The following is a 60,948-nucleotide window of genomic DNA, read 5'->3' on the forward strand; positions in this document are numbered from 1 at the left end:
TGCGGTACAAGGAAAGTAAGCTATGAGCACTCATGGCTCAGTAAGTTCCTTTCCTACTCACTAAAACCGAATTCATATCATTGCATATCAATATCATGCGAGGTATCATAAGCATACGACATACAAGGGTATCATATTCATATTCATATCATAATATTACATGACATTATATCTAATCATCAGATAATTCAAGCACATATGTAGGCAATGCATCATGAATTTGAAAACTTATACTTATAAGTACTTGAAATTAATATCATCATTAGAGGGGATCCCGGTTTGTACCACATACATAATGCGCGCGCTTCATAGGTAGGTCCAAGGTAGCAAGTCTTGAACCCTACCATGCATACATACTAGGCCCGAGTCTTACTCCATCGACCTAGGGCATTCAGAGGCCCATTATTGACGAGGCCCGAGTCTTACTCCATCGACCCCGGGGCGTTTACGGAGCCCACCCTTGGTACAAACCATACAAAAATAACTTATCATGCATAACTATCATATCATGTCCCTAACAATCTTTCATGCATTCCCTTTTTCATTTCTTTTCATTATGTATAGCATTTCCTATGCTATAACATATCATGGCATATTACATAATATAATTTCATTTCTTCTCATTATGTATAGCATTTCCTATGCTATAACATATCATGGCATGTTACGTAACATAATTTCATTTCTTCTCATTATGTATAGCATTTCCTATGCTATAACATATCATGGCATATTATATAACATAATTTCATTTCTTCTCATTATGTATAGCATTTCCTATGCTATAACATATCATGGCATGTTACGTAACATAATTTCATTTCTTCTCATTATGTATAGCATTTCCTATGCTATAACATATCATGACATGTTACGTAACATAATTTCATTTTTTTTTCTCATTATGTATAGCATTTCCTAGGTTTCTTTCCCTTTTTCTTTTATTTTCCTTCATGGCCGAAACCTACCAGTCCTTAAGCTAGGTTTCTTAAGTGGCCTAAAGCATGGAAAGCCTAAGTAAATATCATGGCAAAAGTTACTAAGAACATCATACACAAAATTGGATCATAAACAAGCTAGGACTCTTGTGATCTTACATGTCTTATATCATGTAACTAATTTTCTACATTCCAATTAAACCTGAGAGCATTAAAACCCTTTTGAATCCGAATTTTCTTAAATTTGTTTCTAGCTTTAAAAATCCTCATAAAAAAAATCTGAAAATACATAAGAAGCCTTGTACCACAGGTGAGGGGAAGCTTACCTTCTTTGCTTAAGTTTCCTAGAGTTGAGAACTTGCTTGTGGACCTTTCTTCCTTGCTTGCTTTGCTCGGCACCAATGGAGGAAGAAGTGGCTAGGTCTTTTGGTGGAGAGGAGGAGGAAGAAGAGGAGGCTTCTTCCTCTTGTGTTGCTCGGCAACAAAAAGAAAGAAAGAAAAGAGGGAGTGTCTCGGCACCTCTAGGAGAAGAGGAGGAGAGTGAGTTGAGGATGAAGTCACCCCTCCATGCCTATTTATACTAAAATGAGGGGAGGAAAACTTGACTTGATTCATCCTCCTTATTTATTTCTCCTCTTTAATGATAAGAATATTCTAGAGAAATGCTTCTTGAGTTCTCTCTTTTCTTTCCTTTAATTTCTCTCTTTTCTTTCCTTTAATTAAAATTCCTATCTCTCCTCTTACAATATCCTCTCCTATCACACTTGGTTAACATATGCATGCATCCACAAGAGAACCAAGGATCAAAACTTGGTTATGTATATTTTTACTTCTTTTTACTTCCTTTTCCTTTTAAGTAAAAAGAATCCTTTCTTATTCTTAACTACTTAGTCCTTTCTCTCCTTATCAATAATTCTCCTATCCCCTTTGATATTCTATACATGTTCCTTACAAGAGGTCCAAGGTTCAATCCTATTTCTCTTCTAACATATTATTGATATTCTTTTGTACATAATAATTCATATATCACCATATTATGCATTATGCATAAATATTTCATACACATATATATTATCTCATATTCCTTCCTTTTGTTTACATTAATTCCATGTATTATAAATATAGATGATTTATATTCTCAACTTTATTTTCTTTCATAAAGTTTTAATCATCTAAATCCTTCCCATCTTAATATTCAACTTAGAATATTTACACCTTCTTTTCACTACCTTCAAACTCTCATCATCCTTACTTTCTTATCTAGGCTTTCTAGGGGTGTTACAAGAAGCCTATGGTCCTTTGTTTGGGGGGGGGGGGGGGGATTATTGGGGTTGCAAGGTTGTAAACATAGTCCCACATTGAAAACACATGGGAAAGATCATGAGTTTATAAAAGAAAGATATCTCCATTGACATGAGACATTTTGAGTAAAGCCCAAGAGCAAAATCATAAGCGCTTAAGCCCAAAGTGGACAATATCATGTAATTATGGAGATATCTAAATTCCTTACGATCCTACACTTATCAATCATTTGCCCACTCCACTACTTTAAAACAAAAGTCCTTTGGAAAGACTTTATAATAGCTCTTTGGATTACTCTTTCTTCTGTATCTTTGGTTGCGACCTTACTCTAAACATAAGTTAAACCCTCGGTCTCAACAATGTGTTTTTCTTGATTATAGTAATTTGTGTCATGGGTATCGTTGCATATATATATCAACTGGCCGAATATATATATTTCTCTATATGTAACTTTTGATGAGTCTCTCTTTCAATTTACAGTTGTTCCCTCGGACACTCCCTCAGATAATCAAGGTACTTTTTTGATTTCCTCTATTAGTATATCAGAACTATCACAGGTTGCTCCTACAAAACATAGTCAAAGTACAAGGGTAGATGAAATTTTGGACTCTGCTCCATCTCCACCAAATCTTGCAGACTCAACATATAGCAATGTTCCGCTCTCTAGTCCTAATTCCTATCAATATGACCACTCATCTTTGAGTAGTTCCGATGATGATACTCCTCGTCAAATGTTTTCTCTAAGCGAGATTTATGCTCGATGTCCACGAGTTTCCACCTGTTATCCTCTTCCACGGGCTCTAATTGCTTCTTTAAGTTTTGTTGAACCAACTAGCTTTACACAGGAAGTCAAAGATCCAAATTGGTGGATGACTACATAGTTTGATGCTCTTCTCCGTAATGAAACATGGACCTTAGTTTCTCATACTTTGTCTATGAATATTGCAGGTTCTAAATTGGTTTACCGAATAAAGTATCACGTAAATGAATCCATTGAACGTTGCAAAGCTCGCCTTGTTGCAAAAGGCTTTAGTCAACAACCAAGTATTGACTTCAATGATACTTTCAATCCAGTTGTTAAAATTACAACTATCAGATTGTTACTGTCTATAGCTATTAGCTCCAATTGGCTAATATAACAATTAGATGTTTTCAATGCTTCCTTCACAGTCAACTTAAAGAAACTATTTTTATAGAGCAACCACTAGGTTTCATCCACCAACAACTTTCAACCCATGTTTGTAAACTTCAAAAATCTTTATATGGTCTTTGACAAGTACCTCATGCATGGTTTCATCATCTATCTAATTGACTTCACATTCAGGATTTTTCTGAGTCAAAAATTGACTCTTCGCTATTCTATAAATGCAATGGCAAATTTATCATATTTTTTCTAATTTACGTGGATGATATTTTAATAATTGGTAGTAATCAATAAGGCATCTCTTCTTTCCTCCATCTTCTTAATCAAGAGTTTCCGATTCGAGACCTCGGCAAGGCTGATTTTTTCCTTGGCATTGAGTTTCTTCCATATGCTGAGGGTTGTCTTCTCTCTTAGAGCAAATATATCACTGGACTTCTTCAACGAACTAAAATAGATGGCGCACATCCTATCTCCATACCACAATCATTGAAGGAGGTTTTAATGCTCATTTTTCGTCTTCTTTAATGGTTGACCCCCAGATCTACCAAAGTATTATTGGTGTCCTACAATATGTCACTAGTACTCGATCTGACATTACTTTCGTAGTTAATCATGCATGTCAATTTATGTATTCTCCCACCGAGTACCATTGGGAAGGTGTTAAGAGAATTATTCGTTATCTTAAAGACACTATTTTACATTGTCTTCTTTTATATCGTCAATCTTCACTAGAGTTGAATGCCTATAGCGATGCACATTGGGCCGGATCTTCTGAAGACAGACGTTCGATTAGTGGATATACAATATTTTTTGGACGAAATCTTATTTCTTGGCTCTCAAAGAAGCAACCTATAGTCTTTTGCTCTAGTACTGAAGTTGAATACAGAGTTATCGCCAATGCGACATCCGAAATTATTTGGCTACCATCTTTTCTTTCCGAATTACATTTTTCTCCACCCGCTACACCCAAAATCTGGTGTGATAATATATGAGCAATTTATCTTGCAGTAAATCCAGTCTTTCCTGCTCGTACCAAGCACGTAGAAATTGATTTTCATTTTGTTTGTGAACGTGTGATGACTCGACAATTTTTGATTTCTTACGTCTCTACAGAAGATTAAATTGCTGATATATTCAACAAGTAATATCTAGATAACATTTTACCAAGTTGCAATCAAACTCAACGTTCGGGCATTCCTGTTGAGTTTGTCGAGGGTAATGGCAACAAAGAAAATAGTTATGGAAAATAATCTCGTATTGATTTTAATCAATCGAGTTTTATTATATTTGTTATCGTAATCACTTATTGACAGCTGAAGATAATATTAGATTGACAGTAAAATATATTTCTAAATTTATTAGGTTCATTATTACAATAATAATAATAATTATTATTATTATAATGATATAATATATATAATATTTCTATTAATAGTGAGACAATTTGTACTGACTTCATCAATGATATTACTAAGAAATAATTATTTTTTTTATTTCTTTTCTCTATCAATTATTTATCAGTCTAGGAGGCGTCGACGGATCTTGATAACGATCGAGTTCCCCGAAGGCCATGATCTCCGCCGTCAGCCGCTCCCTGTCCATCACCGCCGATTCTGTGGCCGCCATTACCGACTATCTATCTATGTGTATATCTACAAGGAAATCACTCCTTGATCTGCTTGGGTTATGCTCGGAAGATATATAGAGCGATGGCTGCGTCAACGTGCAAGATTAAGAAAAGAAGAAGAAGAATTAATAATTAAAGAAATATTGGGATGAATTGAGAGAGAGAAAGGAGAAGAAACAGATTAAGATCGATTGAGTAATAAATGGATATGGTTGGCAAGTGAGGAATGGATGTTTTTGCTACTGGCTGGAATTGAGTGGACGAATGGACAGAGACTGGCCGGGATGACCAAGAGTCAGGGAGCTCAGAGTCGAAGGTCGGAAGGCTAAGCAATCGAGAGGCTAAGAAGTCGGGAGGTCAGAGGGCCTGAGAGTCGGGGCAAGAGGCCCGTGAGATAGGGAGATCCGAGAGTCAAAGACCGGAAGGCTAAACAATTGGGAGGCTAAGAAGCCGGGTGGCCCGAGAGTCGAGGGTTGAAAGGGTAAGGAGTCAAGAGACCCTAAACTTTCCTCTATTAGAACCACCTCTCAACAATTTTTATCAATCTTCTCTTATCCATATGACACTTACTGGTCATTTCCTAGATCACACCGGATCAATATTATTCCGAGTTCTCTAGGTCAATTAGTCAATTTTGACAAAAATTGATTGACAGACTTAGAGAACTAAGAATGACATGGAGCCAAGTATTATATATATGCATTTAGTTCTCTTGATTATATTCATGCTTTGAAATATTAATTTAGCACACTGTATGAGTATGAAACATTAATTTAACACAATGTATTCATGATACTATTAAATACAAATCATATTTTAATTATTAAAAAAATATTTTAATCGTTTAAAAAAATATTTTAATCGTTATATTGAAGCAATCGATTCAACATGTTTTATGATCATGAATGGTAATTTAAATGGATTGTTTAAAATTTTGACTTTTATTTAAAATATTACTGTTCTCATTATAATATGCTAAATTGATATTTGATGGCATGAATGATATAGTAATAGAGGGGGATCTACCTAGTCCCGAGCGACGGAGGCAGCATCACTTCCATCTGTCAGCCGATCAGGAAGTCTGGCCGAACTTAGAAAGCGAATGAAAAAATAGTGCTCTCTCTAGTGCTTATTAAAAAAGACGGAGCTGATTCGGGATTGAAACAAAAAGGTCCCGTGCTCGGACAACTTGGGATAATAAAAATAATGAAAGACCCAAGGCATTAAGGGGATGCCGTGTAGACGGAACAACACGACCACCTTGCACAGCAACCTAAAGGAGTTCGAGATCAGTTGGTGTAGGAAAATATGAAAGTATTTACACACAGCTGAGAAAAAAGGATGAACGGGAAATTAGAGGTTGGAACATGCAAAATTGGTCTTTAAAGAAGGGAAGGAAGTCGGTGCGAGGTTCATGAGGCCTGTCGCAATCTGATAGTTGGGGGAAAGCGATAGGTGAGTCTCATCTGGTCAATCTCATCCCCGTTAAACTTGGACCTGGTGGAAGTGTACCAGAGCTCGGGACGGACGGAGGAGGTTGAGGGGAGACAACCATAAGAAATCAAGAAGGAAACAAAGCGCGAATTCGACGGAGAAAAGAATGAAGAAGCTTACTGAGAGACATCGTCGACGAAGATGTGGAGGAGAAGAAGCTTCACAGAATGTGCTCGAAATGGAAAACATGAGAAAAGATGAAGGCGATGACGAGTAAATCACGACTTATAAATCCTAGCGAGCGATCATCCCGAGCCGTCCAATCAAGAGTTACAAAAAATGAGGATGAGATCTAGCCATGAAATTTGAAAAGGCTCATGTCACATCGATAGTAGATACCCACCTGTCATGTCAAACATGCAGCGGCAGAAAGTGGGACACATGACGGTCGGCTACCAGAAAGCATTAATGGGGCTTAATTAAAAGGCACGGGTCACGTGCTCAGTTATAATCAAAGATTTACACAGTCTTCCAAAAATTTAGATGACGTCGACCTCTAACAAAGGGCACTCAGCCAAGAAAGTGTAGAAGAAATGGAAAAAATCACTAAATGTTGTCATCAACCATCCCGATTGCATAGATATCTGACTATGATATAGCCAAGCGACAGATCCACCCCTAAGCTTATGAAGTAGGATTCAAGCGGCAGCTAGACACTCAGGTCAGCAAAATGATGCAAAACGACGAAGATTATTTGATCACGGGCTTGAGAATAAAGAAGGTCCGAACGGACATGAGGGTCACCAAAGACGCTACTCGTCAAGTCAGTCGGACTTGCAACCTTCTTCGGCTAGACTTGAGAGGAAGACTTGTGATGCAGTAATAAAGGGGGGTTCGCCTAGTTCGGATCAAAAACAGGGTTAGTTGCCAACGTGGAAATCAAAGTCAAGCTGGTCAATGGCAAAGAGTCAACAGGCTTACCCCTAGTGGTCGAGCGGAGGGCGACTACAATTGCCGACCGGGGGGTTGGCAATGCTCGATTGGTAAACGGGTTGTCCGAGTAGAACGCCCGGCTGGCTAGGAGCACTACAACAAGATCATCAGACACTCGGTGCGGATCGACGGAATGCTAAGTAGACCAAGTCGCTTATCCAGTTGGGAGGAGACAAACCATTGTACCCAGTTACCGCAAGGAAGAGTAGCCGATGCCGACCGAGTGGAGGAGTCACCAGCCGAGCGGCTATCCCACTCGGCCAGGCAGTGGGATCATTGACGTATCTCTCAAATATTCTTTTGGGAGATAGTGCATGATTAACAGGCGGATTGTATGGCAGAAGCTTCCATTGTCTCATCAGAGATTTGCATGTCTTGTTAAGGTATGATGTTAGAGACACTTTTCTAATATGTCCTTTCAAAGGATAGTTGGGAAGTGCGCCCGTACCTTGGGGAGCATGCACGTTGCCCACTAGGGCGCTATATAAAGGGGGGTTCATACATCGACAGAGGTATGCGTTATTTACTCTTCAATCCTGTGTTTGCTGTTGTTTCGTTTCCTTCCAACTTTTCGATGACTGACTTTAGCGTCGGAGGGCCAATGCCGGAAACCTCTTCCCTGACCCGGTACTGACGTTTCTTGTATTGCAAATCAGAGAGAAGTCTATATCCAGTCAACCCAGAAGCCACATTCCCAGCTAGTCGTCTCCACGATTTTCAGACAGGATCAATGAATATAATTAAGAGAACTAGACGAACAGATAGAATTTAATTTCATGTCATTTCGAACTCCCTAAATCCATTAGCCAATTTTGGTTGGAATAGATTGATGGATCTAGATAGCTCGGAACGATATAGAACAAAGTTATATGTATTTATCTAATTTTCTCTCTATATATGTATATATTCGATTTTGATTGAAATTGATTTAGGGTGAACCCTTAGTATCATGGGGTTTCAGGCAATGATAATGCCTCCATTAAGCATTACTATACTCAGCTCCAAAGGACAGTGTATGCCATTGCTCGCGGTTGCACAGTAGAGTTCAGTTCTTCCTCCACCGGTACTAGTTCTGCTGTGCCTTCATCTTCCCCTCTTCCGTTAGTGAGTCATTGTTTTAATTATTATTTTTTTTATTATTTTATTTGTAAAAAAACTCTAAAAAAAATAACATATTGTAGAAATCAATACCCTATATTTTTCATTTGACCGAGTACGGAAAAGTAGCTTCTATAGTTACCATCGGGAAAGTCATCATCGATGCTTACATTATCACAATAGGTCAATGATTTATCGCCGGAGTGAATAATCTTGGTGGTGTGCACTTGGATGGCAGTTTGTATTTGATTTACGAGCTTATAGTTTAACCCGGCGGTAGTAAAATTATCAAGATATCTATATCTTTACTAATCGTGAGAATTTAATTTAACCGAACGAAATAGATCCATGGCAGCAGACAGTATGTAAAGTTATTTAAAAAATATTTTTTAATTACATATAATTAATTAATCTTTAAAAATAAATTAACCAGACTCAGCTCGTTTCCTTATCATCCCTCCCTCTTGAATTTTTGGATCCACCGCTGGAATACGTTTTGGGTTAATTTAGTTCTCCATATTATATCCTTAAATATTAATTTAATATCATACATAATTTGACGAAAAAAAATGGAAGAAAACAAGCTATTGGACCATTACGTTTTGTAGGGATGGGTGCTTTAACAATCATAGAAAGCTGAGGATGCACTTAATGTTTTAAAAAACGGATGCACCTAACCGGGCTTATTGGAGAAATTAAATATGGACCCCACAGCGAACTGTACAATTAGTCAACGGCGCCGTAGACACGTGTCAGAACATACGATCTGCTCATTTAGGCACGCCAAATTATTCAGACACGTATTAATTGCACGGCGTCGGCCATCGGATGCGAACCACAACGGAACAACAAATTATTCAGGCACGCGGATAATCACGTTAAAAAATTCCAAAGAAAACAAGGAGGTTGGGGTGGAACATCTATTACAGAGCTTAGCTTAAACTTACCTTTTATTTATCCAACCTAAACAATTATATCTACAATTGAGTTATTCAAATTCTTCGATGGATGATTAATTATGAAAAGGATGAATAATGATTACGACAGAACATTATTATTTTTTAAATAAATTAAAAAAAAACTTGTGGATTGTGGTGGCGTTTACTGTCCCTTGACTGGGTAGCTGTCGATGCAGTCGAGCCAGGGGTTGCAGCGGTCGCGGCGGCCACCAACTTGGACGTCGCGCAGCGCCCGCCACACAGCGCTGTTGCATTTGAACCCGGATCCGAACCCGATCTGCCACACCCTGTGGCCGCGCCGCACTCGCCCCTTCGCCTCCGCGTACGCCAGCTCGTACCACAGCGAGCTGCTGCTAGTGTTGCCGAACCGGTGGAGGACCGAGCGCGACGGCTCCATGTCGGCCGGAGTCAGGCCGAGGTTCTTCTGGATCTCATCCAGCACAGCCCTGCCGCCGGCGTGGACGCAGAAGTGCTCGAACGCCCGCCGGAAGTCGGGGATGTACGGCCCCACCCCGCGGAGGCGCAGCCAGCGGCGGCCCACCAGTGCTGCTATGAACTTGAGCTGCTCCGACAACGGCAGTACCAGCGGCCCCAGCGTGGTGATGTTGGTCTTCAGTGCGTCGCCGGCCACCGCCATCAGCTCCCTTGCTAGCGACACCCCCACCGCCCCCCGCTCGTCCTCCCGCTGGTACACACACCCGTAGCACCCGTCGTCGGCGCCCTTGTGCGTGCGCACTGCGTGCACGAGCCGGTACTTGGCGTGGCGCGCGTCGCGGCGGCGGTTGGAGAGAAGCAGAGCAGCGCCGCCCATGCGAAAGATGCAGTTGGAGAGGAGCATGGAGCGGTCATTGCCGAAGTACCAGTTGAGGGTGATGTTCTCGGTGCTGAGCACCACGGCATAGGAGTTGGGGTTGGCCTGGAGAAGATCCTTGGCGAGGTCGACGGCGATGAGCCCGGCGCTGCAGCCCATCCCGCCGAGGTTGAAGCTCTTCACGTCCTCCCGCATCTTGTACCGGTTGACGATCATGGCAGAGAGGGACGGCGTGGGGTTGAAGAGGCTACAGTTGACGACGAGGATGCGGACGTCGCGGCGCGGGTCGATGCCTGTGGAGGAAAACAGAGCATCGAGGCAGCCGAACATGACGGTCTCTGCTTCGAGGCGCGCTTCCTCCATGCAGAGCCGCGGCGGCCGGGACTGGATTCCCGGCGGCAGATAGGTCTCGTCGCCGAGGCCAGACCGGAGAGTGATCTTGGTCTGGAAGTCCAACGATTCCCGGTTGAACACTCCGGTGCAGTCGGTCATGTCGAGGAAGCCTTCCTTGGAGATTTTGTTCTCGTCGTCGGGCTTGTAGCACGCGAAGTCGACCAAGTAAACAGGGCGCGGTCGATTGAGGTAATAAGCGGCGAGGAGAACTAACGCCAAAGCGGCGGAGGCGAGGCCGGCTCCTGGGTCGACTGACACCGGCCGCGGCGGCGCCAGCGCCATCCGGTCGATACGTAGCGCCGCAGCAATGGCGACAGCAAGAACAGGGACGAGGACGGCGGCGGTGGGGATGGAGGCGTAGCGGAGGCCGAGCTTGACATACTTAAGATTGACCGACTGGAGGAAGTCCGGGAGGCGTCGCCGGATCTTGATAACGATCGAGTCGTCGTCCCCGAAGGGCATGATCTCCGCCGTCAGCCGCTCCCTGTCCATCACCGCCGGTTCCGTCGCCGCCATCACCGACTATCTATCGATATATATACACAGAGAAATCACTCTTTGGCTCTGAATTCTTCTAGCTAGCCTTGAGAACTTAGTGGGTTATGCTCGGGAGATATATAGGGCGATGGTTGCGTCAACGTGCAAGATTAAGAAAAGAAGAAGAATTAATAATTATAGAAATATAGGGATGAATTGAGAGAGGGACGACCTTGTAGAGGAAAGAAATCAATAAGTAATATAAATTTTGTTGATAATAAAATTAAATAAGGCATATAATCATAATAATAATCATTATTATAAATATAATAATATAATAAATTTAGAAATATTATTTTTATTATTTGATTCATGTCAATTGTGTGTTAAATATAATAAATTTCAATTGATTGAAATCAATTAGAGAGTATTTTCATTATTATCATTAGATCTTTCGAATAGAAGAAAAGGAAAATTGAGAAAAAACTAAATAGAATTTTTTTAAAAAAAATGAATGTTTCTTCAATAAATATTATATAGAATTTAAATAAAAAATGTTAAATTTTACACTTCAATTTCAATCTAAAAAACATTAGAAAAGAAAATTTTTCAAGAGATAGAAATTAATAATAACTCTTAAATATTAAAATTTATTTTAATGATGAAATTTAAACACGTAGTAGAGATTAAAAATTAAATTTAAAAAAAAAAATCTTCCTATATTATCCACGAAGGAGAGAAGAAATCGAATAATAAATGGATATGGTGGGAAAGTGAGGAATGGATGTTTTTTGCTATTGGCTGGAATTGGGTGGACGAATGGACAGAACATTGAGGTCTACAATGGGAAGCCGAGTCAAAAGGCTGGTGAAGGGGAGGAAGGGATGTGGTTGGAGTAGTTCGCCAGAATTAAATGGGCGGCGGAAGGAAAAACTCTCAACTACCGGCGAATTAAAAATCCACCAGCCAGCCTCACTTCCGTAATGAAATTGACGCCTACTTGTACACCGTCATGAATCTAAAAGAACAATCACTGTTATTAACTTTATGAAGGAAAGAAAACTGACGATGACAAATTGAGTTTCTTCAAAGGCCCAGCCCATTGGGAGTAAATGTTGTTCCAACTCAATAATGGACCTGTTTAATCATGGGAGTCTAGTGGACTTGATTCTCGATTAAAATGCAAGTCAACCTCAGATGCGTTTGATTTAGAGATTTGGGAACGAAGAAATGAATTTATTTTTAAATCTTATTTTTGGTTGATGGAAATGGAATTAAGATTTTGGAATGAAATTTAAAAATTTGGGTATGGATGAAATTCACCTCTTCCTTGGGTTTTGATGGGATGAAAATAAGAATTAAGTTTTGGACGAAAATATCCTTAATATATTTGTTCAATTTTTCTTTCATTTCACTCTCTCTCCTCTTGTTCTCTCTTATCATACTTTCTCTCTCCTTATTCTATCATCACATTTTCTATTAGTATACTTTCTTTATCCTCTTTCTCTCTCAACACATATTCTCTATCATTTTCTCTCTATATTCTCTCTCATCGCACACTCTCTCTCATTATTTTCTCTCTCTTCATTCTCTCCTCATTTTTTTATCATATTTTCTCTCTTCTCAATCTCTCTTACCATACTCTCTCTCTATATTTTATCTCATCATATTTTTTCGCTCTTCATTCTCTTTCATTACACATTTTCTACCATTTTCTCTTTGTATTCTCTCTCATCACACACTCTCTCATTATTTTCTCTCTCTTCATTTGATCTTCATTTTTTTTATCATATTTTCTCTCTCCTCAATCTCTCTTACCATATTCTCTCTCCATATTTTCTCTCATCATAGTTTCCCTCTCTTCATTTTTCCCATCATATTTTTCTTTCATTATATTTTCTCTTCTCAATCTCTCATTTTCTCTCATTATACTTTCTTTCTCTTCATTTTTTCCCATCACTTTTTTTATCTCATCATACTTTTTCTCTTCTCAATATCTCCTATCACGCTCTCTCTCCTCATTTTCTCTTATCACACTTTCCATCTCTTCATTTTTACCTATCATACTTTTTCTCTCATCATATGTTTATCTCACATTCAAATTTCTCTTCCATCTAATTTTTTCTCTTATTTTTCTCTAAAGGTGAAAAAGAAAATTTAGGTTCATTCAATTGAAAATATTCAATTAACCAAACATTATTTTTAAGAATGATACTTAAGCTCATACCTATTCCCATTCCACAATACTATGATACATATTCTTATTCCGATTCGTAAGAGAGAACCAAACGTCACTTAAATTTTATGGGTCAAGAAAAATTTAATCTGAAATCATTTTTAGAATCAAGTGAAATTATTTTTTTTTAAAGTTCACTAAGCTGGTTAAATTTGTCCTGACCCGGATCATCTACAAACATTAGTGATTTGTATTTTTTTCATTTAACTAATTGCAGCCTAGATATTTCTTTACATAAACAGATTTTCAAATGATTTGTTAAAATTAAAAAAATAGAGAGAGGAATAATACGAGGCCGTCCGTTGACAAAATTCAACTAGACAGTTGAATGAAAAGGCGATCTAGAGAGTTGACACTTGTAACTCAGATGTGATATCTATATATTAACAACTTCTCGAGGCACCTCTTACCGTTGACCAACCATCCATCGAACATGACACGCAGTTGACTTTTAACAAATAAATAAATTTTAAATTTGACTTTTATGGAGCTGCGCCATTTTGAACACAAAAGTCAGAGGACTGCTTGCTTCTGGCTGATTTTTCCAGTCGAAGATTGGAATACGTTCACACTAGCTATGTTCAACCATTAATTGTAGCATTGAAGAACTCTAAGTCCCGCATTGAAGAGCTTAAAAAATGATTCAGAATTGTTTATTTGTCACTTTCACAGGATGAAATTCACCATTATCGCAGGACAGCAATTAGATTCTGGCACATCCAGAATCAGCATAATTTTCTTCGTATCTTTCTTTCTTTTTCTTGTAAGGTAAGATGGGATTAATTCATTCCTCTAGAAGCAGAATTAATTAAAGCCCCAGGCCCGTAGGCATCGCCTGCCCAACTAACCTAATCAATCAAGATATTGTTCAAAACCAAAGCCATATTTTAATTTCCTTTCTTTTCCAGTGCGATCCACACTTGAGAATGAATAATGGAAGCATCGGTTTTCTACCTTTTTTCATATCTCGCGACGCACGCAGAGGATTTAGGATTGTGGTCGTTTACTTGGCAACGAGAAAGACGCAATCAAAACTTGACTGTGTTAGAAAAAAACATAGCTTGGGGGCCAAGACTGAAATAGGCAGATCATGCAACCTCTTCCTTTTACTACTTCTAATGATTTCATTCTTTCCTGCCATGCACTAGACAATAGTAAAGTAGTATTAGTAAGTATTAGGTACTTGGGTGCCATATTTACATATCTCCAAATGGAATACACAACAACAACAACAACACTTGCGTAACTAAGGCACCATTTGTTTCTGTTCCTAGCTGCTTTGCTTTGTCTAGCTAACTCTCTAACAGTTTTAATCGCTGTCCACTATTATCTGTACAAATCATATGCAACAACTGTTACAGTGCAAGAAAGGAAAAGGTGCGTGCCTCAAGGTAGAGGCATGTGCCGCGCAGGCGATGGAGACAGTGCTTCTTCCTAAGAACATGATCTCACCAGACCGAGGTAGTAGAGATTCCGCTTCACCAGGTTCCCAAGGTTAAAAGAGCCGACCGCTTCCGCCGCCGGCGGCCGCTCGCCGTACGACCAGGGCGCTCTATGCTCGCTCAATGTGAGGTGCTCCTCGCCGATCTTCTCGATGACGGAATGGATGGAGCGGCGGTCCGGGAGGTGGTCGCCGGTGTCGGTGACGCAGAACTCGCTCTTCGCCTCGCCGTCCTTGGTCGTGATCTCCGCGCTCTTTATTGAGAGTCCGTTCTCGCGGAAGATGCGGGTTGCTTCCGCGAGCAAGCCCCGCCTCTCCGGCGTCTTCAGCGATAGCCGGGCTCCCTGTTTGGTTTTCGGTGTAGAACAGAGGTCGGTGAAGAGGAAAAAGAGATGGGAATGTTAGGAGAAAGGACTGCGGCGGAGGTTACCACGGAGGCTCTGCGCTCGATGGCGGCTTGCACGCATTGGATGACTCGCTGCCGCTCGGCTTCCGAACTGATCGGACCGCCATCCACGTGACGGATGTAGAATTCCTGACATTGCCGACGAGAAAATCAAGTGAGCACGGGGATTTATGGGGAGCAGGTAGAGGATTCTCGACGTTCCTTTACCTGATAGGCTCGATCGGCGTCGACGCCGAGAGTGCCGTGGAAGACGACGTAATCCATGTCGGTGAGCGTGCAGGCGACGTCGAACAGGAGCTTGGGGCGGTCACGGCATTGAACACTGACCACTGAGTAGCTTCGTTCTGCCCAATTTTGAACCGAGACCGACGGCTTTGACTGCGAGGAAGAGGACGGTGCCTGGTCTTCGGTAGTGGAGAGGCGCTCGTAGTCGCGGTCCGCAAACATGAGCTGGTGGAGGCGTCGTTCGGAGTGGATTAGGGTGGGGGAGGAGACGGCGGTCTTGGCGCTGCGGACGTCGTGGTCGCCGCGCAGTACGTGGCCGAGTCGAGACTCGATACGGTGGATGCGGTGGCCGTCCGCTATCGGCGATCCCGTGTGGATGTCCTTTACGAAGATGAGGGAAGCAATCCGTGCGTTGTGCGTCCACACCTTAGCCTCCACGATGTTGCACTCCAAGTCCCGCAGCACGGCGAAGACCTCCGACAAGAGGCCTGGGCGATCGGTGCCGGTGAGTTCCAACGCCGTCAGGCCCGCCAAACCGGAGCCATCCGCTCCTCCGTCTGCTTCTGACAAGGAGGTCTCGCCTACGAGGGATCGCTCGATGAGGGAGACAAGCGCGGGGTCGAGGAGCTTCTGTCCGCGCTCGTCCACTACGTGGAAGACGTCCATGAACCAGCGGCCGTCGGAGGAGATGTAACCCTTTTGGATCCTCAAGTTGAGGTCGGCGAGCACCTGCACAACCTCCAGAAGCATCCCTCGCTTCCGCGCGCTGTTCACCCTCACTACCGTCGCCGTAGGCGACATCGCATTGTCGATCGCCACCCTACCATGGCAAAACCCATCATATTTCGACAACGAAGCATAAGAGAGCAAATTGAAGGAAAAGGCCAGGACATCTCGATCTAGAGCATCGAATCAAAAGCACGTCGGCCGGTGACAAACCTCGGAGTATTCATCATCACGTGAACGAGCTTCTGGTACTCATCGCGCAGTTCCATCTCCGCCTAAACTCGATCTATTTTTGCCTCTCCTGTGTCTGCTTCTCAGAACTCGATTCTGGAGGCTCGCCCCCTTCTCTGTCTTCTTAATCTACAGCAACCTCGTAACGGAACAAAAGAAAATTTGAAACCTCTGTTTCTTTTCTCTCTCTTCTCTGCGCCTATCTGTTTCTTGGTAGCTGGTTTACTTGGAGAGAATAAATCAGAAAAGAAAGGAGAGTAAAGGAAAACTAAACAAGACGAAGAGACGACCGCACTTCGACAGGGCCCCGCCTAACCGTCCTACTCTGGTCAACAACCATGACTCCGCTCTTTCTTTGCTTCTTCCCCAAGCCGACTGCTACTAACCATTCCATTCTTAATGGTGAAGTCCATTCGTAGCATCGCTTTACCCTCCGACTCATGTTGCATTAACCATCAGTCGGCCGTGCCACGCGGGCAGGCAGAGGGAAGAATCCTGCGGCGAGGGGACATTGATGGTCGCTGCTGTACTGGAGGAGGCCGTGTGGGAGACGAGCGCGCAGGGCACGGACTGGAAAACGTGTCTACTGTCCATAGGCTGTCCAACTGTGTCCCGCGGCGTTTAGTGCGCTGCGCTTGCTCGCGGAGCCGCGCAGCAGGTCTTGCGGGACTATGAAGCCGGAGAGGGGCACGTGCTTGAACGCGTCTCTGTGGTCTGCGTTGGCCATGTGCGTTCGGTCACCGAGGCTAACGCCGTCGATTGGGCAACGTTGCGCAGGTGGCTAGCCTGGCCGTGGCCGTGGCCAAGCGGTGGATTGAGGGGACGGATGATGAGGATGCGAAATGATGCCATCATGGCCGGCGCCGTCAACGTTGACAGGGAAATATTGAGGGCATATTTTAGATTACATAACTATTTGGGGTTGATTGAAATTTTCCTAATTTTGTTCCCGTTTTGGGGTTACAATGGCCGAATTTCTTCCTTTTTCCCCGTGATCTAACTCTAAGCCCTAAGAATGGCGGATGAAGAGCCTCGGCGCAAGATCTCCTTCTCTCTCTCCTCACTGCCCTCTTCTCGTCACAATCCTTTGGTTCCTCGTCGCGGTGCCAACGGCTCCGTCGACGACCCTAGCTGCGAGGCCGAGAATGGGTCCGCCATACCTGAATTCGTCACCTCATTTGAGGCATCGTTAGCCCTCGCCGCCTCCGAGGACGCCAAGCCCATTATTCCTCCCATGCTCGACGCCCAGATGAAGAAAGTCATCCCTTTTCCGGAGTCCGAAGTCGATTACGACACCTGGAAATTTAGGGAGGATATGAAGGGACTCCCCGAGCACCATGGCCTGGAGGAGTTCAAGCAGATGCCTGTCGAGGACTTCCCGAGCGCCTATCTTGCCGGATATGGGTGGGTGAAGGGGCAGGTTATAGGGAGAAACAAGAGGCTGCAGGATCCCAAGGTAATCGAGTACAGTCGTAGAGATGGCACTCAAGGGCTGGGTTATAACAAACACAAACTATGAGAGTCCGTGATTTTGATTTTCCAACGACCGCCTTTTTGACACAGCTTTTGATCGAGTTGAGCATATAGGTAAGGAATTCACTTGTCTTATGATCTTCCGCTCAACTTATTATTTATGTTTTACTTCTTAGTATGCGCCTTTAGATTATGCTTCTTTGATGTCCTGTATACTTAGCGTTCATCACTGTTTCTACCTCATAAATTAATCACAGGACTTAAATTGCAGCTTATTTGTGCAAATTAGAGACGCAAAACAAGTTTATATTGTCATTTCTTTCTCATTAGGAAACAAGAAAACAACTCGTTGTGTGATTTTGCTATCCTATTACTTGTCTCTACAAGGAAGCTACGCCCATTTCCCTAGATTAATTCTGTAATGTTGGGTATTGAACATCAATCCCTGTGCTTGCCCCTAACGTGTGCAATAAAGTATTCAGCATATGAAAACTACAATTGTTTCTTGGAATAATTTTATGATGCATAGGAAGGTTATCTAGTGCTATTTTAAGTTGGGGAAATACCAGATGTGTTAGTAGCTGACATGTAGTTATCTTACAAGGACTTTGAGTCTCTTTAATATAAATGCATTCATCATAAGATGAGCTACATCCTCTTTTTTGCAAACAACTGCAAGTATCTTAATTTCATCTGAAGGCACAAAACATATAGAGATGGCATATGTAGCTGTTTTGTGGATGACTTTGTTATTTTTTCCAAGTGATCTGTCAGTAAGTAACGCTGCCTATAGGTATGATGAAATTGGAACCTACTCAAGTTGGCCCTATACGATGTTTGTGTGTAAAAAATTAAATTCAACTATAGTAACATATAGACTAACATGAATAAGAGTTATTTATGAATTATTGGATTTCATCCATAGTATTTTTGAACATCTTGGACATGCCCAACTTGACCAAGTGGACAAAATTCAATTTCTGCAACTAGATTTCACATTCGGACAATTTTTCTTTTTGTAAATCCCCATTTCGACTTTGAGATATCTTTATCACAAACCCTTGATTGTCTTAACCCATTTGATGGATTTAAACTAAACCTAACTAACAATTATTTGTTTTGCTTGTTCTGATGATGAAAATAGAACGATTGACTTATAAATCAGGCTAACTACTTTTGTTTGGCGCCAAAGAAGATCAATACTAAAAACAACACACACATCACATTGAATTTGGCTTTTTTTTGGGAAACTGAAGGAAAAGGAGTTATGTTGCCTGGTTTGAATCAAATAATACCCCCGAACTGTTCTTTATGGAGTTCAGGTCAGCATTCTGTTCTCGTCTCCAACAACAAATACTCTATTACACATCCAATATCTATCCCAATCTCACCGACTCTTTTACTGATGTAGTTGGAAATCACCGTTCTTCCTTACCGCCTGACCTTGTTATCCAATGCCAAACTATTTGATGGATGAATTTCAGATATAATTTCTCTTAGTATTGCGGTTACATGAGAGAAACTCAGTTGCGTGAGTTACCAAATCTCACCAGCTCCACTTATTCAACTATGACTATACCACTACATGAAAAGTTTTTCAATCAGTTTTCTACTAATCATCTTCATTTCAATAATTCTGTAAATTACCTTGAAGTAATTCCAAGATTCCAGGCTGAAATCGATCCATGGTTATGAATGAGGCCTGAGTGATGTGAGGCCAGATCCTCTGATCCCGAATCCCTGGATCAGTTCTGGTCCCTATTCATTAATTGGGTGGGTGAACTGGACTCCATCTATTAAATAGGTGGGATCCAGCCCATCCAACTAATGAATGAACAAGGGACCAGGATTGATCCAGAGATTTGGGATCAGAGGATCCCTGTCCTCCGCCCGTGGGATGCTTCTTGCTTGAATCTCGACGACGACATTTTTTTTTTCGTGCAAAATGTGTGGTGCATATAATATATATAATTCAAATATACTTATAAAGGTTGTAGTAGATCTGACATCAGTTCTTGATTTACCTTCAACTCGCCCCAAGACATAGCCGATTTGGTCGCTAAATTTGCAGAAATCGATTAACCTTCAACTTGTAAAGCATTCCACAATTGGTGGCAAAAGGTGAATACGCTTGCCCCCAGCGATCCCGTCAATCCGTCCCAGGGCCAACACGGAGGAGGTAAATCACAGGCGGCTACTAGTCTTTGGAATAGTGACTAGTACATAAGAGAGGTATTTACCTCGGCTTTGTCGAGATTCGAACCCTCCATACCTCATTGGTGGCAACACATCATATGCCAGCCACTAGACCCATCCGAGGGGACTTGTAAAGCATTCCACAAGCTCCATTTAATTGTTGTTTGATTAACCTGCAACTTGTAGGTGTAGCGTGTGGTGCCATACACAATTACACATGATTTATGTGCTTGCTTATCTATTTTTATTTCTATGTATGCCTATTGTTCCGGTCAAATATAATGGATGGTCAAGCTACCAGTCAAAGAATTCACTGACGGATGTGCATCTCCTACTGTCGTCGATGAGGAGAATGAGGAGCCTAAAAAGCACTTTAATAGAGAATTAGACTAGCGTCGGAGAATTCCCAGTAAGCCGTTTCGACGTTTAAATTAGGGTTTGCTTGAGGTGATAAGCAAGAAGAAAAGATGGAGAAGAAGAAGAGGACCTTGTCCAGTTGTAGAGAGTTTGGATCTTTCACGCTTATCCTCTCTAGGATTTATATACTGGTCAAAAGTGCAACTCCACTTCGGATGCTCCATCCCACGCGTTTCTCCATCATCATTGCATGCGCTTGTGAGGGGATCAGATATGGCAGTCCTCAGTTGCCTCTCTATTCATCAAGTGTCACATATTAGTAGAAGAGGATCTAGAAGATCAGATATGACAACCTTGTAACCACTTCTCTATTTATATAGCATCGTGTGTCACATAATATTCGCAGTCGTTGTCCACTTTTCTTGGGGAAAATGACCTTGTTCAGGGCTCATAGAGAAGAAGTTAGATGCAAGGGCAGATGATGAGATAACGTCGATGTTGAGTGACCTTGTGAATAAATAATATCGGTGATTGCAGCTGAAACATAGATGATGTCGGGATCTAGAATGTTGAAATAAGAGAAGTGTCAGCAATCTCGGTCGAGACTTGGATGATGCTGGGATCTACGAGTAAGATAGGGGATGTTGACAATTTGAGTCAAAGACATGGATGATGCTGAGATCTGAGACTGAATAGGGGAGGATGACGACAAGCTGGACTAGGACAGGAGTCATTGTTGGTGACTTATACTTAACCAATTCTTAGATCTTTGAGACGAGAGTGCTGAGCCGATTCAATCTGATCCAAGTCTCATTGTGCAAAATTCAATTCCTTTTGGGTCATGTTTGACCCATCTTTATTTTGATTGACACATCAGCAGGTATTTTGGCCTTACAACACAGTTGGGGCTGAACCATCATATCACAAGCTTTCGTTTCAAATCTAGTCAAAGGAGACTTAGTCTGACTAACTCGACTGTGCTGAGACGCCAACCTGCCCATCATTGCTGATCGGTCAAGAACATTGAGCCGAGTCGGCACTTCCTTGGGGCAGTTGGTTGTTGGGGAGATAAGGTGTTGCATTTAATGCATGCAATACATAAGATCACGCATCACGCTTATAATTAGCGCACTGGATTGTTGCATTAATGAGTGGCGTGCGGTATCCACCTCAAGCTGCGGGACCATCTTCTTTGTAATATCCTGGTTCTGAGATTCTGATTAAGTATGACTTAAAATGTTAGATGGTACTATCTATATCACTAAGGTGCACATTCCTTTTCGAAAGTCCAAACTTAAGAAATTCAAAGTTAAGCGTGCTTGGCTTGGAGAAATCTGAGGATGGGTGACCTCTTGGGAAGTTTTCTAGGGTACGTGCGAGTGAGGACAAAACACGTTGAAAGGACCTCCGATGGTATGTGGAACTAGTCGTCAACCCGATGGGCAATTATGGTGGCGTTCTCGGTTTGGTGCGGGTGGGGCCCGCCCGGGCCGGGGCGTTACATTACTGCCTTAACTGTAGAGGCATGCGGCAGCGTTGTTGTTGACGCAACCTGCGATCTGACGACGGTGACACATTGGCACCTATTTACTCTCTGCATCTAACGGCTGCGTTTGAACTACCTCAAAGGTCAATGTGTCGCTTCTTAACTCCTTGCTGTGTTTTAATCATGGAGATTACGTCGTGATTGCAAATATTCAGCCGAGTAATCTAATGGTTGGGATGTGTTGCACAAAGAGAGGGCAACACTTCTCAACCTCTAAAGCGCGGAAGAAGAGGAAGAGAAAAGAGATCGCGCGGAGCAACAAGACAAAGCGCACAAAAGGAGAGCAAACGTGTCGTTGATGAGGAGAATGAGGAGCTTGAAAAGCAATTCAATAGAGCGTTAGACTAGCTTCAGGGAGTTCCCGAGAGTCCACTCCGATATTCAAGTTAAGGTTTGCTTGAGGTGACAAGTGAGAGGAAAAAGATGGAGAAGAAGAAGAGGACCTTGTCCAACTATAGAGAGTTTGGATCTTTCGCACTTACCCTTTTTAGGGTTTATATGACTATCAAAAGAGCATCTCCACGTCAAATGTTCCAGTTGTTGCGCTTTTCTCTGTCATCATTGCATGCACTTGTGAGAGGATTAGATTCGGTAGTCGTCAGTTGCCTCTCCATTTATCGGGTATCACATGTTAATAAGAGAGCATCTAAAAGATCATATCTGACAACCTTATAACCGTCTCTTTATTCATTTAGCACCGCGTGTCACAGAATATCCATCTGAAGTTGTTGTCCACCTCCCTTGCGGGAAATGACCTTGTTCAGGGCTCGCAGAGAAGAAGTTAGATGCAAGCATAGATGATGATATAATGTCGATGTTGGGTGACCTTGTGAGTAAATGATGTTGGCGACTAAAGCCAAGACAAAAATAATATCGGGATCTAAAATGTTGAGATGGGAAAATGTCAGCAATCTGAGCCAAGGTTGGATGATATTGGGATTTGAGACTGAGACAGAGGGTGTCAGCAATCTGGGTCAATGTTGATATAACGTCGATGTTGAGTAACCTTGTGAGTAGACGATATTAGCGACTGAAGCCGAGACAAAAATAATATCGGGATCTAGAATGTTGAGATGGGAAAGTATCAACAATCTAAGTCAAGACTGGATGATATTGGGATCTGAGACTAAGACAGGGGGTGTTGTCAATTAGGGTCGGAGACTGAGATAGGAGAGGATATCAACAATATGGGCTGAGACAGGAGCTACTGTTAGTGACTTATACTCAACCGATTCTTAGATCTCTGAGATGAGAGTGCTGAGTCGGTTCAATCAAAGCCCAATTTCTATTGGATCATGTTTGATACATCTTGATTTTGATTAACACATCAATAAATTTTTTGATCCTACGGGGATACGTGAAAGCCACAGAAAACCTCCACATCCCTATGCTTCTTTTTGTTGAAATTTCATGTCAAAATCGGGTTTCGTGCCATCTTATTTGCTGAAGGTTTTGGGACTGAAATGAAATAAGATGGGTCAAGAAGGGAGTCCTGTTCAATGTTGTAGCGCTTTTTGTTTATCTAGAAGACTATGTGAAGGAATCAGCGTCATTAGTTCTGTAGCTTAAGCTTCTAATTGGATCTGAAAATTCTGGAATACATTCCAAACTGAAATGAATGCAGCTACATTTTCTAGCAAATCAAATAAGCCCCCCCAAAAAAACTGTTGGATTGGGCTGATTTGTTAGCGTTTCTCGATTTTTTTGATGGATGATTAAATCAAGATTAATGTAAGTCACCTAATGTCAACTAAAAAAAAATTTAAAAATAAGCAAACAAAACTTATTTGAATAACAAGAGGAAAACAAAAGGATCATGGAAGAGCAATATCTGTGTGCCTCTGCTACAGATGGATTGGATAGAACTAAGGGGGTGTTTGGTTTAGGGTAATAGGAGTGGGGAATGGGAATGGGAATCATTGATTCCCATTGTTAGTATTTGGATTATAGGAATAGGAATACAAATAAAGGAATGAATACTTGAAATTGGGTAATGACTCATTCCCATGTACCTCCCCTTCAATGAGCCATTACCCTATTTTCATCAATCAAAATATTCCCTTATTCCAAAAATACCCTTGACTTAAAACTAAAATTTTCTCCATTAATATCAAATATCAAAATATATTTATTTATTTTTTCTTTCATATCACTTATCTCTCCTTATTCTCTCTCATTATATTTTCTCTCTCATAATAGTTTCTCTCTCATCATTTTATCACACACTTTCTCTCTCCTTAATCTATACTATCACACTCTCTTTCCTCTTTTTTTCTCATTACACTTTCTCTCTCATCATACTTTCTCTCTCCTCAATTTATTTCATCGCACTGTCTTCCTTCTTTTGTTCCTCATCACACTTTCTCTCTCATCACACTTTTTCTCTCCTCAATCTCTCCCATCACACTCTCTTTTCTCTTTTTTCTCATCACACTTTCTCTCTCATCATATTTTCTCTCTCCTCAATCTCTCTTATCACACTTCCTCCTTTTTTCCTCAACACACTTTCTCTCTCATCACACTTTCTCTCTCCTCAATCTCTCTTATAACACTTACTCCTTTTTTCCTCAACACACTTTCTCTATCATCATACTTTCTCTCTCCTCAATCTCTCCCATCATATTCACTGTTCTTTTTTCTCTCACCATACTTTCTCGCTCATCACACTCTCTCTCCTCATTTTTTCTCACTATATTTTCTCTCTCTTCATCCTCTCCTATCATACTTTCTCTCACATCATATTTTCTCTCATCATGCTCTCTCCAATTACACTCTTTTTTTTTTCATTTTCTCTCATCACACTTTCTCTCTCTTCATTCTTTTTATCACACTTTCTCTCTCATAATACTTTCTCTCTCATCATTCTCTTTCATCATATTTTTCTCTCACATTCATCTTTCTCTCACATCTAATTTTTTCTTTTATTTTCCTTTAAGGGTAAAAAAGGAAACTTTGATTTATTCCGATAGAAGATATACAACTAACCAAACATTGCTTTTAAGAGTGATATCCATGCTCATACCCATTCCCATTCCACAATACAATGATTCCCATTCCGATTCCTATTCCTAGGAAAGAACCAAACACCCCTTAAAGTTTGCACATCTACCGATAGGTACTGACAGGGTACGCAGGATTGAAGCAGCGAAGTTTCGCAGGAGAATAGTTAATGCAAAAGTGTCCTAGTATATTTTCTTGTTCTGATCAACTAGCCGGAACGCTAGTTTCCAACGCCCCCATTGTAGCCGATTCAAGGTCATCGCAAGAGAAGTAAATCGTAGCATTCGAACGGACATATGACGGACAGGATGTAATACGAGGATAGGAGATTTATTTCCCAGCTACCCCTAGGATCGACCCTGCCCCACGGAAACTTGCCACAATGTTCTGATCAACTAGGGGTTAAACGAGACAATTTACTTGTGGACTGTTCAAGTTTTGGTTCAAAAAAATGTTCGTTCAAATTTGTTCGTTCGCTTAAGTTAACGAGTTGAGCTTGAGTCTTATTTCGAGCTTAAAAATATTATCAAGTAAAGTTTGAGTTTAACAATATTTGATTAGCTAGTAAATATGTTCATTTAGAGACTTGTGAACGTATTCGTTTAAAGGTTCGTGAACATGTACATTAAGAGATTTGTTTATTTTATTATATATACATATATAGTTAAATATCACATAAATAATAAATATAATAATATATTATTAAATATTATAATTAATTATCTTAAATGAGCTTGAACTAAGTTCGTCTAATTTTTAAAAGAGTTTTTTTCAGCTAAACTTGAGCTATTTAATTTTATTACGAGCCGAGCTTGAGTTTAAGAACTAAAGTTCGAATCGAATATGAGTCGAGCCCGTGCTTAGGGATAACGAACTGAGCCACAGTTCGAGTCTCTTTCTATTCGGCATAGCTCGACTCTTTTAAAGTCCTACAACCAACTGCATGCTCTACCAGCAATTATTAGAATTTGGATAAAAATTTATAACGGGTATATTTTTTTTTTTAAAGAATGTCTCATCTTGAAAAATATTAAAAGGATATTTTATTTTAAAAGTATTTTTAGTAGGACGGTAAATGAATTAAATATTCGTGAATAAATTTGATATTTGATTAGTTAAGAGTTTATTTATGTTTGTTCAATACACACAAAATTAATTTAATTAATTAACAAACTTAAAAACTTGTTCAATTAAATAAATAAACTTGAACATATATATACAACTCATTAATATTTGTGAACAATATTCATTATTATGTTTATAAATAACGTTCATAAATATAGTTATCAATAAAATTCTTATAGAAAATTTCAAAATGAATAACTAAATTATATTATATAGTTTAGTTACTAATCAAATAAGTTTAAAAGGAGAAAGTTTTAAATAATTAAATAAGTTTAAATTATAAGGCCGATAACGTCTTAAATGAATCAATTGTTATAGCTAGGTAGCAATAGATTTGGAAGGGTAAAAATAAAATTGAATACATAATTTAATAATTTTAAAACTTAAATACGTGATTTAAGTATTCAAAAACATCAGTTACATGGTTCAATAATTACCTTATATATATATATATAAACACTTACTGTTGATCTTAAACAATTAATAGATCTATAAAAATATGACATTTAGGATTGTGTGGATTAATCTGCTGAGTCAGAACTAAAGTATATTATCCTCCTAATTATATTATTTAATTTGAAGATAATAGTTGCTAGTTGCCCATCATGATATTAAAAAGGTGACTACTCTTCGTTCAACGGCCCAAGTACTCGTAAAAGAGGAGATGATTGCCAATCATAATATTACAGGACCTAGTACTCAAAAAAGAGGATCTGACTTGGTAAAATATCCAACTTTAGTAGATCATAATTTATTGCCGGAACAGATGGATTATATTTAACTAATAGAAGACTTGGATGATCGAGCGAACGCCAAGAAGAGGGGTTATATTGTAGTCGGTGAAGCCAGCCGCCGTGAAAATGGTTGCCCACTCCGCTTCACTTCTTTGCTTCCCCTCCATGACCCCCAGCAAATGCACATCGAACAGCAACTGCGTCTCCACCTCTTCTTCACTTCTTCCATCCTCCGATTCCATCACCATTTCGATAATCAGCACCTTCCCGCCTTCATCCCCTGGAGGAATTGCCTTCTTACAGTTTCGCAATATCCTCACGCAATTTTCATCGTTCCAATCATGCAAAATCCACTGCGTCCGTTTATTTATTGAGAGAAGAAGAAGAAAAAGTAAAATCTCTAATGCCTCTCGTCGTATAAAAGGAATTATAATATTCAAGGGGGGAAATTAAATTTAAACGACCTTGAGAATCACTGCCTGAGCAGGGGGGATAGATTCGAACATGTCGCCGGCGACGGCCTCCACCGTCGTCTCCCTGGTTCCTGATTCCGACGCAGCCACCACGTGCGGGAGGTCGAACACGACGCACTTCATCTGCGGGAAGGCTGCGGCGATGGCCACGGCCAAGTCGCCGCTCCCTCCTCCGACGTCCACCAGAGAACGGAGACCGTGGAAGAGGTGGCGGCCGCGGTCCCCGACGAGCGCTTTGGCCACGGCGCCGGAGTCCGCGGCCATGCCCTCGTTGAACAAGCGGTTGAGCTCGGCGTTCTCGGCGGCGAGCTCGAAAATAGACTTGCCGTGGAAGTACTCGAACGGGGAGGGCGCGGCGGCGGCGGGGCAGGTGGCGGTGAGCCACTGGCTGAGAGAGTGCATGGGAGACAATATCATCGGGCTGAGCGCGAAGAGCACCGTCGGGGACAAGCACTCTGTTTTCTGCTTCACGAGCAGAGTGGCGGAGGCGGGAGCGAGGGCGTAAGCTTCTTCTTCTTCTTCTTCCTCCTCGGCGGATGCTGTGGTTCGGGTGAAGATCCCGGAGTGCACGAGGAGGCGCATGACACGGCCGAGGGCGGCGGTTCTGGAGGGCGGAACAGCCAGCTGGGAGGCGAGAACAGAGAGGGTCATAGGGCGGGCTGCGCCGTGGGCGTGGAGTACGTCGGCGACTCCGAGTTCGACGGCGCACTTGAGCGCCATGGATTTAGCGTGGTTGAACATGATATTCCAGACGTGGGTATGGACTCGCCACAGATCATCATCTGGCGACGACGACCTACTGCTACTCATCCTTCTACTAGGGATGGGGCGGGGCGGGGGCGGGTTTGCCATTCCCATCCCCGCCCCGTTCTTATTTTTTCGGGTTCGGCGATTCCCCGAACCCGAACCCACGGGTTCGGGGATTCCCCATCCCCGCCCCATGTCATTAGTCGAAACTTGTGTGTTAGAGGTCCAAAGTAATTTTGTCCTAGTTAACAATATATACTCCATCTGACCTTCACTGTGGCCTCCTTCAAGAGGGATATTGTATAACTATAATTCTTTTTCATGAACACACAAGTTTGAAGAAAGTATGTTGACAAGAATTGGCAAAATTACATCATTGTATCTCCCATCATCACAAGTATTCGGGACGGGTTCGGGGATGGGGATAGTATTCCCATACCCGCCCCAAACCCGCCCCATCCCCGAAAAATCGGAGATCCCCATCCCCATCCCCATTTCGGGTTTTCCCCGCGGGGCCCCAAATCCGTGGGAAAAATTGTCATCCCTACCTTCTTCTACTACTACTACTACTACTACTACTACAACTCTAATGCAGTCCTGCCTCCGCCCACATTTAATATAAAGCGGATTGATAAAGGATATTTGAATTATAAAAAAAAAAAAAATACGAACACAACTCCCCAGTATCTGTTATTTATTTCATAATATCAGTTCTCAATATTATCTCCTTTAGAATAAAAGTTGCATAGTTTAAACGGTAATTTACCAAAGGGCGCATATGGAAATCTAAATTTACTAAAAAGTATATACAATTTTGGTATTTACCAAAGAGCGCACTTTTTTAAATGTATTTCCTATTTTACCCTTCTGATAAATTGACTTTTTCTACTGTTTTTATTTTTTTCTCTCTCTTGTCTGTCGGCAGAAGATAGGAATAACATTAGTCAATTTTTAATCACATTTTAATACATTTGAAGAAGCCAAAATAAATAATGAACATCATATTTGGACTCCTTGCAATTTTAGAAATCCACAGGAACTGAAATGGGTGTAATCGGAGCTTTCTAGGTCGATCAGTGGGTTTCGGTCAAAACCCACTGATGGACCTAGAGAGCTCCGATTGTACTCATTTCAGTTTCTATAGATTTCTAAAATTACAAGGAGTTCAAATATGATGTTCATTATTTGTTTTGTCTTTTTATAGAGGTTAACAAGCAAAATAAAAGAATCGGCATAAAAGCCCACGTTGGGCCTGATATGGAATCATATCAGGCCCAACGTGAGCTTGATATCATTCCATATCAGGCCCAATGTGGGCCTGATATCATTCCATATCAAGCCCACGTTGGGCCTGATTTGAGTCCATATCAGGCCCAATGTGGGGTTTTTTGCCGATTCTTTAATTTTACTTGTTAACATCTATAAAAAGTCAAAATAAATAATGGACATCATATTTAAACTCCTTGCAATTTTAGAAATCCATAGAAACTGAAATATGTGCAATCGGAGCTCTCTAGGTCTATCAGTGAGTTTTGACCGAAACCCACTGATCGACCTAGCTAGAAAGCTCCGATTGCACCCATTTCAGTTTCTATGAATTTCTAAAATTGCAAGGAGTTAAAATATGATGTCTATTATTATTTTTGGCACTCTTAGTGGTAGACCAGAGGTTTTGAAAACGCTAAATCTCTCTTTATTTCTTTTTTTTTATTTTTTTATTTTTTTTATTTTTTGTTGTTACTAGGCCTGATATCTCCCATATCAGGCCCACATTGGGCCCGATATGGGGAGATATCAGGCCCACATTTGGGCCTGATATCTCTTCATATCAGGCCTAAACAAAAAAAAAGGAAAAAAAGAAGAAGAGAGATTTAGGGTTTTTCAAAACCTTTGGTCCACCACTAGGAATGCCAAAAAATAATAATGAACATCATATTTGGACTCCTTACGATTTTAGAAATTCATAGAAACTGAAATGGGTGCAATCGGAGCTTTCTAGCTAGGTCGATTAGTGGGTTTCGGTCAAAACCCACTGATGGACCTAGAGAGCTCCGATTGTACCCATTTCAGTTTCTATGTATTTCTAAAATTGCAAGGAGTTCAAATATGGTGTCCATTATTTATTTTAGCTTTTTATAGATGTTAACAAGTAAAATTAAAGAATCGACAAAAAAACCCACATTGGGCCTGATATAGACTCAAATCAGGCCCAACGTGGGCCTGATATGGAATGATATCAGACCCACGTTGGGCCTGATATGATTCCATATCAGGCCCAACGTGGGCTTTTATGACGATTCTTTGATTTTGCTTGTTAACATATATAAAAAGCCAAAATAAATAATGGACATCATATTTGAACTCCTTGCAATTTTAGAAATTCATAGAAACTGAAATGGGTGCAATCGAAACTCTCTAGGTCCATCAGTGAGTTTTGACCGAAACCCACTGATCGACCTAGAAAGCTCCGATTACACTCATTTCAGTTCCTGTGGATTTCTAAAATTGCAAGGAGTCCAAATATGGTATCCATTATTTTTTTTAGCATTCCTAGTGGTGGACAGAGGTTTTGAAAAACCCTAAATCTCTCTTTTTTTTTTTTTTTTTCCTTTTTTTTTGTTTAAGCCTGATATGAAGAGATATCAGGCCCACGTTGGGCCTGTAATATCAGGCCCAACGTGGGCATGATATCTCCCCATATCAGGCCCAATGTGGGCTTGATATGGGAGATATCAGGCCTAGTAACAAAAAAAAAAAAATAAAAAAAAATAAAGAGAGATTTAGGGTTTTCAAAACCTTTGGTCCACTACTAGGAGTGCCAAAAATAATAATGGACACTATATTTTAACTCCTTGCAATTTTTAGAAATGCATAGAAACTGAAATGAGTGCAATCGGAGCTTTCTAGCTAGGCCGATCAATGAGTTTCGGTCAAAACCCACTGATGGACCTAGAGAGCTCCGATTGCACCCATTTCAGTTTCTATGGATTTCTAAAATTGCAAGGAGTTCAAATATGATGTCCATTATTTATTTTGATTTTTTATAGATGTTAACAAGCAAAACTAAAGAATCGACAAAAAAAAACTCACATTGGGCCTGATATGGGCTCAAATTAGGCCCAACGTGGGCCTGATATGATTCCATATTAGGCCCAACGTGGGCTTTTATGTCGATTTTTTTATTTTGCTTGTTAACATCTATAAAAAGCCAAAATAAATAATGGACATCATATTTGAACTCCTTTTAATTTTAGAAATCTATAGAAACTGAAATGAGTGCAATCGGAGCTCTCTAGGTCCATCAGTGGGTTTTGACCGAAACCCACTGATCGACCTAGAAAGCTCCGATTGCACCCATTTCAGTTCCTGTGGATTTCTAAAATTTCAAGGAGTCCAAATATGGTGTCCATTATTTATTTTGGCTTCTTCAAATGCATTAAAATGTAATTAAAAATTGACTATGTTATTCTTATCTTTTCTGCCGACAGAGAAGAGAGAGAAGAAAAGAAAAATAGTAGAAAAAGTCAAATTATCAGGAGGGTAAAATAGGAAATGTATTTAAAAAAGTGCGCTCTTTGGTAAATACCAAAGTAATGTACATCTTTTGATAAATTTAGATTTCAACATACACCCTTGGTAAATTACCGTAGTTTAAATCTTTATAATGTCAATTAATGTTCCTTGCTATACAATGTTCCTAGTGGATTGATATCTCTGCAGGCCATGTGGAGTCTTTCATGTTTTTGTTCCTAATGAATTGATATCTCTGCAGGCCATGACTGGAGAGGCAGCAGGACATTATTTGAAGACAAACAACAGTGAGGATGACAAGGACATGACATGGTACGATCATGTTCGAAAGTTGGGAAGACAGTTAATTATGTGTGTGATTTTGATGTTAATTGAAAGAAGATTCCGTGTTTACCGAATTTAGATTCCGTGTTATCTTATAAGATGAGAAGCGTTAGTACCGAATTAAGAAAAATGTTATTAGTGTTGATTCTTCCACGTTTAAATTAGTACTCTGTGTATGAGGAGGAAAAGAATAATAAAAAGATTATAGCAATGAGCGTATTTAAAAATGAAGCATCGCGTATTTTCGTCTATGACTGGAGACTCCATTTTATAGTATCACTATAGCGTCTACGCCCGAGTATCCTAGAAAAACTGATCAATCAAAAAATGTCCCTGATATTTTTACTTAAGCAAACACGTGAATTTATGATGTGACAGACTAGAAACTTTTAAAGTACTATTTGTTTGCTCGACATTTTCTGTTGTCGGCGTCACAAATTTCCAAAAGAGTATGATAAGATATGTATGTGGGATCCTGTTATAGGCCGACTCGGGACGCTCGGTTGGGACATCACCAACTCAGCCGTGAAGTCACCAGCTCGGTCGAGACGTCACTAGCTCGGCTGTACTGAATAGAGTATCAGCTTGTTCTTCCCTCAGCCTTACTATTATCGGAGAGGCACATTATGCCTGATCAGACCTAAGGTCTAATAGGCCAGGGCGGTGGACCGAGTAACTTAATATTTGATTCTAGACCTCGACTGCAAGTTGTGGAGAGTGGCTGCTTAGATGGTCCGATCGGTCTCTCACATCCAACTGGCTCTAGAGGTCCACTCGGCCACCTATAGTTCACGATTTCATAGTCTATATTAATCTTACGATTTTAATCATTTAACTTTGACCTCCACGTCAACTAATCTTTATTATTTTGATCCACTGGCTCATCTTTATCCCGTTTCATGGTACAATTATTTTATAGATTATTTTGTCAAAATATCTCAATTAACTTTATATATATATATTTTTCAACATTATATCACGAATATACTCGCTTAATTAATTACTTCCCAATTTATTTTAAAAGAGGGAGGTTAAGTTAAAAGATATTTTAATAAAACTAATGAAAATACAGTGATCAGAATAAAATGGCATTGATAAAGTTATAAGAATAATCTTTTTTTTTAAAAAAAAAAATACACGGAGAAAAAAGATTAACGATCGAAATGTTGATCGCTAATTACACTTAGTGATTGAAATTTTCGATTGCAATTATTTTGCTCGTTGATGTCATTTAGGACAGAAATTTCTTTACATCGCTAATTTAACGTTTAGAATTTATGAAAATAAATATTCTATCTTTAAATTAGTGACAAAAAATTTATTTCCACCACTAATATATAGTAATTAACGAATTTCATCGTTAATTTATGATAAAATTTTAATAGAACCTTCTCCATTTGAGGAGATTCATCTTATTTACATGATAGATTCACAATGATATATTTACATTCAACAACAACATCTAATACATTCACATTCAACAACTAATATGCCATAACAACTACCTTGACTTTCAACAACATTTACATTGACAACATTCACATTAAATGATAGAACATTCACATTCATATTATGTTTAACAAAAAAAGCAAACCACATTCAACAAAGCATCCTAGCATATCGTACATGGTTCAACAACAATATAATTCAAATTAATTATATCCCAACTTAAATCTCACAAACTAATACATCAATCATCATCCCCCTCTAACTGTAAATATAATAGGATTAGTTATTTAAAAAACCAAATACATGATTTAAACTATACTATATTTTTTATTTTAAAATAACCCTACTCATATATATATGGAGTTAAAGTTTAAATTACTTATCAGAAAATAAATTTGATCAACACTAGTTTAACGTACTTTACAAGTATACATGCCTTAATAATATATATATATATATAATTGATATGCTACGGACAAAGTCCGTGCGGACCGTTGCGGACATGCTTCCTGATCGGTCTCTGGACCGATCAGGGAACCTCCTGATCGGTCACCAGACCGATCAGGACGCATGTCCGCAGCGGTCCGCACGGGCTTTGTCCGCAGCATATCACTTCTGTATATATATATATATATATATATATATATATATATATATATATATATATATATATATATATATATATATATATATATATGTTACTTTTTCCTAGGAGCCAAGGTTGTAGAGGGAGTTCTTTTTTCTTCCACCGACAACGTCATCATTGATTTTATCTATTAAATCGTTTGATGGAGTCTGTAACTCCTTTCCTTCTATAATAGACTGAGACGCCAGAGCAACTTGATCAATGATTTCATCCTATGAAAAAATATATTAATTATGTATAATATACAATTAATAAAGCTAAAAGTTATTACTAAAAAGTTTAAATTCTTATATATGTGACCTTTGATCAAGCATTGACAAAGGCGACATTTTTTTATTGGTGCAAGGAGCACCAGAATCAAACCTTATGTTATCAAAGATTCAAAGTTAAGTCTGCTTGTGATCTAATATGTTTACCAAGTATGCAGATTAAAAGACTTGATGAGTCTAGAGGATCAGACACCAGGCTAAAGTCTAGTTAGGTCAGGAGGACCAGATAACTGACAGGAAGTCTAGATAGGTCAAAGAGGACTAGATATCTGGTAGGAAGTCTAGTTAGGTTAGCAGGACTAGACAACTAGCTGAAGTTCAGATGAGACATTTGACAAGAAGACAATGTGAGCCAAGAGATCAGACATCAAGTGAAGTCATTTTGCAAATGGTAAATAAAGTAAGCAACTAAAGAAGAGAGATCTAGTGAGGATGAGTCCTAGTAGAACTCCATGTGCTGGTCTAACTTAGAAGTTAGATCCAACTTGAAAATCTAAGTTAAGACCAAGATTAGATCCTAGTTTTAGTAATACAAGATCTAATTCATAAATATATAAACAGTTTGTGCATATATATTTCTAACTATGTGTTGCAAAGATATACGTAGATCTTCGAATTTTGCATGTGTAGCCACCGACATAGCCTAATTCTGAATCTCGAGTCAAAAGTTATGATCTCTGGAAGATTATTGTGTCAAACTAGTGGATTGAAGGGGCCATGGGTTGTTTGGAGGCGCTTGGAACCGAGGCACCCTGATAAATTGTAGGTGCCCTGAATAAAAAAAAGTATTAGGATCGGTGCGACCGACAAGAGGGGGTGAATTACCTGCACAATAATAACGTAAAAAACCTTTCTTGATCTTTTGAAATAATAAGACACTTGTATAAAAAGAATTGATAAACTAAAAAGAAAGAGACTACCGATTTTTTTTTTTTACTTGGTTACAACCGGGAAGATTGTTAATCCAAAACTCTGAAGCACTACTCAAATTCTCCTTTCGTCGTAGGCGGAGAAGCCACTTACAAGCGTTAGAAACACACAAGGTAGTAGAACACTTAAAGAAACTCGTATACAAGTGATTTTAGACTACTAGGATCAAGGCTATATTTATAGCCCTGTTCAGGGCGCTTGGAAGGGTTCTAGGCGCCTGAAGGGGAATAAACTTTTATCTCCATCGCAACGGGACGTGCAACATCACATTTTGGATAATTTTTAGTTTCGGGCGCCCGGACCAGGTCCGGATCTTCCGCTCTGGCTCTGCTCACTTGGGTGATTTTGGCCATCCGGAATAGGGTTCACTCGAACCCAACTTCCGGCCTTCGAGCAATCTTCCGCTCCGGCTTCTCGTCCCTCAGAAACGTCGCTCGTCTCCTTCTCGTCCATCCGCGTACTCTTCCGCAGCACCTCGTCCCTCAGACGCACTGCGCCCGTCGGCTCTCTTCCGTGTAGTCCTTCTCGCTAGCTATGTCTTTCGCTCAACTTTCTGTGCTCCTAAGTTCTTGCACACTTAGACACAGGGGTTAAATACCAACAGGACCCAACCTAACTTGGTTGATCACATCAAAATTACTTTGGCGTATTAACAATCTCCCCCTTTTTGATGTGATCAAACTCAAGTTAAGTTAGGGTAAACCTAAAAAATAACACTTATAATTTTTTAAAAAAAATTGCAAGTAAAAAAAGTAAACCTCAAAAATAATAGTTATAATTTGTTGAACAACAAATTTACAAGTAAAAAAAAATATATATACTAACTACTCTTCCCTTAGACTTAATATTTACTACTCCCCCTTTTGATCATATTAAAAATGGGGTACTCTTAAAATGACTTTGGAAAAGAGTCTAAGGGAAAAAAAAATGAAAGGTTAAGCTTCAAAAACTTTGATTTTATTACAATTTAAAAAAAAAAAAAAGAACTTTAAATGTTAAAAAGATTTAACAAGGGTAAAATTTTGGATTTTAGGGAAAAAAAATCACACAAAAAACTTGCATTTTGATAACTAATTCATAGAAAATTTTCTAATAGAAATTTTGATAAGCAATTTAAAGCATTGGTTAAATGCTTCATAGAAATTTTGATAAGCAATTTAAAGCATTGGTTAAATTTTCCTTCTTATCAGATTTATCAAAAACTTTCTAGGAATATACTTCTGTGATATTCTTCTAATTTGACCCTTATGATATTTAAGATACCAATTTAGATTTCTATAATCTTTCCAGGTATTTTGATTATCATATGCAAAGTTTCTTGATTTTCTAATTTGATCCTTCAATTTTTCATTTTCATCTTTTAATTTATCATACATTTCTAGGGGGCGTGTTTTAGCTAGAATTGTTCTTAATTCCAAAACTTTCTTTTTCAAATTAATATTTTCCATTTTTAGTTTACATAAGGATCTGGTCATGGATTTAATACCTGAATATAACTGGTTAGGGGGTAGTAAACATACCTCACTTATCAGAACTGTTTTGAAGTTTGTTTCTTCCTCCTCGCTGCAACTTTCTTCTGAGGAGCCTCCCCCTTCATCTATGCTCTCCTCCTGGTGGATTGCCATTAGTGCAAGTCTAGCGTACTCCTCTAGATCTGACTCTGATAACGACTCATCCCAAGCCACTTTCAGGGTTTTGTGCTTTGTTGTGGTTGGTCCCTTCTTGTTTTCCTTCTTCAGTTTTGGGCAGTCATCCTTAATGTGTCCCTCTTCATTGCAGTTATAGTATCTTACCTTCCTCGCTCTTCTTTTTTTTGCCTGCACTTGATTAAACTTATTAGTTTTAGAAAATTTCTTGAATTTCCTTACCATGTATGTTGTTTCATCATCGTCGAAGGAGTTGTCGACGTCTAATTCATCCTTCTTGGCTTTTAGAGCAATGTTATCTGATTTCTCTATCTCCTAAGAATCTATACAGTGAGACCCGTGAAGTTCAAAAGTTAAAAATAAGCTTTCAAGAGTACATATCTCAAGATCCTTAGAGATGTCGTGAGCATCTACTAAGGCTGACCATTCTTGAGTTCTCGGAAAGGAGTTAAGTGCGTACCTTAAGGAGTCACGATTTGTTACCTTTTCTCCGAGGTTGTTGAGCTGGGTGATTAGGTCTTTGATTCTTGCGTGAAGTTGGGCTAACTTCACTCCCTTGTTCATCCAGAGGTTCGTCAGTTGACTTCGGAGGATGTCCTGCTTAGCCAGTTTGGATTCCGAGGTATCTTCGTGAAGCTCCAGGAATTTCTCCCAGAGATCTTTGGCGGATTCGTAGCTTCCGATCTGGCTGACCTCCTGGGGTGGAAGAACGCTGAGTAAATGAAACTCTACTTTTCCATTAGCCACAAAGTTGGCTTGCTCCGTCTTCGTCCATGTGTATTCTTCTTTCTAGGCTCCGTGTTGATCCGTAGGTGCTACAAAACAGTATTTTATAGAGAATTTTGAAGTTGGTTTTGAAGAATACCTCCATCCGCTTCTTCCAAGTTGCGAAGTCACCCTCAAATTTCGGCTGGTAGATGCTGGATCCGACCATTTCTTTTTCTTCGAATGGCGGTAGTCCTTTTGAAGCGGGTCTAACTCTGATACCAATTATCAGGATTGGTGCGGTCGATAAGAGGGGGTGAATTACCTGCACGATAATAACGAAAAAAAACCTTTCTTGATCTTTTGAAATAATAAGGCACTTGTATAAAAAGAATTGATAAACTAAAAAGAAAGAGGCTACCGATTTTTTTTTACTTGGTTACAACCGGGAAGGTTGTTAATCCAATACTCTAAAGAACTACTCAAATTCTCCTTTCGTCCTAGGCGAAGAAGCCTCTTACAAGTGTTGGAAGCACACAAAGTAGTAGAACACTTAAAGAAACTCGTACACAAGTGATTCTAGACTACTGGGATCAGGTCTATATTTATAGCCTTGTTCGGGACGTCTGGAAGGGTTCCAGGTGTTTGGAGGGGGATAAACTTTTATCCATGTTGTAACAAGACACGCCACATCGCATTCCGGATAATTTTTTGTTCTGGGTGCCCTGACAAAAAAAGTTAACTTCTAGTTGACTTTTTTGTTCGGGTCTTCTGCTCCAGTCTCGCTCGCATTGGTTCGGATCTTCCACTCCGGCTCGGCTCGCTTGGGTGATTTCGGCCATCTGGAATAGGGCTCACCCGAATCCAACTTCCGGCCTTCGAGCAATCTTCCGCTCTGGCTTCTCATCCATCAGAAATGTCGTGTGCCTCCTTCTCGTTAGCCCGCGTACTCTTCCGCAGCACCTCTTCCCTCAGACGCACCAAGCCCGTCGGCTCTCTTCCGTGCTATCCTTCTCGCTAGCTGTGTCTTTCGCTCGACTTCCTGTACTCCTAAGTTCCTGCACACTTAGACACAGGGGTTAAATACTAACATGACCTAACCTGACTTGGTTGATCAAATTAAAACTACCTGGGGTACTAACAAACAGTTATCAAGATAATAATGCACGATTGCATCAGATCGGATAAGCTTCACTTGAGGCACTCTAGGTCATTAGAGGTGCCCCCAATGTAGTATAAAATGAGCATTTGGCTATAACACTAAACATTCATTATTCTATATGCTTAACTTGATTCTACTACGCTATTTACACCCAACTGCTGTTCCGCGACTCTACTACATCTAATTACTATAGTCAGAATGACACTGACACCGATCTTTGATCTTCAACTACAATCCGTGTCGGTAAAACAATGATGTTGTTTGTTCTTATTATACTTACATAAGAGAATGTAGGATGTTACATTCTCTTCATTCGTGTATTTAACTTCTCTGTCCAAATGTTCTTCGGGAGAGAATTTAGTAGATTACCCAATCGGAATGGTCAAAGGGATCTTGAGTTTTGGAGTAGTAGTCGTGAGGGTACGAACTAAGTAAAAATAAAAGTGCTCTTACTTTCCGCTATGATATTTGCATTTTTTTTCCACTGTGTACTCGAGTTTCTAAAAAGTTTTTAAAAGGCAAAAAGAAAAGTTTTAAAAATGAAATCCCCCCTCGTTCGTTTTGATCCTATACTTCTATTTGTGTGTATTACGAAATACCTTCCAACAAATGGAATATTTGTGTAAAGTATCAACCTGCATACATACTTTTTTTAAAAAAATAAAATACGTTCATTAATAATAAAAAAATTCTAATATAACTATATAGTAGACTTACCAAGTCTATTACATGCTCTATAATAGATCATGATCCAACCATACATGCTTTATGAATCCGGTGTTTGAGCCAACAACCTTAGTATTTCTGTTGTTTCGAGTAGTTGATAAATTTTATCGTCATTTTTCTACAGCCTAAGTGTTCTTCCATGTATCTAAAATCTCATCTAGTACATGGGATGACCTTTTTCCCTTCCTTCTCCATTTGTATAACAAGTTCTTATATATTTTTGCACAATAATTGTTCCATGTTTCTTTAAATTGTGTCTCATGTCTTGTTCTCAAATATATTTTTTCTGTAATAATATTAAGAAAATTAGTGTAAAAAGATATTATATTATACAATATTAATAATATTTAAATAATTTACAAAAAATTCTTGATAATAAAGTCTTTAAGATCTTCGTTTGCATACCTCCACGTAGTAGTACCAGAAGTACATTGATTTTCTCTAAATTTTTTGCTTATATAAGCAGTTATACTATGATCATTAGGAGTAAAACTGAATGAAAAAAAAAATTATTTATCAAAATAATAAATAAAATATTAGATGCATTTGAATTACTAATAACATCAATACTTACCAATCCCACTACAATCCTTAGAATAATCTCACCACTGTGTACTACTATAATATTCAACATAATTATATTTACAAAATAATATTATAACACATACCCATGTTAAATAATAATTAAATCAAAATAATAATATCTTACATGGTAGAACTAGTAGAATTACATGTAAAAAATAAGAATAGTCATAACTGAATCATTAATATTAGTCCTAAAATTTAATTATCATTACAATCTAAATCATTAACATTAACAGTTTGTAAGTCTTCATCGCTACACTTAAGTACATCAAGCTTCTCACTACTAAACATCTCTCTATTATCTATTTTCTCATAAATGACATTTACACCTACAAGTAATTGGGATGTGTATTAAATTTGTGAATCAACTGAATGTATCTTCACTTCTTCATTTTGAAATATATCATGGTTTTGGACCATGATGGAGTTCGTCATTTCTATGGTCGAGTGAGGCTTCATTCGATAAATTGTTAACCATTCACTAGATCTTCTTTTCTTCATTGGGTATTCAAGATAGAAAACTTAATCAGTTTGTACTGTAAAAATAAAGAGTTCAAACTTGTTGAAATATTTGTTCGCATGAACCTCAACTAAATTATAGTTTGAATGTTTTCTGATGCTGATTCTTAGAGTCGGATCATACTATGAACATTTGAATAACACACGTCTTTTCATTCGGTAAATTAAGATAATCAACCTCAATAATTTCGTCAAGTCTACCATAATCATCAAATTTAGTATTAGCATTGTTGATAGATGATTTTACGTAAACACTTGAATTATAGGCCAGTGTGTGTAAATCATGTTATGTCACGTGAAATTTGAAATCATTAACATAGTAATCAGAGTAAACTCTTATGTTATAGATAGATCCTGATGCAAGATCCATTATCTTTTCATCTTGTATATTTGATATTTAAGGTCCTTCACCTAGAAAAGTAATTATGATATATCATCGGTTGCTAATAGAGCCGTCAATTTGGGTTGGGTCTGTCGAGTTGGCCCGTCCCTCCAAACAATTTAACGGTGTTGGGTTGGAATTTTATCAACCCAAGCCCGTCGTGGGCCGACCTGTCTAGGCCCCCGACCCGCGTGGGTCGACCCGTGACGGCTTTGGGTTGGCCCGCGAGTTGAGAAACACATATAAACTAAGCTAAGTTTTATACCAATTTATTATCTTTCTTTATTATAATTTTGAAATAAAAATACTACTTTTCATCCTACATAGGTACTCGTTTGTGTCCATTTATATTTAAAATAATGTTTATGGATATATTTAATTGATGAAATATTTCTTAAGTAAAATGTTGAAGAAATGAAATATTTTTTTAAAAAAATTGATGAGCCCGCGGGTTGACCCACCAAACCCGTAACCCGCCTTGGATTGGATTTGGTTGGAAATTTGCCAACTAGCCAAGTTGACGGGTCGGCCCGTCTCGCCTCGCCAAATGGTTGGCTCGCTACGGGTCGACCCGCCCTGCCACAGGTTGGCCCGTCTGTCAACTCTAGTTGCTAATAATACACTTGAAGAAAATAATTTATCCTCTAACATACATAGATTTCTATTGGAATTCAATTAAAGTCTCACATTCGAAAGATATAAAAAAAGATTATGGGCTTAAAAGGATGTAAGATATCTCCATTGGTATGATGTCTTTTGGGTAGAGCCCAAGAGCAAAGTCATGAGGGCTTAGACCCAAAGTAGACAATATCATGTCATTGTGGAGACATGTGAACATCCTTCAGTCGTAACAAATGATATCAAAGCTATAGTTCAGACCAAATGCTATGTTGGGTGGCCTTGAACGAAGATGAGGGTGGGCTCGGAGCAAGTTAGAGAAACTGAATGCTTCTAGGAAGGTCCAGAGTAGATCAGGATGACTGAATGCTCGCGGGGATACCCGAAGCAGATCTAGAGTGACTAGATTCAGATGCTTGTAGGGAGACCCAGAGTAAGTCAAGGTAACCGAATGTTCACGAGGAGATCCGAAACAGGTCAAGAGTGACTGGATGGTCGCGAGGAGGCCCAGACCACGAGAGTAATGATGATCCTTTGTTTAAGGGGAAGATTATTAGGATTCAATCAAAGTCACACACTGAAAAGATATGAAAAAGATCATGAGTTTAAAAGGATGTAAGATATCTCCATTGACATGAGGCCTTTTGGATAGAACCCAAGAGCAAAGTCATGAGGGCTTAGGCCCAGAGTGAATAATATCATGTCATTATGAAGATATGTGAACATCCTTCGATCATAACAATTTCAAACCAGAATGAAAATCCGCCTCTAACTTTTTCTCTACCTTGCTTGTACCTATTGATAGATTTTGTAGTTATAGTTGTTGTTCGTACAAGTTATTAAGGAAGGTAATTTTAAGACATATATGGTTTAACAAACAAACATAAGGAGATAAATATTTGAATATAAAAATTAACTCACTTGATGTAGGGTTAAATCTGGTTACAATTCAGGAGTATGTATGTTTTTAGTGCACGATATTCTCATCATAGAAAGTTATATTTCTATATTTATAATGATTAAACAAACATCATAATTGGTCACCACTCAGCCTCACGAGCATAGCGTGAGACCGGCCACGGTCTCATTGAGATCGAAGGGGAGAGGAGAGGTTTATCTCACGCTGTAGAATAGAGATCGTATCGGAGAAAAGAGATCGTGCCGGAAAGGAGATCGGACTAGGACATAGGAGAACGAGGATTGAAGAGGAGAGGATAAGGAGAGAGAAAAAATTTCTTTGGGGATACCTTAATTATCCTAAATTAATAATAGAAATTTAATTCTGTGGCTAATAAATTTAATTTCTTACTAAATTAGCGATAAAATTAAATATTGATCGTAATTTAACGACTAAATTAAATTTTTATCAAAATTAATAATGTAAATTAGCGATGAGGTTAAATTTTCATTATTGATTAATGACTCCGTCACTAAATTCGTAATAAAAGTTTAATTTTGTCACTAATTAAATAGATTAAGTAATAAGTATGCATATTCGTTAATGGCAGACTTAATATTCCGTCTTTAAGTTAAAGACAGAATTAAATATCCGTCGTTAATGTCGTTGCTAAATTAGTGATTTTTTTTAGTTTTAAAATGTTTAAATCTAGTTGACATCTAGTTTGTTTGACTCGTTTGATTTGCCTAGTTAAATCGATCAGAATGAACCACTAGGCCTGTTCGAACTAATCAGCCCAATTGATCATTCAAGCCTTACCAATTTTCTGGACTCAATTGGTTGCTTTGCTAATATAAACCAATTAGAACCCTCAACCTCGAATTGCATGGCCTAATTGGATTTATATTGGTTACTTAAATGTAGTAACTAGCTCTCACAATTTAATTTATAAATCCAGTTAGTTTTGAGGTGATCAATTCGGCTATATAAAATTTTCCTATCGATAATCAAGATAAATCGGAAAGTATGTGTGATGGATAATTTAAGAACTCAGCATCCTTTGATTGCACGGGGATCGAACCGTAAATACCTGGATAATAATCTAAATATCTTACTGTGACACCATAACTCTGAGAACAGTTATAACAAACCAAGTTGCTTGGCTTGCAAAACTAGATTGAATCACTTAGTTATCCGATTTTGATCCATAACAATATTAAATAATATCTAATAACAAAATTTGACCTAACACGAAAAATAATTAACATAAATAGAATAAAAAAATGACATGACATAATTTGAATATATAAATGGCTTGATAAAAAATTACTAATTTATGAAAACAACTTATTTTAAAAATATAAATCTTATATTATATAACTGGGAGGCCACCTCATCTATTATATAACTTGATTTATAGATTTTTGTTAATATTTAATGACACGGAGATGAATAAAATTGATTAATAAAATATAATAAAATCATCACTATTAACTAGACCGCTCAACTACTCAATTTGTCTAAACCATGCATCCACATCCCACTTATGAAATGATAACAAAATATGATGAAAATAATAGTTTTTAATCGGATTGCTTAACAAACCAAAATTAACTGACTAGATCAATCAACAAACTCAATATTCCACCTAACTCGATCAAAGTACCCAACTTCTCAAGCTGCCTAATTCGACCAGAACATAATAATAGGAGAATTAGGTATTTCAAGTTTTGCTTAAGAAGTTAGCAGTAGAGCAAGCCTAACTAATCTATTGGCTATTGCTTAGGAATTAGGCACTCTGATCCCTTACATGATTCAAATTCAACTTCAGATCTGATTTCACAGAAAACTGACAGATATATCTTGCGTGATCACCCAATTCACTTACCAAAATAAGGTTTAGGGTTTGAATCTTAGTAAAGTCGAGATAAATACTTCCCTTATGTGTTAGTCACTATTCCAAAGACTAGTAATTGTCCGTGATTTACCTCCTTGTTGACCTTGAGACGGGTTGACGGGGGCGCTATGAACGAACATATTCGCTTTTTGCTACAGTGATCACTCAATTCATCCAATTGACACAAATTGACGGGATGTTGAGACGGACGTATTCATCTTTACAACAGTGATCACACAATTCACTGATGCTCTTTTGTCCTTTTTCCCTTTTACCCTTTTTCCCTTTTTCAGTCGATCAAAAAGCGATTTCCTTGATATAAATCAGTCTTTTTCGATCCTTAGATCTCGCCGTTTTCTTTTCTCCGTGGAGCTGATAATTGTCCGGCGCTGCTGCTTATCCGCATTCTCTCCTTCTACCATACTCCTCGCTCACCCGCATACTGCTCTCTCCCATTCTCTCGCCATTACCGCCGACGACAGAATTTTTATTTTTTATTTACCGTAATTATGCTTCGTTTCGATCTACTTCTTCTTCTTCTTCTATTCACCGTAATATGTTTCTTCTTCCATGGAGGTAATAGAAATTTTGCTTTTGGTAGCGAGTTTTGTTTGCTAGATTACTGAAAGAGAGTGCGGTTGGTTGGTGGCGCAGGGGGCGGCACGACGTTCACATTTATGAACAAGTGCGGCGAGACGGTGTGGCCTGGGATTCTCTCCAACGCCGGCAGCACCCCGCTGCAGCCCACCGGCTTCGAGCTGGCCGCCTCCGCTTCTCGGGCCGTCCAGGCCCCCGGCGGTTGGTCCGGCCGCTTCTGGGCCCGCACCGGCTGCTCTGCCTCTGCCGGCGGCGGAGGGTGGAGCTGCGCCACTGGCGATTGCGGCTCCGGCCGCGTGGAGTGCGACGGCGATGGGGCCGCCCCGCCAGCGACGCTCGCGGAGTTCACCCTGGCGGCGGCGGGGCAGGGCCGGGACTTCTACGATGTCAGCCTGGTGGACGGCTACAACGTGCCGGTGCTGGTGGAGGCCGGCGGCGGCCGGGCGTGCCCCTCAGCCGGATGCGCGGTCGACGTGGGCCAGAGCTGCCCGGCGGAGCTACGGGTGCCGGGGCAGAGCCACGCGTGCCGGAGCGCCTGCGACGCCTTCGGCAAGCCGGAGTACTGCTGCAGCGGCGCCTTCGCCAGCCCGGCCACCTGCCGGGCGACCGCCTACTCGCAGGTCTTCAAGTCGGCGTGCCCCAAGTCGTACAGCTACGCCTTCGACGACCCCACCAGCACCTTCACTTGCTCCGGCGGCGCAGATTACATCATCACCTTCTGCCCTGACCCTGTTTCGAGGTAACCGATTAATTTTCTCCCAAAATCGCTCAACCTCCCTGTTTCAAAATTCGATTTTTAATTTCTTTCATTCGAAGAATCTCTCTCCATAACCATATCTTCCATCCCATTCCTGATCGGAAGATTTCAAAGCGAAAATCATGTAGTTTTCCGCAGAAAAATATCTTCCTCCCCTTTTTGCAGCCGCCAAGATTCTCAATCACTCACCGTTCTTTTACTGGTCAACGCAACAGCTTGAAATCATCAAGAAATTCTTCTTCACATTCGTCGTCGTCGTCATCATCGTCAAGTAGCAGTGGCAGTGGTTCGACGTCAACATCAAGACCTTCAGATGGCATGATGCTGGGCGACGACGACGCTTGGCTTGCGAATTTGGCCACCGGTGACGCGCCTCTCTCAGCGACCGTACTCTCATTCTCGTGCTACTCATTAATTGCCGCCACAATCGCGTGCACGGCTCGAATGCTGCTGCAGTAGCCCTTAGGAGCTAGCGTTCTGTTAATTCTATGTAAAAGATAAGGCTCCCCCCAAAGCTCTGCATCGGAGCCAAACTATAATTGCTTAGTTACCGTACCGTACATGCATGCTTTTACACGAGCCTAATGTTATCTATATATATCAAGGTGAGGAATGAATGAGGATGACGATCCAATTACATATGAATTTTTGTTAAAGAGTAGAGTTTAGTCTCGTTGTATGAAGAATTAGGAAAGTAATGGTTGTTTGTGGTTTGGTGCCATGTCATAGTCAAAGTCGCAATAGTTGACTGGGACCAATGCAGACAATCTAATTATAGTAAAGAGATGCCGACATCATCCAGTGGGTCATCGCTGGTTCTGACTCTGAGGGATAGGGGCGTCCTTGTTGCGCTCAATTATATGCGATGCTGTGCTGAAGCTGCCTCGTGCTTTGTTCTTGAAAGGGAAAGTGTGGCTTCTGGTCCGGTTGTTGGGTTCGGAGCATCTGGATATATATAAATCTCATGTATGACTCTTTTAGTGATATTTATGTGCATTAAATTATGAATTTGATATGATCCGTTAAGTGTTAATTTCTTAGATCGATAAAATTTTGGAAGCGCTATCAATTTCTTTCGATGAAAGAAAACGAAAAAAAAATTGACGAGAGAGAAATTGAGAGAAGGAATTTCTCCTCCGAGAATGACTAGTCTATAAAGAATACGAAGAGTTAAGGTCTCAATTAATTTATTGTATCAAATAAATTCATATTTAATCTTGATCTCAACTAGTTTCTAATATTTCATAATTAATTAATAATTCAATTAATTCTTATTATGAAATAATCAATTGATTAATTTTGTATCCACTAAAATAATCAATTATAAATAATGCTCATGTTTACGTGGTATACGTACGACCCTCTAGATTTTATACACGAATGCAGTGTAAATTCATACACATACTAAGGTAACGTCTGACAATTATTTTTAGCCACGTAATGTGATAAAATTAATATCAGTCATAAACTATAAACCACCATAAATTGATTACTATGTAATTCAATTTCTTTATCTAAGCTAACTTCTAATCCAAGTGAGTGATGAATTCTCTATTGATTTAATAATATTCTCTCTACGCTTTGATATACACTCAACTATCGTATTAATTACAATCCGATTAAAGACTGCTTTTAACGGTATCAAAGTATATAACTTTACGCATAGAATAAATGAAGATCTCAAGTCAAAAGATCAGTTACACTCGTTCATAAAAGGAAAGACCAATGATACTTAATATGTAGTCTCCTCTTAAGCGGGTCGTGTCTAGTATACCTCTAAGCTCAAGACACCCCCAAGTATAACTTGAATATCCATCTCTCAGTCTATCTAGATTTAGTCACACTCAGCATTGATCTAGGTATCCATGTCCCCTCTAGATATCTATCCGATCAAAGACTGTTTTCATATTAATATGCTTATTAATCTGTGAGACTTTATCATTAATCATATATTTATAAAAAAATAAATAATTAATGATAAATACTTATCTTTATAAAATAATTATCCATAAAATACATAAGGAGTGTCTTGACATATAAGTACACACGGTAACATCGGGTACAAGACATTTTAATAAAGAGTCCATTCCCAATATCTTAAAAGCACATTCTACTTTTAAATTTAGCATGCCCCTCCCTTAACTCATGTACCTGATTTACTTTTGCCCAATCAACTTTTTAGAAATTTTTCCTCCAAAAAGAAATATGCAATCAAAGAATATTAGGTTTCTAGGTTGGTCATCGCGTGCACTTCTCAATTTATCCTAGTGACCGATAGGAAACTTTCATGGGGTTGGATCGATCGGTCATCCCAGGAATAATCAATGAGATTAATTGGGATTGTCATTTTTTTTAAGGATAGGGTAGCCATGTTAGCTCTAAAATAGATTGATGGACACTAGAAGTGAGTACAATTATCTTTTACTAACTTGATGAATAGGATATCCATACAATCTCCTAAGTATTTATAATTTGATTACTAACTATAGCGCATTAGAGAGCATTTACTCTAGTGGATAACAAATCTGGAATAATAAGTTGTTGAGCCGCTCACTATTGGCACTACCGGATTTACCTGATGATCGAACAAAAATTTTCATGGGACTGTATTAATTATTCTCAGGATTAGCATGTTGAAAGGGTTGGATATATAGTGATAGCTAGTTAAAAAACAAAAAATAATGAACTGACCAATCAAATGATCATCAAACACTTAGCTCATTGTCAAATAGAAAATTGAGTTTGACTTAAAAACAACAGGAAAATTTTACTTCCTATATCATAAATAAACTTTTCTATTAAACTAGTTGCTATAATTATATTATAAAAACCAACAACATGAAATATATAACAAAAAGTTGATATGAGAAAGTTTAAAGTTTTTTTTAAATTAATTATTTATTTTCAGATAGACAAAAAGGACTTTTAAATTACCACTTCATGGCTCTAAATGGTTCGAGCTAGGGAGGCTTGAGGTGACAACTAAGAGAAAAAGAATGCTCTCAGAAAGAGAAAAAAAACATTTTTCAGGAAATAAACACTGAAAAACATTAGTCTGATACAATACAGTCACTGGGAATTAAGCACAGGTGCTAACTTGATAAAATATTCAACTAAATTACTAGTTTAATTTTATTTAATCTTAATAATATATTATGCGAACATATTTAATTAAATATAGACGGCTTCGATGATAGAGCGTATGCCGAAAATAGGGATAATATTGTAGTCGGCGAAGCCAGCCGCCCTGAATAGGTTGGCCCACTCCGATTCAGTCCTCTGCTTCCCTTCCTCGACTCCAAGCATATGCACATCGAAAAGCAACTGCGTCTCCAACTCTTCTTCCCTACTTCCCTCCTCCGATTTCATCACGATATCGATGATCAGCACCTTCCCGCCTTGATCTCGAGGAGGAATTGCCTTCTTACAGTTTCGCAGTATCCTCACGCAATCTTCGTCGTTCCAATCATGCAAAATCCACTGCGCGCCATCGATTATAATTTAATTTTGTAAATATATAGAAAAAGAAAAGGATAAAAAATTCAATTTTTAGAATAATTCGAGTGCATGGAATTAAAAAAGCGACCTTGAGAAGCACGGCCTGAGCAGGAGGGATAGATTCGAACATGTCGCCGGCGACGGCCTCCACCGTCGTCGCCTTGGTTCCCAATTCTGACGCAGCCACCACGTGCGGGAGGTCGAACACGACGCACTTCATCTGCGGGAAGGCTTTGGCGATCGCCACGGTGAAGTCGCCGATTCCTCCTCCGACGTCCACCAGAGAACGGAGACCGTGGAAGAGGTGGCGGCCGCGGTCCCCGACGAGTACTTTGGCCACGGCCCCGGCGTCCGCGGCCATTCCCTCGTTGAACAAGCGGTTTATTTCTGCGTTTTCGGCGGCGAGCCCGAATATCGACGCGCCGTGAAACTTCTCGAACGACGTGGGCGCGGCGGCGGCGGTCGCGTCGGTGAGCCACTGGCTGAGGTAGTGCATGGGAGACGATAGAATCGGGTGGAGCTCTAAGAGCACCAGATTGTTTAAGCACTCCGGTTTCTCCTTCACGAGCAGAGCTGTGGAGATGGGAGTGAGGGCGTACGCTTCCTCTTCCTCGCCGGATGCGGTGGTTCGGGTGAAGAAGCCGGAGTGCACGAGGAGGCGCATGACACGGCCGAGGGCCGCGGTTCTGGACGGTGGAACAGAGAGTTGGGAAGCGAGAACAGAGAGGGCCATAGGGTGGCCGCCGCCGCCGGCGTGGAGGACGTCGGCGACGCCTAGTTCGACGGCGCACTTGAGGGCCATGGATTTAACGTAGCTGAACAAAACGTTCCAGACACGGGTGTGGGCTCGCCACAGCTCAGCATCCGGCGACGAGCTACCACTACTCATCCTAGCTCACAAAACCACCACCACCACCACAGCTCCTACCGCAATATATGTCGGCTCCGGCCGGCCCTTTTTATATATAAACCCTTTTTATATTTATTTTAAAGATATTTCACAGTATACAGATAGGAAAATATGCAAAAACAAATTGAACAACGTTCTATATATATTTGCTCACGTTTTAAGCCCCACGCTGTAAATATAATCTCCTGTTTTCAAAAGAATTGAATGATTGTCTTTATTCATAAAAGAGTAATATATCTCTGAATAATACGACAATCTATGCATTTTCATAATTTGAAATTTGAATTTAGTTAAATAATTTCTCAAAGTTAAACAGTTTTTATAATTTCCTTTTTAGGAGAAAAAAAATTAGTAGGAAATTATTAAATGAAATATTTGAATATTAAACTTATTTTATTTTATCTTGTTTCGGGCCTAAACTAATTAGTTTCTTTATTATTTATAACAATTTCGGTCAAGGGTCTTTATCTTGTGAATGGATCGATTGTCCTGCCAGCCGAGTGATAAAGATAACATTAATTATGAAAAATATTTTATTCTGTACTTCAACTGTCTTTTAAAAAAATATCTAAAATAATTTCGGTAATGAATGGATCGATTGTCCTGCCGGCCGAGTGATAAAGATAACATTAATTATGAAAAATATTTTATTCTGTACTTCAACTGTCTTTTAAAAAAATATCTAAAATAATTTCGATAATAATATGACGAATCATGTGGGTCCGAATTCGGATCCAAGTTTAGAAGGATAGTTAATATGACGATTAAAATTAAGGAGGAGTCAATATTCGGGATAACATAATCGGTCGTCTCGATCGAGCGGTCATCTGATCAGATCCTTGGTTTGGTCGGATCTCGATCTAGTCCCTCAATGTTGATAAAATCCCGAGCCGAGTGAGTATCATTCAGAACCGAGTCCTACTCGCCCCTTGGGATAACACGGTCAGGTGGTCTAGTCGATCGGATCTATGGGTCGATCGGACAAACCGGACAGTTGGTCCAACCGGACTCTTTGGCCCAGCAGAGAGGCTGAGCGAAAACCTAGTCCCTGATAGTATTCCTTAAATCCGACCTGACCGCTCTTGCAAGTGACATCTGATCTGACCACAGAAGAGACTCGGTCGGTTTGCTAGCTAAGCACATTAAGGGTCCCTCAACCTAACGACCTAACATTCCTCCTTGTCGTTTTGTATGACAGCTGTTAGAGAATCAAAAGAATATTCTTTATGCAAATTGTACACAAAAAGTTTCTACCCTGTAAAATACAGAGATTGCGGGTTTATTTTGGGAAAGGTGTCTGAGCATCATTATGGTATATCTTTTTCTGGCAATACATTAAGATTCGTGCAGAGAGAAAATTAACACTATAAAAGCGAGTCTTTATCTATAGACATAGATACGCTTACTGCATGCAACACTGCGCATACGCTACCTTACGCATCCACTATTCATTTACTACTATTCACTACCTTCCGTTCGAACTGTCACTGATTTGAGCGTCGAAGTGGCTGCGCCAGGACACCTCCCTGAACTGGTTACTGACGTTCCTTTTGACACTCAAGACCGCTCGGAGTCATCTTTTTCCAGCTAAGAGTCTTCACACAATCAACTTTATAGCCACCTGCCCAATACACCATCTTTCCTACTTTCGGACATGATCAAATTTGGTACTATCTGTAGAAAACTTTGCCTACATTTGAAACGTGAAGATATATAGATGAGACTGGACAACTCACTACAGTAACTTTGTCGCAAGAATATTTGGAGCCCTTGATAACTGCCCGAGCGCGAAGATTAGTATAACAATAACAAGCATCGACCGAGTGTCCTTTACCCAACGACTTGGCTGTATCTACAACTAGCCCTCAAAATGAGCACGGAACTCAAGTGGAAGGCCAGACTGAGTGTCAACCGATTCCTCCTCCCAGCCAGCTTTACGCAAGCACCTGTGCATCCGACCAGCCTCCCACCCGTGCCCCTGCAGTTGATCGCATATCACCAAGCATTATTTTGTATGTCGTTCGATGAGATGGGCCAAGTGGATAGATCACAAGGATTGTCTTCTGAACACGCGCCCGCTTGGGACATTCAAAAGGGGAAGGCTTCGATGGTTAACAGTTCCCCCGAGTGAGTCAGCTGTTGGAAGATCGGTGGCCGGCTTGAAGGGGGGTTGGATAGACGGCACCCCCAAAACTCGCTTCCTACGTATTCGTTAGTGCGCAAGCGGAAATACAAATACTAAAACAATGAATACGAAAGCTAAAGACAAAGAAAAGAACTAGCAAACCAATACATGTCAATGTAACGTGGTTCGGAGATGATGCTCCTACTCCACGGCTGTCCGTAAGGTGGACGATCCCGATCCTTCGGTGGATTAGCCCCCGGAAACTCCGGCTATCTCAAGTCGCTCCTTGTGGGTGGAGAAACCTCACCACAACACACCAATACCTCTTGGATTCCACAAACACTTGAGAACTCTTGTGACTACTAATTAGGCTTTAACCAAGTCTAATTTCGTCGCCTTGGCCGGCCATACCAAGCTCATTCTTATAGAGCTTGGAACAAATCAGAACCAGATTTGCCCGTTACCAGTCGACTGGTCCTAGCACCAGTCGACTGATGCCAGCCCACATCACCAGTCGACTGCTACAGTGCGCTACAGTAGCTGCTACAGTGCCGCTACAGTAAAACCCTAAAACTAGGATTTTACTCCGAGTACAATCTCTCATGCACTCGTACCCTCACGACTCATTTGACTCTTCTTTGCAGCCTTGACCTCTTGCCTTCAAGCCTACTTCCTTTGGCTCTCGTCCCTCGGATGCATCTAAGCCCGCGGCTTGTCTCCAATGCCATCCTTCGCGTATGCCTCGAAGTCGCTTCCCTCGGCCATTGTCCTTGCTGGCTTGTCCATGGTCCCTCGGATGCTCCATCCTTCACTGGACCCGAAGCTGTCAACCTGAGTCACATGTGTCACCTGCAGTCCTGCACAACTCAAGTACACATATCAAATAACAAGGGTAAACCTAACTTAAACCCTTTGCCCAAACACCAAAACACATGGTCCCACGAACCATTGGGATTGCTCCAACATCAGCATGCTTTTCTCCCAGGAAATATTGGAGGACAAGTTGTCGATGTTAGGATGTATACTAAAAGCCTAGCTTTTGTATAAACATTTATAAGAATCACATTGGTCAAATATCTACATTTTTGCTAAGTATAGTTGTCAATTTAATTTATATTGAAGATAACATGGTGTGAGGAGACACACAGAAGATCATGTTATCAGTTCTTTATAAATTATAAATAGTAGCTCACAACCAAGATAGAATGGAGCAAACCATTGGAGTGGTTGTAGTGTAATTTGGTATTAATTTATCTTGACTATAAAATTACACTAGTACACTATGAGTGTATTGAGCAGGACCATTTGAGGTAGTTTCTTTTATACTGACTACATAAAATAACAAAACCTCTGTTATTATGGAAGTGTGTACTCTTAATTATGATATAATAACAAGCACGTATACTTAATATTTATTTCTTTAATTTATCAAAGGGTATGATTTAGCTCGTTAAATCAATAGGCCTGATAAGTTGGAAAATGATATTATTTATATAGTGTGTTGTTGATTATAGAATGCAACTGTGTCCTAGTAATTTAGGTTGATGATGTCCCCTTGAGGAGTTCATAAGGATTATCATGTAAACACTGCAGGTGGACTTAGTCCGACATAACAATAAAGTTGAGTGGTACTACTCTTGGAGCTAGATATTAATTAAATAAGTTGTTAGTAACTCATTTAATTAGTGGACATTCAATATCTTAAACACAAGGAGATTAATGCACTCATAATAAGAAGGAACCCATAATATAATTTGGAATTGGTGTGGTAGTTCAATAATAACTCTTTAGTGGTATGAGTTATTATTGATGAACTTGAGTTGGGTGTTCGGGGCGAGCACAGGAAGTTCAAGCTCATCGGGAGACCAAAATTAATTTCTCCTCTCGGTCCCTGTTGTAGCCTCTATAAATTCTTGTATCCACAAAATCCACTTCTTACCCAAGTAATGGGTCGGATGCATCCTTGCTTAATGCAAGGGGCCGGCCAAGCATGAGCTTGGAAGCCAAGAGGTGGCCGACCAAGCTTGGTGCCCAAGCTAGGGGCTGACCACTAAGAAAGGAAAAAGAATTTTTTGTAAACAAAATTTTGTTAAATCTTTCCTTATTGTAGTAATCTACAATGGTTAAAAAAGAGATTTTTTTTTTAAATCTTTCCTTTTTTGTAGTTATCTACAATGGTTAAAAGAAAGATTTTAATTTTGTTAAAAACTTTCCTTTTATAGCCATCTTCATGGATTTAAAAGAGAGTTTTAAAATCTTTCCTTTTATAGCTATCTACAAAAGATTAAAGAGAGATTTTAATTTTGATAAAATCTTTCCTTATTTGTAGTTATTTATAATGTTTAAAAGAGATATTTTAATTTTTGATAAAACTTTCTCTTTTTGTAACCATGATTTAAAAAGGAGAAGTTTTAATTAATCTTTTTTTTTTGTAGTTGTCTACATGTTTTAGAAGGGAGAGATTAATTTTAAAACTTTCCTTTATTCCCATGTACAATAGGAAATTTAGAAAAAAAAGATATTTTAATTGTTGTTAAAATTTTATTTTTTAATAGGAGGCCACAAATAAGGAAGTTTTAATTATGTTTAAAATTTTCCTTTTTCACCTTGAGCAAGGATTATAAAAAAGAGGTAGAGGATGTCTCATGAGAATTAATTCCAAGCTTCTCATCTTAGCATTGTGTGGCCGGCCCTCTCTCCTTATTCTCTTCTCTTATGCGGCGGAACACACAATCTAGGGCATCTCCTCATCTTCTAATCCTTGGGGGCCGGTTTTTCCTTTCTCCCTTTCCTTTTCCTAAAGCCGGCGACACCATCTCTTTTTCTCTATTTTTCTTCTTTCTAAGGCCGACTTCCATCTATTCTTGGTGGCCGAAAATTGAAAGAAAAAGGAGAAGCTATTGGTGGCCGAAACGTGGAAGAAGAAGAGAAGGAGTTTCCTATTTTGGCATCCCTTGGTGGCTCGAGAGTCTTGGAGGAGAAGAAGTGGTTCGAGTAGATTTCATCTTGGTAGATCGTTGTCCACACAACGTCCAAGAAGTGGAGAGGAATACAACAGAAGATCAAGAGGTCTTTAGCTACAAAGAAAGGTATAACTAGTTATTTATTTCCGCATCATAACTAGTTCATGTTCTTTGTATAGATCTTGAAAAACCAAACACAAGAGGCTATCGATTTTATGTTATCGTTTTTGTTATCGATTTTGTGTTTCGATTTCATATTTCGATATCGTGTTTCTATTGAGGTATCTGTAGTTAACTCTAGTTTACTGTAAGAAGTTAAATATCTGATCTCTTTGAAAGGCTTTGCCTAGGAAGTGTTGGATGATCACATACCCAAGAAGGCCTAGTGTCTCGCCATGTTTAACCTGGAAGTCGATTTTTGAAATAGACATTTAATTAACTTCTGTAATATGGTTTAACTTAGGAAGATCACATCGGTTAAACTTGGAGTAAAAATATTAAGTATCATTTCAAATCCAAGTTTAACTTCTGAAGAGCAATTTGGATTAATAATGTTAAGCATCGTTTACAATCCAAATTTAACTTCAGTAGAGCACATGGATAGCTAGGATAGTTCTATGCTTGTACAAATTTTTGTACAGGGGAACTAAAACGGTATTCCGAGTAGCAACCAACAGCCGAGCCATTTCCGACCTCTGACAATCAGAGAATATAGAGGAGCGATAGACCCAGAAGACTATATCCTCAAATTTAAAAATGTAAACTATCCTCCATCAATACATGGACAAAGTTAAGTGCTGAGTGTTCCTATGAGCGCCCAAACCACCATTTTCTGCACTTTTGTTTTCTGTAAAACAAAGTTAGTTCAGACAAATAATATTTAAAGAATGATAAGTTTTGACAGCCTTCAGATTGTCCAGTCCTGATTTTGAGTTCCGCTGAAACTTTAGGTCGGGCCGACGTCTATTGTTCCCTCTTTGGGGAATGCATCCTCACATATTCCTCTCAGGAGAAATTACTTTTTGCCAGATCGGTCCTTCAGATCGTCTAGAATTCCGCTCAGCATCCAAGGCTTCGAGACTTTTTCACTGGACGTCCGATCCCCGATCCGTCCAGTCTTCCGCCTGGTGTTCACGATTCCCAGGACTTCCACCTAGAATTCACAACCCTAGGATTTCACATGACGTCCTCGACTTTCGAAGACTTTTCCTAGCCCCCCGGACCAGGACTTCGTTGCCTAATTACAGTTAGGACTTTCCTTTGCCTAAGATCACTTTAGACTTTCCTACACACTTAGTTCAACTTGTTAGATCATAAGATAACTTAACTTTGAACTCTTTACTATAATCAAAACTTAGGTTCGATCGTCTAGTGCTTTTTATACCAACAATCTCCCCCATTTTGATTATGACAACACAATTCAAAGTTAAGTTAAAATAAGTAAAAACAAGTAAAGCTAAGTATGTATTCTTACAAGTAGATAGAAATTTTTTCAAAAGCTAAGTTTCTATGTTTTTGAAATGGAATTAAGAATTCTTTAAAATGTTCAAAAACTTCCTCTGAAATATTACATTTTCTTTAGCTTTTTCTTTAATAACAAATTTAGATTTATTTTTAGATTTCAAGAAACTTTGTTAAATACTTAGTTTTAAAAAAAAAAATTGATGGAAACTAAGTTAAGTACTTACTTTTTTAAAAAAAACTTAATTAAGTACTTAGCTTTAAAAATATTTTTATAAAAACCTAACTTAGTTAAGTACTTAGCTTTAAAAAGATTTTTATAAAAGCTTAACTTAGTTAAATACTTAGCTTTAAAAAAAACTTATTTTAAGTAAAAAATTAAAAACTAATAAAAATTAAAAAATTAAGCACTTCTATTACTCCTTTGTCATATATCAAAAAGAATTTTAGAAAAAAGAGAGAAGAAAAATTTAATCTCCCCCTTAATGCTTTACAATAGTCTAAGTGAATGCTTTTAAGTTTGAGGGGGAAGTCCCTGATTCTTATCCTAGAGTCCAAGCATGTAAATTTCAAAGTAAAAAATTTTTAAAAAAACTTTAAAACATTCATCTACTTTCCTTAGAATAAATATCTAACCTTTAGCTACTAGTTATTTACCATAAGGTAGTGTTTATTTGGTTAGTCAAGTTAAATATGTGATCCAGTTAGTTTTGACTAAAAATGATGACTCGACTTGATCAATTTGAATTGGTATTTATAGGCTAGATTTATGTTGATGCAAAGATATAAGTATTTTGAAGTCCAGGCAATACCCTATGCATCTCACACAATTCTAAGTATTTGTTCATATACAAGCAAGGTATTCTTAGTGTGCTTGTGAGATGCTCTAGCTAAAACTTATGGGTACATGCTTTCTAAGGGGAAAACCCTATGCTAAATCTAATCTTTGAAAGCACTAGTAAAATTGGGAGTTTTGAATAAAACAAAATGATTTTATCCTAAAATTTTAAAATCAAACTAATTTTGAAGAAGTAATTTTGGAAAATCATAACTTTTTTTAAAAAAATAAAAAAATGATTTAAATATTTTATTTTGAATCTATTCTACTAAACACATACTTAACTGTCTTCTAAGTATACTAAACTCGAGTTCAGTTAAGGCTTTTGTGAAAATGTCTGTTAGATTTGACTTAGACTTAACATAGTCAAGTACAATATCACCCCTAGCTACATGATCCATTACAAAGTGATACTTAACCTCTATGTGTTTAGTTCTTGAGTGGTATATTAGATTTTTAATTAAATTAATGGAATTTATGTTATCAATTGAATTTTTTATATTTTTATATTCCAATTGATAATTTTTTAAAGTGCATATCATCCATAATAGTTGAGATGCACATTCTCCCATGGTTATGCACTCTACTTCAGTAGTGAATAAAGCAACATAGTATTGTTTTCTACTAGACCAACTTACTGGGCACTAACCTAGAATTTGATAGCTTCCACTTATACTTTTTCTATCTAGTTTACACCCAGTATAGTCTGAGTCACAGTACCCAACTAAGTCAAATGTGCTCGTCCTAGGGTATCAAAGTCCTACACTTAGGGTTCCCTTAATATATCTAAGTATTCTTTTTTACATTAGTTAAGTGTGATTATTTTGCACAAGACTGGTACCTAGCACACATACCTATTATAAATAAAATATCAGGTCAACTTATAATTAAGTATAGTAGACTTCCTATTACACTTTTATAATATTTTAAGTCTACTGATTTTCCTTCTAAGTCAGAGTCGATTTTAATATTGGTTGACATAAGAGTAGTTATATTTTTAGAATTTTTCACTCCAAACTTTTTAATTAACTCTTTAGCATATTTTATTTGAAAACATAAATTTCTTCTTTTGTTTGCTTTATTTGTAAACCTAAGAAAAAAATTAAGTTCTCCTACTAGGCTCATTTTAAATTTATTTTTCATTAATTTAGCAAATTCTTTTACAAATTTAGTATTGGTTGAGATAAAAATTATGTCATCTACATAAATTTAAGTTATAAAAATATCTTTTTCTAAGATTTTAACAAATAAGATTTAGTCTATTTAGCCTTAGTTAAACCCCTTAGATATTTGGTATGTTGATAGTTGTTCATATCAGAACCTAGATGCTTGTTTTAGTCCATATAAAACTTTCTTTAATCTAGGGACATGGTTTGGGTGGTCTAAATTCTTAAATCCCGGGGGTTGATTTATATAGACTTCTTCTTTGATGAACTCATTGAGAAATACGGACTTGACATCCATTTGGTATAACTTAAATCCTTTATGTACTACATATGCTAGCAGCATCCAAATGGATTCAAGTCTGGCTACTGGTGCATTAGTTTTATCATAATCTAACCCTTCTACTTGGTCGAACCCCTTTGCCACTAGTCTAGCTTTATTTCTTGCTATTTCACCTTTATCGTCTAGTTTATTTCTAAATACCCACTTAATATCAATTATAGATTTATTTGTGGAGTTTAGGCACTAGTTCCCATACTTGGTTTCTTTCAAATTGAGCTAGTTCCTCTTGCATTGCAATTATCCAATCTGGGTCAGGTGGGCCTTCTTCTATAATTTTAGGTTCAATTTTGGAGATAAGAGATATTTGACTTAGGATGATTGAGTTCGAACTCCTAAGATCAACGAATCACGTTTGACTGCGATCCGATCAAAATCCAACCCCGTGCGCCCGAAATGGTTCCGGGCACCCGGATCACTAAAGCCAACTTTGTTGATTTTTGGTCCGGGTCCTCTGCTCTAGTGCTGCTCGCCTCAATCTGGGTCTTCCGCTCCGGCTCCACTCGCTTGGGTGATTTTTTAAATGAGTTTGATGTGAGTGTGACCCAGTTTTCTGTGCCACAACTTGTTTTTCTCTTGTTGTATCAAGACACTTTAGTGAGGAGGTTTGTAGGTCAATTGTGTAAATATTATTTTTCCTAATTCTCTTAAGTGTAATTTCAGAGTTTTTAACATTTTTAATTAAACATTCAAGGTTAGAAAATATTACTAAGTATCTAAAGTCACACAGTTGACTTATGCTAAGTTAAAATTGAATTTATCGACAAATAATACTTTTCGAATAATGAAATAGGAACTCAGTTCGATATTACTTGTTCTGATTACCTTAAGTTTCTGTCGTTGTCAAATGCAGCTGATCCTAAGATCTTGAATTTTAGTTTGGTAAACTTCAATCGATCTCCAGTCATGTGTCTAGTGCATCTACTATCCAACATCCATTGGTCCAAATCATTATGTTCCTACACATATAGTATTTGATTTGGATTCAATTTTAACGGATTATAAGATAGATTGATTGAATTCAACTCCTTAATTTTCCATCTTACCCAGTCTAGGCTGTCAATCATGTTATACCTATGGGTGATTGTGAGATGGTTAATTGAGTTTAACTTAAGTTTAATTAGATTAAAGTTTTAAATTAATTAGATTTAAGGTTAATTCGCTTTGATTTAATTAGTTGATTTTAATTTGATTTGAGTTAGATTTAATTTAAATTAGATTTGATTTAAGTTATATTTAATTTAATTTTGATTTAGGTTAGATTTAATTTAGTTTTGATTTAGGTTAGATTTAATTTAGTTTTGATTTTACTAATTTTTATTTTAATCTAAATCCATCTCACCATTTTCTATATTATTAATCAGGGAATCTTATGGGTTTTGTAAGATGGATAATTTTAATCTTTAATTTAGATTAACATCTAAGGATTGATTTATATTCGAGTTAGATTAAGTTTTAATAATTAGTCAATTAAACATTTATTTCAATAATTGACTTCCAAGTTGTGGTGAGGTACTAGGCCTTCTTGGATATTGGAACAATAACCACTTTTAGACAAAGCCTTTTAAAGAAATTAAATATTTAATTTTCTTTCTGAGAATCCTTGGTCTAACTAAACAAGTGGCAATCAAGTCTAAGTCCTTATCTATCCTAATTTAAGCATATATAAGGAAAGCAGTAAATCAAACATCAAATAAATTTATTTAATAATAAAAATAGTCTTTTTATTGGCTCCCTCTGGATCATAGCCTCGATATGGTTTATCAAGATAGTGGATGTTGGGACCGATGTGTCCGCTAGAGGGGGGTGAATAGCGTCGTCGCGCGCTCGTCGGTTGCGTCTTAATGATGATATGCAGCGGAAATAAAATACAAGACTCACACAACGCTAACAAGTAGATTTACTTGCTATCCACCT

General features: G+C 38.9%; 6 protein-coding genes across 6 annotated transcripts; 2 read left to right on the forward strand and 4 right to left on the reverse strand.

Annotated features, from left to right (window-relative positions):
- Nucleotides 1-9,543: 9,543 nt before the first annotated feature.
- Nucleotides 9,544-11,303, reverse strand: LOC122024888 (3-ketoacyl-CoA synthase 1-like). The gene has a single exon (XM_042583612.1). The coding sequence runs from the start codon at nt 11,213-11,215 to the stop codon at nt 9,638-9,640; it is 1,578 nt and encodes a 525-aa protein (XP_042439546.1). The 5' UTR covers nt 11,216-11,303; the 3' UTR covers nt 9,544-9,637.
- A 3,249-nt stretch (nt 11,304-14,552) lies between these two features.
- LOC122023841 (ACT domain-containing protein ACR8-like) lies at nt 14,553-16,876 on the reverse strand. Its single transcript, XM_042582219.1, has 5 exons — nt 16,737-16,876; nt 16,424-16,658; nt 15,467-16,304; nt 15,284-15,388; nt 14,553-15,197 (listed from the first exon to the last, which is right to left on the reverse strand). Exons 2-5 carry the CDS (start codon nt 16,477-16,479, stop codon nt 14,847-14,849), a joined length of 1,350 nt encoding a protein of 449 aa, XP_042438153.1. The 5' UTR covers nt 16,480-16,658; nt 16,737-16,876; the 3' UTR covers nt 14,553-14,846.
- A 580-nt stretch (nt 16,877-17,456) lies between these two features.
- LOC122025084 (pre-mRNA-splicing factor SPP2-like) lies at nt 17,457-17,960 on the forward strand. The gene has a single exon (XM_042583845.1). It carries the CDS (start codon nt 17,457-17,459, stop codon nt 17,958-17,960), a length of 504 nt encoding a protein of 167 aa, XP_042439779.1.
- Nucleotides 17,961-26,813: 8,853 nt separating this feature from the next.
- Nucleotides 26,814-28,160, reverse strand: LOC122024652 (trans-resveratrol di-O-methyltransferase-like). The gene is made up of 2 exons (XM_042583315.1): nt 27,337-28,160; nt 26,814-27,225 (listed from the first exon to the last, which is right to left on the reverse strand). The coding sequence occupies exons 1-2, from the start codon at nt 28,153-28,155 to the stop codon at nt 26,920-26,922; spliced, it is 1,125 nt and encodes a 374-aa protein (XP_042439249.1). The 5' UTR covers nt 28,156-28,160; the 3' UTR covers nt 26,814-26,919.
- A 16,543-nt stretch (nt 28,161-44,703) lies between these two features.
- Nucleotides 44,704-46,389, forward strand: LOC122023963 (thaumatin-like protein 1). The gene is made up of 3 exons (XM_042582415.1): nt 44,704-44,955; nt 45,034-45,715; nt 45,949-46,389. Exons 1-3 carry the CDS (start codon nt 44,889-44,891, stop codon nt 46,190-46,192), a joined length of 993 nt encoding a protein of 330 aa, XP_042438349.1. The 5' UTR covers nt 44,704-44,888; the 3' UTR covers nt 46,193-46,389.
- A 2,354-nt stretch (nt 46,390-48,743) lies between these two features.
- On the reverse strand, nt 48,744-50,177 carry LOC122023962 (trans-resveratrol di-O-methyltransferase-like). Its single transcript, XM_042582414.1, has 2 exons — nt 49,320-50,177; nt 48,744-49,213 (listed from the first exon to the last, which is right to left on the reverse strand). Exons 1-2 carry the CDS (start codon nt 50,118-50,120, stop codon nt 48,905-48,907), a joined length of 1,110 nt encoding a protein of 369 aa, XP_042438348.1. The 5' UTR covers nt 50,121-50,177; the 3' UTR covers nt 48,744-48,904.
- Nucleotides 50,178-60,948: the final 10,771 nt, after the last annotated feature.

The sequence above is a fragment of the Zingiber officinale genome, chromosome 9B, assembly GCF_018446385.1.
Source record: "Zingiber officinale cultivar Zhangliang chromosome 9B, Zo_v1.1, whole genome shotgun sequence".
NCBI lineage: Eukaryota > Viridiplantae > Streptophyta > Magnoliopsida > Zingiberales > Zingiberaceae > Zingiber > Zingiber officinale.

What these genes read in the sequence shown, in the direction of transcription:
- LOC122024888 (XM_042583612.1), bottom strand. Translation starts at nt 11,215, where the DNA reads ATGGCGGCGACGGAACCGGCGGTGATGGACAGGGAGCGGCTGACGGCG.
- LOC122023841 (XM_042582219.1), bottom strand. Translation starts at nt 16,479, where the DNA reads ATGGAACTGCGCGATGAGTACCAGAAGCTCGTTCACGTGATGATGAAT. An exon ending in GTGATGATGAATACTCCGAG is followed by an intron (nt 16,305 to 16,423) that starts GTTTGTCACCGG and finishes TTGCCATGGTAG; the next exon opens with GGTGGCGATCGACAATGCGA. An exon ending in TCGAGCGCAGAGCCTCCGTG is followed by an intron (nt 15,198 to 15,283) that starts GTAACCTCCGCC and finishes AAAACCAAACAG; the next exon opens with GGAGCCCGGCTATCGCTGAA.
- LOC122025084 (XM_042583845.1), top strand. Translation starts at nt 17,457, where the DNA reads ATGGCGGATGAAGAGCCTCGGCGCAAGATCTCCTTCTCTCTCTCCTCA.
- LOC122024652 (XM_042583315.1), bottom strand. Translation starts at nt 28,155, where the DNA reads ATGAGTAGCAGTAGGTCGTCGTCGCCAGATGATGATCTGTGGCGAGTC. An exon ending in CTCAGGCAGTGATTCTCAAG is followed by an intron (nt 27,226 to 27,336) that starts GTCGTTTAAATT and finishes AAACGGACGCAG; the next exon opens with TGGATTTTGCATGATTGGAA.
- LOC122023963 (XM_042582415.1), top strand. Translation starts at nt 44,889, where the DNA reads ATGCTTCGTTTCGATCTACTTCTTCTTCTTCTTCTATTCACCGTAATA. An exon ending in ATGTTTCTTCTTCCATGGAG is followed by an intron (nt 44,956 to 45,033) that starts GTAATAGAAATT and finishes TTGGTGGCGCAG; the next exon opens with GGGGCGGCACGACGTTCACA. An exon ending in TGCCCTGACCCTGTTTCGAG is followed by an intron (nt 45,716 to 45,948) that starts GTAACCGATTAA and finishes TCAACGCAACAG; the next exon opens with CTTGAAATCATCAAGAAATT.
- LOC122023962 (XM_042582414.1), bottom strand. Translation starts at nt 50,120, where the DNA reads ATGAGTAGTGGTAGCTCGTCGCCGGATGCTGAGCTGTGGCGAGCCCAC. An exon ending in CTCAGGCCGTGCTTCTCAAG is followed by an intron (nt 49,214 to 49,319) that starts GTCGCTTTTTTA and finishes GATGGCGCGCAG; the next exon opens with TGGATTTTGCATGATTGGAA.